At 35.8% G+C, this 72,089-nt stretch overlaps 3 protein-coding genes across 3 annotated transcripts in view; all 3 read left to right on the top strand.

Moving 5' to 3' along the window:
* The window catches only part of LOC132558831 (alpha-N-acetylgalactosaminidase-like), a 15,102-nt gene extending 13,027 nt beyond the window's left edge, over nucleotides 1-2,075 (top strand). Inside the window, exons 11-13 of the mRNA XM_060223441.1 lie at nucleotides 632-829; nucleotides 1,045-1,143; nucleotides 1,911-2,075. Of these exons, the coding sequence (XP_060079424.1) occupies nucleotides 632-829; nucleotides 1,045-1,143; nucleotides 1,911-2,075 (462 nt within the window). The remainder of the gene's footprint in view (nucleotides 1-631; nucleotides 830-1,044; nucleotides 1,144-1,910) is intronic.
* A 4,614-nt stretch (nucleotides 2,076-6,689) lies between these two features.
* LOC132558835 (trichohyalin-like) lies at nucleotides 6,690-47,606 on the top strand. The gene is made up of 19 exons (XM_060223444.1): nucleotides 6,690-6,722; nucleotides 7,810-7,862; nucleotides 8,116-8,138; nucleotides 9,330-9,621; nucleotides 9,983-10,223; nucleotides 13,636-14,145; nucleotides 16,511-17,100; nucleotides 17,395-17,495; nucleotides 28,121-28,267; nucleotides 28,713-28,785; nucleotides 29,238-29,469; nucleotides 29,716-29,803; nucleotides 30,309-30,470; nucleotides 32,069-32,213; nucleotides 33,333-33,401; nucleotides 37,585-37,872; nucleotides 39,529-40,454; nucleotides 41,104-41,190; nucleotides 44,022-47,606. Exons 1-19 carry the CDS (start codon nucleotides 6,712-6,714, stop codon nucleotides 44,076-44,078), a joined length of 4,095 nt encoding a protein of 1,364 aa, XP_060079427.1. The 5' UTR covers nucleotides 6,690-6,711; the 3' UTR covers nucleotides 44,079-47,606.
* Nucleotides 47,607-56,452: 8,846 nt separating this feature from the next.
* Nucleotides 56,453-72,089, top strand: part of LOC132558798 (coadhesin-like) — a 16,603-nt gene continuing 966 nt past the window's right edge. Inside the window, exons 1-12 of the mRNA XM_060223403.1 lie at nucleotides 56,453-57,089; nucleotides 65,584-65,720; nucleotides 66,188-66,263; nucleotides 66,539-66,685; nucleotides 66,822-66,992; nucleotides 68,896-69,066; nucleotides 69,175-69,348; nucleotides 69,979-70,155; nucleotides 70,475-70,606; nucleotides 71,367-71,438; nucleotides 71,606-71,694; nucleotides 71,989-72,089. The exon at nucleotides 71,989-72,089 is cut by the window's right edge and continues 966 nt beyond it. Coding sequence (XP_060079386.1) covers nucleotides 57,017-57,089; nucleotides 65,584-65,720; nucleotides 66,188-66,263; nucleotides 66,539-66,685; nucleotides 66,822-66,992; nucleotides 68,896-69,066; nucleotides 69,175-69,348; nucleotides 69,979-70,155; nucleotides 70,475-70,606; nucleotides 71,367-71,438; nucleotides 71,606-71,694; nucleotides 71,989-72,027 — 1,458 coding nt within the window. The 5' untranslated portion in view covers nucleotides 56,453-57,016 and the 3' untranslated portion in view covers nucleotides 72,028-72,089. The remainder of the gene's footprint in view (nucleotides 57,090-65,583; nucleotides 65,721-66,187; nucleotides 66,264-66,538; nucleotides 66,686-66,821; nucleotides 66,993-68,895; nucleotides 69,067-69,174; nucleotides 69,349-69,978; nucleotides 70,156-70,474; nucleotides 70,607-71,366; nucleotides 71,439-71,605; nucleotides 71,695-71,988) is intronic.

Consider the following 72,089-nt stretch of genomic DNA (forward strand, 5'->3'; position numbering starts at 1 on the left):
AAGAATTTCAAAGCTATTAACATGTAAACTATATGATTATGTTTGGATAGAGAATATAAGTTCTATAAGATATTACTTTTGTGTTTCCCGTTGTAAGTATTAAGCTTTTTATCACTGACACACTGTGAAATTCTATTTGTTGCTATGGTTATGATGTATTGTGATAACAGCTGTATATGCACGTTTCTGTACCACTGATTTTATATCGAAGGTCGTGAGGCCGTATCCGCGAAAGGAAACGTTTTAACTTGGCCGTTGTCTACCATTTTGATATTGCTTACTCATAAACAAATTGTTTGTTGGTCGAAAAGTAAATGCTATATAATATTTAATCTGTCCCTAAAGGTAACGGAAACATTGATTGTCAAAGAGAAAAGGTCAAGAGAAATAACAAATAATGCTGTCAAACGTAGGGATCAGCGCTATAACAGTGGACCTGTAGGCCTACCAGTTCCATTGTGTGTAATGGCTAAATTTAGATCACGTAATTTGCATCTTAATTGTGTTACTTCTAATTATTCGTAGGTGTGCACGTGTACAATAATAATTGCGCAATGTTAATATCATTCTTGAACGACCAAGTATATCAGATTTCATAACATGTTACCAAGTCCACAATTCTTTGCCACAGCTTGTCATTGGAGATTTTGGGTTGAGTGTGTATCAAGAACGGGTTCAGATGGCCATGTGGGCAATGTTCGCTGCGCCTCTCTTCATGTCGAACGACCTCAGGAATATCCGACCGGAATCAAAAGCCTTGCTGCAAAACAAGGGCGTCATCTCAGTTAACCAAGACCCCCTGGGCATTCAGGGCAGACTAGTCTTCTCGGTTGGTTAGCTTTTCTGACAACTGGTATTTCTACGATTATCTCATGATTACTAATAATTAGGTTTCTGCATATAATGACTGGGTCACGTTTAGGTCACGTTTAAGTCACGTGTATATATTTTTCTCGTAATTAGGATTCTTTGTCTTGTAAAAATTAATGATAATTAATGTCTTGATTTGTTGTATTACGTAATCTGATTTATGACTTATTGCAGACGGGAACTATTCAAGTATGGATTAAACCAATGGCACCAATAGGAAACAGGTCTGCGTTTGCATTACTGAATCTTGCCAACGGTGGTTCAGTATCTAAGGTAAGATACCAAGTTTATTTGTACCTCTCCTTTAAACAAATGCCTTATGTCTATCAGTTTGTAATTTGATTTGTAGAGGATATTTCGATATAGTTATTTCACGAGCTAGACAGAATATCTATATTATTCTAGAAGTACATGTATTGGTCTTGTCTGTACATACTCTCATACATTAGTAAAGGGATGTAACTCTCTCTGCCTAGCGACCGACCAAATGTCGGGGGAAAACTTGTGGATATCACTAAATTGTTCAAAATATCTCGCTCAGAGTTGTCTTAATTGACAGATAAATATTTTTTCTTTGATATGGCATATTATTCACTACATATGATGACCTAAACCTGTCGCCAGACTTCATCAAACATCGTTAAATTGTCAGATATCAGTTAGTCATACACTCACCTTTCAGCAAAATCAGACATTTCATCGTATAAATAAGCTTTTAAATTATATTTAAATGCAGTGTTAAGAGCGATGATTTAAACTTTAATTTAAGATTTAATGTTAAACATCACAGCTCAGGTTTTAAACTCCCGGTACTCAATCTCAAAGTTTTGACTCATGAAAACGGAAATGGTCTTAAATGTTTATAAGCAATCGTTGATTGTTCCAAATTTTCGAGAACTCGGCGTTGATTGGCCCGTTCAATTTAGAACACCAATTTGCATGTTCTCAAGCCAAAATGGTGGCCTTTTATTAGACAATAATATGACCAAAACCGAGGAAGTTACCATAGTAACTGTATCAATACAATGGTTCGTTGACAGGTTTCAGTGAAAGGAGCTCGGCTGGGTTTACTGGACAGTCGGGGTTACAACATCACTGACGCGTTCACAGGAGACTTTGTAGCCGCAGTAAAGCCAAACACAGGTCTTACGGTCAAAGTAAATCCTTCTGACGTATTCCTCGGAATAGCCAATCTACTGGTATAATGATTGCCAATGAATATATTTTCTGACATGTCCTTAGCCATTTAATTATTCAATCTCGTTGGATTTTAACTGTGGGAATGCAACAAAAGCAAGCTTTTCAATTGTTAAACTTAACTTAGATGTATGCTGAATGTTGACGTATTTGGCAAGCAGTTTGCAAACGTTCTATGAATTTATAGCTACAACTTTCTAAATGGTGACAAGAAGTTGTGATTTCCTGTATTTCGAGATAAATTACATGTAGATTTGCTGATATATCACTTAGAGAAAATAGATGTACTTTCCTGATTTTTGTCAGTGAGGAAGTACTGTTTCTCTTCATTATCTTAATGTGTTTCTTTTTTTAAAGCGGGTCAACAAATTACAGTAAACCTCGGATAAGTCGAAGTCGATGGGACCAAATAAAATATTCGACTTATCCGATGTCTATCGCCTGTAATCGAGACATCGTATATTTAAACTGACCCTATTTTCGCCGATCGTGTCTGATAGCAACGTATTAATGAAAAGAACAAGACAACATCTCTATTTTATAATAACAATTCTTTTTTATCAAAATACAAATAAATTGACACTTCCACTCAAATGTTGACATTTTCACTCAAATAAAACAACAACTCACGGGCAAAAAGTAAACATGAGATGTTTTATTTCAATGTATACAAAATCAGCTTATATTTCATATTTTTCACGTTGTGCTTGGATCTCGAATTCTAACAAGATAGATTAGTGTATCATTCCATACCTGTTTTCTTTTTATTTCTTTTTTCATTATTTTTGTTGTACTGCATCTATAAGACATTTGTCGAAACTGTTCGATTTAAATTCATATTTTTGATGTAAAATATTGTCGATGCTTATTTTCTACCTCGTTCTCTAGTGAATGGCGTTTCGCTGTATAACTGTTTTATTGTACAGTCTAAGAACCGTTCCATCCATCTTGCGTTTCGTTGACAAGTATATGATCTGTAACGTTTGTGTGTTCTATAGGTTAGAGCGTATCTCAATTTTATACTATTAATGATATTATTTATCTATTGTCGTATGCAGTTGTCCTGGATTAATTAAATTTTGTTTTCCTTCTATGTTTGATATCTACACAATAAACAAAAATAAAAAATAATGGATTAAAACTTTGTATTCTCTTGTTTTTGTTTTATACGGTGCTTGCATCGACCTGCAAATCTTACATTTCGCAATGAAATCATGAAACACTGTATCATATTGTCTGCGGGCGACATCACATAAATTGTGAAATTTGGAATAATCGTATCTTGTGGAAGCAGTCGTGTTTCTAGCGAGAAATGGGAAAAATTAATATAGAAAATTAAATAATTTGCTTATCATAGTTTGATGATATGTAATTCCTTGAAGACGTGAAATAGGTTGATGTACAAGAATCAGCTAAGTATCATTGATCTTCAGATTCCAAGATACGTAGATATATCTGTAACCCAAGTAAATATACCGGCCGCAATACGCTGCTCGGGGTCCTAGGTTCGATTCCTAGCGGAGGCATTCGAAATGATCATTAGTTTGGTTACATTAGAGCCCATTTAGTGAATCGGGAAAAATACTTCGTGGAAGACAATCAAAGGCATCGCTGTTACCCCTGGAATCTCGGATTTATTCCCTGGAAGGGAAGTGTAGCCCTGTAAACATCTAATTAATGTGGCAGAGGGTTTTATATAAGTTCAATCCCCACTCCCTTTGTTTCAATAAGGTTTGTTTAAAGAAAAGAAAATGCCGATGTTTGCTTCATCGCTTGAGCGTTAGTAAGTCAGAGGTCCCGGGTTCGATCCCTAGCCGAGGAAATGAAATGAAAAAAGAAGATCGCTGGTACATATCTGTGATCAAAATTAATTTTCACGCAAAGACAAAATAAACAACAGACTCGGGAAAGAAATAACCAATTAGCAGATTACATAGATGATTAAGTTTAGAGTTGCTTCCCTTCGTCATGTTATCAATGATTGATAGCGAAAAATATGAGAGGTGAAAACTAAAGGACACAATTTAATGTCATTGATTGAATTTGCTATTCTATCCCTCTTTTATCAGTTTAAGTGCATTTTGCCCATGATTATTACTATTCCATATACATCTATATTTTAGCTACGACTGCTGTAAAATTGTTAATTTTCGTGGGGATTTATTTTCGTTTAATGTATGGGTGACCCCTAATCCACGAAATCGTGCCAACGAAATGATAAACATATAAAAGTAAGCATGGAGTATAGTATAAGTGAATTGTGTGAGCAAGATTTATCCACGAAATCAAGTGTCAACACCACGAAAATGCATATTTTGGAAAACCACAAAATTTGAGCACCACAAAAAAGGTGATTTTTCAGTGGTATCACGGCTGGTATTTTAGTGTTTACGTGGAATTTTCTTATCAATTATATTGTATGAACGCTTTAAATAGGTTTGTTTTCGCGGAAACGGTTTCGTCGTAACCTGGGTATTGTAAGTTATGAATAAGTCGTGAGTGGAGTCTGAATCACTGACCTGGTTTAGTTCACTGTAAAATCGCATTATCTAATCGTGAGGAAAGCATTTTAAAGATATATGTCTATTTTCTCTAGGAAGCCTCCTCCTCCTGTTCCAAGTAGGGTCAGATGCACCGTTCATGCAAAAATGGATCCTTTTCATCCAAAGATATTTCAGAATTTTTTGGGGTGCCGTCCCACATAAACACCACCTCACACACCTTCGCACACACACAACCACACAAAGCCCGATAAACACTCCTTCCTACAGGGAACAAATATTTTAAAGAATTCCGCTTACTTGTAAGATAACTTTTTGAAAAGTGGAGGCTTTAAGACGTCTATTGTTTCTGTAAGACAATATTGACAGATCTCTCTTTTATCTGAACTTGGATGTTCCTTTTGTCTTGAGATCTTCTTATTGTCATCTAGCACAGTTACGTGTAAACCATGACAGTCTTGAGTATCTAGTCATTAAAAATCTCACATTATGACAACGCGAGATGACTGATTTTTAGGATCATGTTGTTAATAATGAAATCTCATTGTGGGAAAACTATTCGAAAAATACAAACACCTACAATAAAACACGGGAAAAATTACAATTTGTGAAATCAAGACAGAAATTGACAAGAAACAAAGTGAGAGACCAGAAAAAATGATGAAAATTAAAAAACCATCCGAAAAGAAATTATTTAATTGTACGTTTTATTAGAGTCTGCAGACATATTTGATAAAGCTACATTGTGTAGGTCTGTTTAGAAACCAATTTTTTTTCAATATACTGTTTAAAGGGAGATAATTGGGTGAATGTTCACTACTTTTTACTTTGACTAGTGAGTTGTCTGGTGGTCAGCGTTTTGGTCCAGCAATACTTTCCGACGGACATTGATACAAGAACAAAAAACAAACAAACAAACAAAAAACCCAGATGGAGAAATAGTTAAACATGCTCATAATTTGTATGTGGGATGTATGGACATATAAAACGCAAATCGAAACTATTTTTGATACAGGGTGTCGAAATTCGTTGATCAATTATTACTTATAAATAGCGCTAGAAACACGGATGTCTAGTCAAATCACGGATTTAAGTCCGTGATCAAATGTACCATCTAGGTAGGTACTTTTTGGTATGTCAGATCCGTCACACTACTTCCATATTTGAACATTTATCTTTAATCATGACCACCATTCAACTGCTTTAAGAAGTGACATGACATTTACCTCCAAAATTCATTCGCAAATTGACCAAAAAGTTTGTTTATCTCACTAAAGGTATTTGATTATTCTGTAGTCGGATAGATTACATTAATTTGTGATATCTCTTCTGTAGTTAAAGTTTCTCAAGTCCCTAATAATTCTATTCAGTGCTCTACATTGGTGGAGAGTTTATTATATTTGAATAAGAATGAACTTATACATCAAACCATATTAAAACACTACATGTATTGTATATAAACCTATATTATATATTACAATTTACAATTGGCGAACGTAATCTAAATATATTACGTACGAGACTCAGACATCAGTGCAGCTCTTTGAAAAGTGATTTGTTCCGTGTTAAGATTGTTGATAACCCATCGTGTGCTTGTGGACATTACTGTGAGAATGTTGGTCATTTTTTTCCTAGAATGTAAGCTTTATGATAGAGTAAGAATAACGTTTTTTCAAAGTATAAACATGTTGAATATAGATCAAGTGAATTAACATCAATTTTTATTTGGAAATGACAGATTTTAACAAAAATGTACTAACTGATAAATGTATTATGTATGCCTTGTTAATGTTATCATGTAAATATTATCATGTATTGTATCAGAGGAAAAGGCGGTCATAAGTTGACATAACTTGTGCATAATCCTCTGCTCAATTTTGGGACAATATGTTTAAATCTAAATATGAACCTAAAAGTACGTACTAGGAACTGGTTTAGGTTATTTTTGTGGCGTGCAACCATATAGTGTTTTCTATAGTTACGTCCCTTGACGGACACCGCGCGGAAAACGTGTATGCGCATGTCATTATTAGTTGGATTCTTGGCGACAACAAAACATGGCCAAAATACCAACTATTGGCATATTTGTTTACTTTTATCAACGAATGTGATATATTAATCCACGGAATTAAAAACAACAGCAATGGATTACGGGTAAGGGTTGGTTGACATGTAAAGATATGCATTTTCGTTGAACATGCACATTTTATTAATACGCAGATCTGCTGTAAAACGGGGCCAAACCGTCAAATTTGACAGTTATGATCACAGGGGCTGGTTTTCGCTATTTTGAGTAATGTATTTCACCAGTTAATAAGCAAAACAAATAAATCCATTATTTTACACGCTCTGAAAACTTATTCTAAAAAATTGGGGTATCGGTTTATATTAACCGAAATCATCCATAACTCAACATCCCGAAACCAGCCTCCTTTGGTTCTGATCCGTAACGCGGCTACTGGCCCTAGATTTCTCCTCCTTTGCAATGACTTGAATCACTGTGACTGAAATAAGATATTTTACTGGACAAACTTAAACAATTTCTTTCTATATCTTAACTATACGTGTCGGCCTAGCTACCTATTTATCAGCTGTAAGTATATACATGTAGTTAGCCGGTGCTGTTACTTCAAGTTGTCTACAGACAAGACTGGTAGAAATTCTGCAGGAATATTGATGTGAATAGTTACCACATAGAGCGATTATTTTGATGCCATTGTCTTTATCATTAGTAAGATGAGCAGTCACGTGATATGTTCAAACAATTTGAAATGTAAGTGTAACAAACGGATAAAACTTGAAAAAAATCACTTTTGAAATACCCACCTATGCGAACTGGCAGAGGTTTATAAATTACCCTAAAATTGAAACCTGGTCAGTTACATAAATAGTAGTACCTCGAACAAAATGTTGAACATAGGCAATGGTCTCCTGCTGAAATGTTTGGTGTTTCATTGCCTACAGAACACAATAATTTTCAAGCAGTGTCTCTATATATACAACTTATTGCCTTGCTAAAAGCCTGTAGTTACACTATAAATGTAGCAGATAGTTCTCATTAGAATGCCCAATCAGACCTACATTGTACATGTATGATTGGCTGAGTATTTTGCCTTAGTTTTATTGAATCAGAGTTTGGGTTATTATTATGTTGAAATTTTCTTGGTTTTTTTCAACACCAGGCCAGGGTTTTCATCACGGTTATTTTGTCAACTTTCTAGTTTGTACTTGTATATTTCAGGTATTTGAAATTCAAAGCACAAAATGGAAAATCTGGCATATTTTGGGAACAAGGTCAGTATGTATAGTGTGTATGGTAAATGCAAATAAAATCAACATACAATGTACTTTACCTATACTCTGTCAATGAACTTCCATTACATTACTAATTAACATATAATTTCTTCATTTACTTAACTTTATATACATTTTGTGACAAAGCATAAATGTAGAACATGCAATACATATATATGTGTCTTTGTGTAGAGATACTTAATGAAAAGGACAGTTACATGTAATTAAAATGTTAATGGGTTTTATTTTTCAGAAAAGAAGAAACCAGAAAGAAAAGTGAGTTTCTCAAAATTTGATATCAACCAGTCTAGCTTACTGCCAGATCAAGTTTGATTAATGATTAATATTGTTAAAGATAAAAAGTAAAAAAGTTATAAAAAGTAATTAACTGGTTGAAGTTTCAAGCAAAATATATGTAATATTGAATATGTCAGCCACAGCAAGGGATATCAGGAACGCACTGAATAACCATTAAATAACAGCGTTGGCTCTATTTCCTGTCTTTAATTTTTTTTTTTTTTTTTTTTACTTGACTGTCATTTTAATGGCGCCGCAGCAGAACATCATTTCATACTACAAAAGTACATTCTATAACACATCTTACAACATGACTTGATTCCACTCACCGAATAAACTTAATAAGCAACTGTGACTAAACTGTGACAAGACATGACAAAGTGTGGCCAAGTGTGACAAAGGTGACAATGTAACTATAAGTGACATTGTACCCTGTGACCTCATGTAACACTATCTCATGACTTGTCGCTCATTAATTAAACAGACAAATTATATGTGACTCAATCCACCTGTTATAATGAATGTTATAATGACCATAACTGTGTGACTGATTGTGACCAATCACCAACCTAGTAAATAAAGTGACAACTCATTCTCTTCTATATGTCGCTACTATCCATTTTGACAAGTCGAGTACCAACAATTAATACGCACTTCAATAGATTCTGACTTCGAATCAAATATGTGACTAAGTAACTTGATGACTAGAAAGTGACTAGAGCAATACATGGCACTACACACCAGTTTCGACCGATACTGTCACAATAATAATTCATACTCCATATAAATTTTTTTTTTTTTTTTTGATATTTATTTTGTTTTTCAAACATTTTTGCATTACACAATAAGAATACCTTTCATACACCATTTACATTATATGCATCTTTTCGGTTACATGTACATCTTTATTACCAACAGCATCTTCACCCATACACCACCCTTGTCATTTTCATACACAACATAACATAATATCAACATCTTCCTCACAATCACCTTGAAATACTATCATCGTCGTCGCCGCCGCCGCCTTTAATATTGATATTTATTCATTGACTTTATTTTTTCATTTGATAATCATTAAAATGTTAGTGTTAATAAAAACTAGAAAAACATTTCATGTCCTTATCACAATCTGAAGAAGTATGTTCATTCATGTGTTTTCATTTACAGTTTGGCTATAAACGTAAAGATCAGCGATATTCAATTCGAACGAACCCACACAACGTTGTAGAGCTTGAGACAGAGCCAAACAAGGAGGAAGATGATGTACATAAACCTAACTTCATAGAGAGGAACAGGCAATTAGCAGCTACTAAAAATAAAGGAAAGAAACCAACACTACGTCCCCTAAAAAAATCTCCCACAGATACAGTGACCTTAACTCAAGATCAGCTTAATGCCATCTTAGCTTCTGTAGGCAAAGTTGCATCAGGGGAAGAAGACAACTTGCGAATTTCATTAGGTGGGCATGCTTTTTCCAGGATTTTAGGAATCATATATTGATAGATTTAAGACATCTTGGCATGTATCCTTTAGGAGAGAAATCAATGTAATTTAAAGGGTTTTTGTAAATGAATTCTGAAAAAAAAAATAGACAAAAATGTTAGGGAAGATATTTTTACCTTAAATTCAAATTGTTGAATATCATTGAGGAGAAGTCCAAGGGAGATAATCTATAGCATTGTAAACTTCTTTACTTTCTGGTATTATCTTACTATGAATAACTATTTAAACTTACATCAGACAAGAGAATAATTGATATTGGATGTACGTACGTAATTGCTTTAAATTATTTATGAAAAGGCTTTTTAATATCTTTTTAGATTCTAAGAAAAATTCTATAACAATTGAGTCACCAAGGAAGAGTCGAGATAGTGATTATTATGATCACAACTCAGCAGAAAGTGGTTATGATGATGATGATGATAAATACAATGACAAAAAGGACAAAGTGAAAAAAAGTAAATCAAAGAACTCAAAGCCAACAGAAGAAGAAACAACGATATTTGCACTGCTGAAAGAGTTTAGTCCAGAAACAAAGAAACCTGCCAAGTCAAGTAGGAAGTAAGATATTTTTCTCTGTATTCACTACTTTTTTATATATATATCTTATGTAGTCTCTGTTTAGTCATTTCACATCTTATTGTGTGTAAGCTTAGTTGCTAACTCATATACTTTATCATTACTGCCTGTTTTCCATCATTCTTCTTGTACAAATGCACAATTGAAGTTAATCAACTATTGTATTCACTGCACTTCTTTATTATTAAATATCTTCCATATGTTATTTCCTCCCTTTTCATCAAATTTAACAAATTCAAATTGATTTATTGTTAATAATGAGCTTGCACGGCCCTAGTGCCTCTTCACCCTGGCCTAAATATCATAACATGTGCGAAGATAAAAACAGCAGGAAAATATCCATACTTACATGTATAGAGTTTTGACCTGACGGTGGAAGTCCAAGTACTGCTTTGTGTCAACATGGTGGACATAGCGAAAAATAATTTCATTCAGCCAGACCTTTCCTCATGTATGGAGACAGAAAGAGTCTTGTTAAACAAAACTAAGCTATTAGTCTCTTACCTGGCAACAACTGCCAAGACTGTCTGAAGGAATAATCTGGGAAAACACAAAACATCAGGAACTAGTTCAGATTGAATAGAAGTTGTCACCAAGTATTTCGCCTCCATAAAATACCTGTTAACTATGCTTGCTCCGCATGACGTCATAATTCGTATTAGACTTCACGGTGAATTTGTATAACAACTGTGAAAATCAAGCTTGGCAAAGTTTCAACCAAGTGACCTAGATTATGAGGAATTTACAGTTCTAATAGTTGTATGGCTAGGTGAATTTATACCGAAACAAGACCTTGATTATGAAAAATTACAGTTCTAATAGTTGTAGAACTAAGTGATGTTCGACTGAAACGTGACCTTGATTATGAAGAGTTTATAATTCTGATAGTTGTAGAACTAGGTGATGTTATAACGAAACATGTGACCTAGATTATGAAGAGTTTACAGTTCTGATACTTGTAGAACTAGGTGATGTTATACCGAAACATGTGACCTAGATTATGAAGAGTTTACAGTCCTGAAAGTTGTAGAACTAGATGATGTTATACCGAAACATATGGAAAGCAATAACTACTTATGTTATTGTAGTATAATGTATTTTGAGTTCATGTAGCAGAAGTTGTAAAGATCTAGTGCCCTACATGTTATTATCATTATTATTGTTATTATTACATTCTCAAAGACCCGTCAACACATAAAAGGTCATTAGGGCCATCAAACTGTAAAACACACAGCGATCATGTAAATAATTTATTGTAGATATATCATCATACATATTCTGCAAATACAAGATTTGTATACATGAAAAATCATAATACTAATATAATGTATGATGAGATATACAGGACTGTTATCTTTTATTTATGAATCAGATGTGATATGTGAGAGAAATGTGGGTTTTTTTTCTTCAATTTGTTCATTGTTTTGCAAATTAGTCATAGGTTAAATTAAGTTTTTGACATTGTTATTAATTGAATTTAATACAATATTCTCAACTTTGATGTAGGGCTATTCAAACAATATTATTAATTATATTATAAATGAAATTTGAATGATCCATCATCTGCCCTTAAACAAAACTAGTAATTAATATTTCTTGGAAAGTACTGGTTGATCTTTCTCAAATATGTAGAATATGTAGGTCCCCCTAAGTCCCTTGTGGTGCCCCTTAATTTTGAGACAGATCAATTAAGCAAAAATAGTTTATCACTGTCCTGAAGAAATACAAGATGATTTTTTTTTTCAAGTTTTGAATATATCGTAGTAGATTTCCTTTGCCTAATTTCATTGTCAAGACTGATCAGAAAAGTGGCTGACTGGTGATCTTCTTGGATTTTGGACATTTTAGGTCACAGTTCTTTCTCTATTTCTCTAGATGTATAGGATGGATATTTTTCAGGTTTTATATATGGTGGTTGCTAGAATTCATACTAGTTATCATTCCTTTTTTCAGCTGGATTAGAAATATAAATTAGAGTATAACAAACTTCTAGTCTTTCACTGCCTTAGTAACCTTCCTGAAATCTCCCTGAATATTATACTTAATCTTTCTTTGTTGCAAGTGGAACTGGATGAAATGAAAGATTTTTTTTTAGTACAGTGTCCCCAACACCATCATTGAAAAAAAATATGTTTGATGTTAGAGTCAAGGTACATTACTATGCTTTAAGTGGTTCAAGAGTTAAGTTTAGGAGAAAAATTTTATCAAGATGGAAGAATGCTTTTTGCAAAAGGTTCAAAGCTGATTTGTCTTGACAGTACCCAAAAACTAAGCGACTCATAACAGTGTCAGAGAATTGTTAAATATATTGATACTGAATGTACATTATATTGAATGTATAACATTCAATTCAACAATTTATATTTCTGACAGATAATTATAAATGATCAATCAGTGAAATATACACAAGGTCTGATTCAGTGCTAACATTGGTGACAGAAGAACCTAAACTAGTGTATTGTACATAGCCAGTATAGTGTGTTTAGATCTGGCTATATAGATGTACTTTTATTGCTTAATATAACATGTGATTCAAAGTCTTTTACAAAAATATGTATCATTTCAATATATCTATCTGTTCTAGTTTCATATAACATTCTTGAAGTTTTAAGTGAATTAACTACAACTTTCTGTAAATTAATTTTCTTTCGCAGCTTTTATCTTTCACAATTTTAGCAACACAAGTTTAGGACAATTTACTTTTGTAAATTTTGATGGACAGTTGTAGAAATCAAAATTCACAGTTTTTAATTTACGATTTGACTTTAAGGGGAGGCGGTTTTTCTATTGCTGATTTGACTATGACAATTTTCTTGTTATAAGGATTACAAGAATGCAGGTCAGTTAATCACCTGTTCGTATAGCTTGGTTCCTTCACAGAAAATGTGTGGTCTCAGTTTTTCCATGTCAAAACATGATTAGGTGTCGTTTACTTTTTTGATAGCAATGTGAAGGTCAATCACAATCAATTCAAACTCTCACAATCTACTGAGTTACCAAACATTGATTCCTCAGAATCAGAGCTAATCTGAATTAGCTTTGACCACAAAAGTAGATGGCATGCGAAAGAAAGTTAGTTTAAAGTGAATTTAAATGACAAATGTTCTGTGATTCTTTTGTTTCAGTTTATCTTGAAACATACACTGATATATGATATCTGACTTTCTCAGTATTAACACTAACAAGTAAAGCTCTCATATTTTTGAAGCTTAATTAGTTCTATGATAAAAGCAATAAAGATAACTACAAGTAATTAAAAGTTGTTCTATCACATAAATTATATTCATGATAAAGAATTAATTTTTTTTTATTTTAATTTCTGTTTGAAAAAAAACCATTGTTATTTCCTAAACTTGTATTACATAGTAAAGTAAATTATTTTGGTTTTCAATAGGGAAGCGGACAGAAAGAAAGTAGATGATGATGAAAACAATTATGATTCAGATAGAGAAAATATTAAGGAGAAAAGAGGTAGAAAAAAGGAAACAAGCAGAGAAACAAAGCGTGATACTGAAAAACAGAGTAAAAACAGGGAGAAAAGTAGGGATAGAGAGAGAAGTAGAAAACGAGATCGTAGTCACAGCAGAGATCGTGATAGGAGACAGAAAAGGAATGACAGTGACTATGAAAACGAAAGAAGCAATAAGGATATTTCAATGGAAAGGAAAAGTAAAAATCACAGAGACTCGTACGAAAATAAGAAAAATAAATCTAAAGACAAGGAAATTGAGAAACATCAGGCCAGCGAGAATGGCGAGGGTGATAAGACAGAGGAAACTATTGAGAAAAAAATTATAACTCCAAGGGAGATAGCAGGTATTCCCATGTCATTACCATGGAAACACATGACCTTGGGAGAACGGCGAAGGTTAATGCTAGCCAGGATAGAGGCTGAAGCTGCAATGTAAGTCCTGTAATGATCTTGATGTGTATTTCTCTCAGAGTGTTCACTGTTTGTAAATACCTAGTAATTTCATGAGGGACTGGTTGATCAAAGATTCCAACATTAACGTATAATGTGTTATCAAATCATTTTGCATGCTATCCTTAATGGTAGTAGGTGTTGTTAGTTGTAAACACTTTGATGTTATGCCACATTTCCACTGCTTCTTGCTGCAACTTTTTTTAAAAATCGTTTATTGCATGCTTTATCTTTTGATTGTTACTGATTCACTGAACCGTCACATTTATTTCTGATGTAGGTAATTAATATGCATATTGATTGGTTATTTTTACACTACAATTTACATAATTTATGTTAATTAAATCTGAGCTACAATGTATGCAGAATAGAATTTATTTAATGTGTTGCCAAATTTTGCATACAATTACCTTTGTAAAAGTGTTTAAGAAATAATGAAAATGCTGTAAAGAAATTTTTTCAGTGATGTTAGAGTTTCCTATACAGTGCATTGTGACACAGTTTATAAAAAGTAGCATGAAACAGATGCTTTCAGTGGTAGTTTGCAGAACTCTGTTACACTTTTAATCTTCAAATAGCTTACCAGGTATATGTGTTATGAAGGTTGTACAGCCAAATAGAAGTTTTATTGATATATATGTTTATTGTGACATACAGATCTAGATCTACAATTAAATGTTTGAGGGAAGAAGGAAACTCATTACATGTACAGTATATAAATATATAAACCAGTATTTGGACATTTTATTGTATTGCACAAATATTTTTCAAAAGTAAATCCACTGAAATTTGAAGAAAAAAACCCAAACAAAGGCCATATCTGATTTTTTAGGTCATCTGACCTAAGGGGTCAAGATGACCTAATGCTAACGTGCAACATCTGTCATCGTTCACTGGCTGCCGTTTGCCATTGGTGAATATAAACTTTTCGTTTAAAACACTACTCTTGTTTGGGGATGGAGGATCATTTCTTAATTCAGAAATTTGATTTGACCCCTTGAGACCTGGGGATGGGGCTCTGAAATTGTAAACAATACTTTGCGTCAAAATGCTACTTTTCCTTTAATGCTTTAATAAATTTTATTCAAATTTTGTCTGTAACATAAGTACCAGTTGGCAAATAATTTCTGAGTTCAGAAATTTGATTTGACACTTGGGGGCCAGGCCCCAAATGAGGAAGTTATGCAATATTTTGTTTAAAACTGCTTATCCTTCTTATTGCCTGGATAGATCTCAACCAAATTTTATCTGACACATGGTTGCAGGTATGTTATTATTTCTTAAATTCAGAAAGTTGATTCGACCCCTAGGGACCAGGATGTAGGGCCCAAAATGGGAATATTATTCAATGATTGCTTCAAAGCACTTTTCTTCTTTAATGCTTGAATGGATTTATACCAAATGTGGTCTGAAATGTTATTGTGGGAATTCATCAGATTTGTCAGGCCACCATCTGCATATTCTGTGGTTTGTCCATCCATTCATCGATTGTCAGATGGCGATTTAGGGCCATGGGCCTCCTGTCCTTGCAATCTTGATTGTACTTTATCAGAAGTTACAGGATGGTGTAGGTAGGTCACAGCATGCTTGGCTGAGCTACCTGACCAACTTGTATGTAAAAATTGTTTCTGTAACAGTGTTACAGAAATAACCAGGAGTTGTTCTCATCTGTTTTGGCTTGGTATATGTTTTTGTAATGATGTTACAAAAGTTGACAAGAGGAGTTAGTCTGCTGGGATGTGTTAGTTTCTTGTCTAACATTCAGCTGACAGGACAACAACTTAGCGGACAGCAAAGTTATCGTACAAGCAAGAAATGTGTTGTGATATTACAAGGTTACCTACTTTTTCTAGAACATTAACAAGGTATAGGTACATCAATCCATATAAACACAATACAAGTGTTGTGTGTACTAATGCTTAGAGTTGGTACTACTTAAGGGTAAGGTTATAGATCTAGGATATGAAATGTTTATAGACAGATGTTGACTGGAATAACATTACATTCCCAGTGGAAAATATATTTGGCAACTGTAGATATCAAATGACCATTTCATAGCATGTGCAATTTTATTTCACTGGTTTGAATATGTACAGTACAGGTACATGAACTAATCATGCAGTCAAGAACCATGAAATTGTATAGGAGCTGAAGGAGATGTAGATGTTCCTGGTGTTGCCTAATTGGAATATTTCAATCTGCCAATAGAAGATTTGATATAAAATTTATTAATGCAAAACTTAAAACATTTGTTTTTGTATTGAAAAATCTGAGGAGTGTAGAAGAATGCAAGATAAAAAAAAGGATTCATGCAGGCATATATAAGTTTTTTTGCTTGACTTTTCAGAAAAGAGGCAGAGAAGAAAAAGTATGAGATAGAAGAACGTGAAAGGAAAGAACATGAAGAAAATGATAGTGGAAGAAAAAGTCACGACAGGGAAAAGAAACACCGTAGTAGAAATGATCGCGACAGTGATCGGAAAGAAAGGGACAGAAATAATCATCACAATGATCAGGATGATCAGGATGAACGCAGAAGTAGAAGGAAGGAAAGGGACAGAGACAGAAACAATCATCATGATGATTATGATGATCCTGATGATCGTAGCAGTAGAAGGAAAAAGAAAGCAAGTCGAGAGCGAAGACGATACAGTCCAGAACACCAGGACAGTGATGAGGATGATTACAATGACCATAGGAGAAAGGATACTCGCTCACATAGACGGAGAGATAGTCCCACGTCACAGGAAAAGAAACACCGGGATCGTCGTAATAGTGACAGAGACAGAACTCCATCAGATGATGAAAACAAGAATCAAAAGACAAAAGAAAAGTCACCTGAAAGGGCAGATTCCAAACCTCCCTTAGGTCTGCCTCCAGCACCAAAGACGCTCACCCTGGCCGAAAGGAAAAGACTTCAATGGGAAAAGGACAGAAGTATGGATTTCTTTTTCTTTTAAATAAAGAAGAGTAAAAAGAGATTGGAAATTACCTTTAAAAATGTGCTTGACTGGTAGATTCATTTAGGGTTTTATTGAGAAAATTGTTCATATGAAACGGATTGTTCAAGCAATGGAATTTGTTGTAAAGAGTAAAGTTTTTAAGTAACTCTGAATTTATTATTTCTATTTCTTAGCATAATGGCAATCTTTTCCAAAATCATTCTTTTTAACAGAAAGATATTTGCAAACACGAAAAAACATATTATACAGAAACTGTTTGCTTTTACAGTTGAACTTGCAAAGCAGTATGACCCTTGGGGAAGGCCAGGAGCTGGAGCCCCGATAAGGACCAAATCTGGAAATGTAGCAGCTGACTACAAGACAAGACAGGTGCCTACAAGAGTGGTTCATGATCGCCACACCTTCCTCATTGACTAACGGGTGGTATTGCATGGTGTATGATGTTGGGACAGGGTTGTTGAATAACACTGGGCTAAATAACTAATGGGTTTAATTTTTCAGTACGTTATGCTGGATAAGGGGGTTTAAGGTGCCCAGAGATGCTTTCCTGTGGCAAAAGGTTAAATAGGAATGCCAAGTTCATTGTCATAACTACTTGATGAATTATATGTTGACTTACACACCTGTAGAACAGGTATACTCAATAGCAGGGTGATCTTATGAAACAGTAGGAGATAAATTACAAATACAGATGTTTAGAACAGGATTACCTGAAGTTAGGGAATGTTAGACTGTGTTTGGATATCTATACAAATTCTAATATATACTCAGATGTAATATCATATTGCTTGGATAAAGTTTTTCAAAGTAAGTTGTGGAATCAGTTTGTTTAGGCAATTTTTAGGGGCATTAAGAATTTCATTTACTGGTATACAACATGATATGTAGAGTATTATAATTAAACAAAGATATTACCAGATCCAACTTATAACTTTATACAGCCTTTTCCAGTTAAGGTTTTTTAACAGACATCCTAACTATGTCTTACATCCAAGCATCGTCTGAAATCCATGAGACTGCTCTGTTTTTTCATGGGTTTCAGACGATAAGAGTATAAAGAGTGGAGAGTATTCATAAGATTAAAATGTTATTTGTTACAATAAATGTGCAACAGAAAGCCCATCAGCTTTGCTTTCTAACCAATATTTTATTTCAAATAAAGTAGGGAAATAATTTTAACAAGATAAAGATGATTTGAAGTTAAGAAACATTTTTACTCATTCCTGTCTAGTTGCTTAGTGTTGTATTAGTTGTTGATACAGCATCTGGGTTAGTGGGTTTAAAAGTTTATTATAATTGTTGTAAATACATCTACTGTGTAGTACTAATAGTTCAACATGCAGGTCACATGTTGTATCTATCTCCAGTGTTAGTATGGGACTACATTGATAATTAGTCGGGTTGGTTTGTTATTGACATGTTTACAAAATATGTTTTATAGTGCATTCATTGGATGAAGTTGAAGCTTGTTGATCGAGCAACTTTTGTAGATAATTTTCTGAAATATGTGGTTTCTGAAAGATAAGGTTGTGTTTTATACATAGTAGAGGTCAAAATCTCTCAATGGATTAGTGATGGAAGGAAGCACAGTAGGAGGAAAAAGGATAGAGGTGTATAAACTGTTCATCTCTCTGACTCTGAGTAAGGAAAAAATATGTTGTGTTCAACTCAGGAAAAAGGAAACTTAGATGGACAGGTTAAAGTGGTGTTTGTAGGAACTTATATAAAGAGGGTGAAGTGGTGTTAGGCCCAAAGGGAAGGGACTGGTTGTTAAGATAGAAATTGATTGTGTATAACACATGTAGAACAGGCATTCAGTTGCGGGTGGGGATTGATACTTCAAATAGAAATAATGTTCAGCCCCTGTGGAACAGTGAACAAGTGTTCAGCCCCAATGGGAGGGAGAGTTATGGTAGAAAAAGGAACAGTGGACAAGTGTTCAGCCCCAATGGGAGGGAGAGTTATGGTAGAAAAAGGAACAGTGGACAAGTGCTCAGCCCCAATGGGAGGGAGAGTTACTGTAGAAAAGTTAGTGTTCAGCCCCAGGGGAGGGAGAGTTATGGTAGAAAAGTTAGTGTTCAGCTCCAGGGGAGGGAGAGTTATGGTAGAAAAAGGAACGGTGGACAAGTGTTCAGCCCCAGGGGAGGGAGAGTTATGGTAGAAAAAGGAACAGTGGACAAGTGTTCAGCCCCAGGGGAGGGAGAGTTACGGTAAAAAAAGGAACAAAGGACTAGTGTTCAGCCCCAATGGGAGGGAGAGTTATGGTAGAAAAAGGAACAGTGGACAAGTGTTCAGCCCCAATGGGAGGGAGAGTTATGGTAGAAAAAGGAACAGTGGACAAGTGCTCAGCCCCAATGGGAGGGAGAGTTACTGTAGAAAAGTTAGTGTTCAGCCCCAGGGGAGGGATAGTTATGGTAGAAAAGTTAGTGTTCAGCTCCAGGGGAGGGAGAGTTATGGTAGAAAAAGGAACAGTGGACAAGTGTTCAGCCCCAGGGGAGGGAGAGTTATGGTAGAAAAAGGAACAGTGGACAAGTGTTCAGCCCCAGGGGAGGGAGAGTTACGGTAAAAAAAGGAACAAAGGACTAGTGTTCAGCCCCAATGGGAGGGAGAGTTATGGTAGAAAAAGGAACAGTGGACAAGTGTTCAGCCCCAGGGGAGGGAGAGTTACGGTAAAAAAAGGAACAAAGGACTAGTGTTCAGCCCCAGGGGAGGGAGAGTTACGGTAAAAAAAGGAACAAAGGACTAGTGTTCAGCCCCTGGGGAGGGAGAGTTACGGTAAAAAAAAGGAACAAAGGACTAGTGTTCAGCCCCTGGGGAGGGAGAGACACTGTAGAAAAGTTAGTGTTCAGTCCCAGAGGATAGTTACTGTAGAAATAGTGAGCTAGCTTGTGTTCAGTCCCAGGGGAGAGTTACTGTAGAAAGAGTGAGCTATTTTGTGTTCAGTCCAAGGAAGGGAATCAACACTTCAGAGACTGTAGTGGTATTCAACCCTAAAAAGGGGATTTCCAGGTAAGGAAGAAGTCAAAGTATTCACCTACATGTGAATATGTGTAGTACTGTATGATTGTGGAGTATATTCCTACGCTTAAACGTTCCTTTATGCTGAACCTTTGGGAAAGTTATAGCTGAAAGAAAGTGTTTGAGGAAAATGAAGCAGATATATACTGAACTATAATATTTGTTATAGACCGGTAATACTTTTGGCAAAGTCTTGTACTTGTTGGTTTTCTGGTAAAACCTCAATGTTAAAATGGATTGTTCATGTTGCCCTCTAATCAAAATGTTCTATAACAGTATTATCTATTTTATTAAATTCATTTGACATCGAAAGGGAAATATTTATTGAGTAATGACTGGTTTCAGATTACAAAGAATAAAAATACAAATAGTCCAGATATAGGGGAAAGAATAGATAAAGACACATGGATTTTGTTCATAATAAGAGATCTAGTAATTTAATTATTTCAATGACAGAAGCACCAACAAAGTTGGGAAATATAGATTTATTTTGCAGAAGATATATTTTAACATGGTAGATACTAATTACTGTAGTGTTAACACTAAGCATGGAATATCTGTCCATATTATCTAGTCTAGGATCATATATTTAACAGCATTTTCATTTTTTCTACTCATTATTCATTTTATTTATTTACCAGTAAGATAAGGTAATCACTCAAATGTATACATTATTACAAACGCTAGATTTTCTATTTTATAATGATGTTTTTCTATTTATGTGTCTCTCCTTGATGTTTTTCTGATAGAATTTTGTTATTGGTGAAAAGGCTTAAATATAGTAGTGCCTTCTTAAACATTTTTGAAATACATATATAAAGTAGCTTCTTATGATACAAAGTGTACAGATATATTCTTTAGAAATTCTCTAGATTTGTCAGTGTCTGATTTATTATCCCCACATAAATCATTTCACCTCCTCGATGATAAATACTCCATATATTGAGCCCATTTCACATCCAATAGGTTTGTATTTTGTTTTGTTACAAACTGGTGGATGATCTGGAAAGGAAAATGTATTCAAACGACATAAATATGTGTAGAGATGTAATTTAGTTCAGATTTTAAATAAGAGATTAAATTTGGCAAAGTGAAGTATCCTGTAAGGTAAAAAAACAAAATCCTGTTTCAAAATTTGAATTCGTATTTATCCAGATTTAAACAAAGTTTGTGATGTCATGGAGAATTTTTTTGTAAATACATTTTGTTGTTATCTACAAAGTGAAAAGCTAGACACAGTGGCTACCAATGTATTTTTCGTAGTTTATATGATAAACAGACATCTGTGATATTAAAACTACTGGTACACAGAATTTTAAATGGGTGTTATGTGAAAATGAATTGCTTTATCTGTATACAAATTGACAACTTAATATTGAATTGCATCAACAATGTGGCTTATAAATATTCAGATGAAATTCAGAGGCTGCCACAACCAAAAAATGACACCGGGCTGGAATTAGTTTATAATTTTATACATGAGATATTGTAGCCATTATACCATAGAACTAAAATATTTATATAACATAGGTTACACAAAAATACCATACTGAACAGCTTTATTATAATTTGACATTGATTAGATTCAAGTACTACAGTACTGGTAAAATTGGAAATTTTTATACAGGTCCTTTGGGACATTTTGATCTAACATTATCATTTATAGAACAGGTCATTATAAAGACAGTAAAGGTACATGTTCTTTGGGCCCCATAGGTATATATTGATTAAGTTTTGTCAGGTCCTATCAGTTTTTTCCAAGTCCTTCAGGGGCCCTGTTTCTATATAGAACAGTGGAAGTCATTAGTAACAGAGATGCATTTAAAACTAAGAATTTATATTAGTCTAATTAAACTGAGAATTCCTATTAGCCTAATTAAATGAAGAATATCTGTAAGCCTGATAAAACTAAGAATTTCTATTAACTTGATTAAGAAACATAAAAGTTGTAATTTGCAATAACTGATATCTTCGATGGAGGAAAAGTAAAAGTATTGATTAAAAGTCCCTGCTGGACATTATATTGTATCCTGAAAGTCCATACACAGAACTTAAAAATTATTGTTTTGGTTAGTCTTTTGTTTGTTTGTTTTTTTCCCAATATTTAACCTGATACTGCTGGGACTACATTGACTTTACATAATATAATGATGGTTGTGTTTAAGTGACACTGAAATTTTCCAATAAATAGTAAAAAATAATAATCAAGTTGTTGTTGATAAAATCATTATAGAGATTAGATATAGAGTTTAAATATGTTGATAAGAATGTAGATGTAAGAAATTAATTTAGAATTATTATAAGGTAATAAAAATGTAGAAGAAGAACAACAAGTAGGTTTGCTAACATTTGACAACAAGGCAGTGACTTTTATATAATACATACACTGTATTATATTATATATCTCACTGTTGCTCAATCTTAATGTGCTCATGTAGCTTTGCTCAATACTGAAAGTATTCATTTGATGTATTTCAATGAAATTATTTTTAAAAAAAATAGTATATTTTATCAAGATGGTGCCACTCTCAATTGAAACAGTGTTCACACTAGTTACTGATTTGAATCATGACTATAGAATCTCTGGATTTAGTTGTGTAACAGTATCTAATGAGTATGTATATGATTGGCTAAGGTAAGATGTGATCTGTACCAGTTAACATCAGTCAAGTTACTTTGGGGACCTACATTCCAATGATAAAAACTCACAGCATAATTTCAGGGTTGAACAGGGTACAGATGGTTCAACATTTGTTATCACTGATAACTATATGTTGATCACGTTACTAATTGTGGGCTATGATAGTTAAAGTATGTTGATATAATTATTACATGTTTAGATGAAATTTTGTGTTCTTTGATCTGGTACTGTTGTGAGTGATTCTAATGATTCTGACTGTGCTGGCTGGATTTGATGAAGTTGTGTTGTGGTCTGTTAAAACACAGTTACTGCAGTAGTAAAATGATGATGAAATAGCTGCAACATTCTCTTTTTAAAATGCAAAGCAAATTTTTTTTTTTTTTTTTTATTTGAGATGAACACTTTTTTCTTTCAAGATAAATTTGATGTAATTGTCCTGTTTTCCCTGTGATTGAATTGAAGTAGTATCACATTATGTTACTTTACATGTGTACTCGCCATTCATACTGGTATCCTAGTGTTTCTGGAGAATAGTGATAGAAATTTGGTCTAATAATCTATTGCTGAATATTAGTGCTAAACTTCATTTTTGGATGTATGTAATGTCTCTATACATATGTATGTATGTATTTTTTTCTGTGTAAATACTCTACATTGCTCCCTACCTGCTCCCCAAGCTGGTGATAATCCTTGTTATCTATGGAAAATGAGTTTCAGATATTTACCAATTCATTCATGATCTTAATATGTAAATCCAAACTGATTTTGAATTTGAATATTATGAATGTATATATATATATATACAACCCATAATGATTGTCTTTTAGTTTACAACCTGTATATTTGTGCCTAGTTCCTGTGGTGTAGTCCAGTTTACCAACATTACTTGCAATATTTATACATTTGTATATGATATGTACTTGTATTGTCTTTTGTTGGGTCTCACACACATGCACACACGAATCAGTCAGAGTTCAGCAAGTCAAAGGTCACAGAGGTCAGACTTTTTAGAATCATTCACTTGTTACCTGATCACTATACAAGTTATGTATTTGGATATTCATAAGTCAACTTGTAAACAAGTAATTATTTCTATCCATTATCAGTTTACATTCTGTTATGGAATAGTGGAGGAGAAGCTTCATAAATAATTCATACCGCTTTCCTGGAGAACGTAATGACAAATATGTCACAATTGATCTATCAGTATTGAAGGAGTGTTCAAATATCCGTCTATATCACAGCCTAATTTTGGTGTTACCATATTTGTTTATGTAAACGCATGCCTTGGTTTATATTTACGTTTCTTTTCTTTTGGCATTAAAATATATTTAGGTCTCATTTCTTTTGTCTGTTATTTATTCGCATAACTAAGTTTAATACAATTTTACAAAAGCCTGAACTCTGACCTCTGCATTTGTGTGTGTATGGAGGACAACCTTCTCTCCCTTACAGGGTTGGTAGGGTCTACCTGGTATATATGATAAAATGTTCCATATAGCTTGGGAAAGGTGACAAATACTGAATATTGATCAATAGTTTCCCAAACATATCCTAAAAAATACCCTACACTCAATAGTTGTGATTGGAGTTACTTATCTCCAGATCGAGATAGAACTTTCAACATTTAGGTGTTTAGATATTATCCAACATTTAGGTGTTTAGATATTATCCAACATTTAGGTGTTTAGATATTATCCAACATTTAGGTGTTTAGATATTATCCAACATTTAGGTGTTTAGATATTATCCAACATTTAGGTGTTTAGATATTATCCAACATTTAGGTGTTTAGATATTATCCAACATTTAGGTGTTTAGATATTATCCAACATTTAGGTGTTTAGATATTATCCAACATTTAGGTGTTTAGATATTTTTAACTAAATAAGAACTGGCAGGTTTCCTAGGATATATTGACACTTTGATTTGATTAAGTAACAAACGGCTGGTCAGCATGTTTGTTACAGGTGTATTTATATGTACACTTGTCTATTGTATATATCCTATGCATATTTACACAAATTCTATAATTTTAGGCTTCCTAAATGGATGAATTAAGTGTTTATCATGGTTTTTCTAAGGTCTTTCCAGGTCAAGTGGGTTCAGTCAATGTATCAATTCACAGATCCTATATAGGGTATAATGGAAGAGTTTAAAAGAATACACTTTCTAATCATTGTTTGAAATCAATATTGAGACACTTGTACTAAATATTGATGTTCTTTGATCACTATAATGGTAACAGCTGAAAGCCACTATTAGAGATGTAACCAACAAAACACAAAATCTGTGTTTACTGTGAATGGTTCTTTCTCTCTCTGTATATATACACCCAGTATGTCAGGAATGCATTCTATATGCCAGTTGTATTTTGCCTGGAAAAAATCTCTTGTGATACAATTTCTGATGTGAATGTAATTACTTAATTTACTGACTAAGGGTAGAACACTTTCTGAAGACATTATTCTGACAATGATGATTGACTTGACTTTGTATATATGAAAATGACAATTTGAGATGATAGAATGTCTCTTAAATTGAACTATGTCTTTTACTGATTTGTATGTAGTACTTCATCATATGTCAAAGTCAGGGATCTTTCATTTACAATATGGGAATATTATTTAGTATGTTTATACCCTGGGAATAGTAGTTAATCAGGTTTTGTGCTCCTCTGTTTCTCAAAGAATAAGATTTTTTCAGTGGAAAATAGGGGTTATGGACAGTTGGTAGTACTTTACCTTATCTTTAATATAAACTTAAAAAAACCAAGGCATCAAATGTGATTAAGAATTTTTTAGCTCACCTGGCCCAAAGAGCTAAGTCTGCAAATTTGGTCAGAGGCATCACGAGAGAAAGTGGAGCTTCTTTTTTTATATAAATGTTGTGTCTTGGTCGTAAGGGGCCTGTGGAGTTTGGCCAGAGATGAAAAATTTTGAAATCCTAATCCTCCTCTAGGAATGATTAGATTTTGCTCAAATTTGGTCTGAAGCATTGTTAGGTGAAAGGGAATCAATATTATTAAAATAGTAGGTCTTGGACCCCTGGGGTGAGAGGAGCAGGATCCAATAGGGGTAATAGAGCATATTCTTTAGAATCCTACTCCTACGGTAGGAATGATTGGATTTTAAGCCATCATGTTTTGTCCGTTGTCCTGTGCCGTCCGCTGTGTGTAAACTTCCATTCAAATGACTACTTCTCAATAATGTAAAGGGCCCAGGGTGCTGATATTGGGCCAATAGTAGAATGGGATGAATGGCTACCAAGTTTGGTAATATGAATAACTTTGACCCACTTTCAAGGCCACAGGGGTCAAATGTGTTGAAATATTTAAATAACTTCTTCTAAATAACAGAAAGGCCAAGGAAGCTGATGTTGGGCCCATAGCATGATGGGGTAAAGTGCTACCAAGTTTGGTCAAATGAATGACCTTGACTCATTTTCAAGGTCACAGGAGACAAATGTATAAAGAAAAATACAAGGATATTGTCCAAGTTTGGTCTGAAGCAATTTTTTTATGAATAGTGAAGCTGTCCTCTGTTTGACAACAATGGCAGGACCCAATAGGGAAATTATATCAGTTTATCATGTTTGAAATTCTTTACAAAATGACTGAATAGTTGAATTAGCCAGGTGAGCTATGCTGTGACTATTGATTTGTTGATATTATGGTATAGAGACCAGAGACTGTGACTGATGACACCATTAACAGGAGAACCTGATGCTGTTGTCCTTGACTACATTGATATACAGAATGTTTACTATATATACAGTGAATTCTTTCTGGTTAATTATACATGGTATTCCCTCAGATTAGACAATGTTTGTATATTAGGACAGAGACTATATAACAGATATTATAACAGTTAGAGTGTTGTTGTATAAAGGGAGGTAATTACGAGTGACTTGAGCTTCAGAAAAAAAATTTGCATAGATACATATCTGTCTGACTGAATAATGAAAAAAAAACATTTATAATCATATTAACAGACAAAGGGAGGATTTCGTTGTTCACTCAAGGCCTAGAGAGGAAGATTTTATATTTTCTGTATATAAATACCAATATCAATAATTTGAGTAACAAAGTTGAATGTTTTCAAATATTTTATTAACATCGAATTGATACAGTCTCATGATATCTCTAGACAGAAATATGTTGGATAAAGAACTGATAAAGCCATTAAGTCCTGTTAGAGAGCTAAACTTAATTGTTGTGCTTTATAAATAAGTAAGTAGATCCTAGACACTTGATTTTTGTGGATAAATAGATCAATAAATCCAGTTATACAAATTTTAACGGTTCAGGGACATATAACTTTGTGGATTAAGACTACTCACAATATCAACAAAAATTAGTTCCCCACAGAATTAGATAATTTCACAGTATATGTGACCGGAGTCCTGTAATATTGTTACTTAACTAAAGATTCTGAAACTGGACTAGAGGTCTGTGATTCAGTAAATGATATCCTGTAACTAGACCAAGAAGTAATCTTAATTGACAAGTGATCCTCTTAATAGGCCTAGGTGTGTAATTATGACTTAACCAAAACCCTATAAATTAAAACACAATCCTGTTATAAACTAGACCTGAGCATTGTACTGTAATTAAAACACAATCCTGTTATAAACTAGACCTGAGCATTGTACTGTAATTAAAACACAATCCTGTTATAAACTAGACTTGAGCATTGTACTGTAATTAAAACACAATCCTGTTATAAACTAGACCTGAGCATTGTAATGTTACTTCGCCGTAGATCTATATATGAATATAATTGTAGACTTGACAGATCATGTCCAAGATCCTGTCTGACATATTTATGCGAGTAAACAAGGGTCCAGTAACGTAACATTTGACCTATTTATGTGCTTAGAGAAGGGTCCATAATGTACCCTCTGACATATAACGTGATTAAACCTTGGTTCTGTAGCTTAACCTTTGATGTGTAATGTTAGACTTTGGTCTTGTAACATGACCTCTGACCTATAACATGATCAGAACAGGACCCTGTAACATAACCTTTGACCTATAATGTAATAAGTGCATGGTCATATAACATGACCTTTGACCTATAATGTGATTAGCACATGGTCATGTAACATACCAGGGTAACTGTTGACCAGTATTGTAATAAAACCAGGATCCTGTAGCATGAACTTTGACCTAAAATGTGATTAGACCACAGTCATGTAATATAACATTTCACCTTTATGTACTGGAGGCATTGATATTTATTGTCTATCTATCTGAAGATAAAACTTTTAATGAAGGTTTAGAAGAATGTTATGCTCTATGTTCCTGGATTGCTGAATATTGCACTGTTACCAGGAGGAGACACTTCGTGCATCCATGGAGGAGATTGAGAAAAAGAAACAGGAACAGAAGGAGGCCCTGATCCAGGAGATGGAAAGAGCAGAGCCTAAAGCCACACAACAGAATGTCCCACATGCCATGAGGAGTTCCTTTATGTTTGGGGTAATTTTCTCTTATTTTGTAGAATTATTTTATTATAGATGCTGAACCTTTCCTCACGATACAATGCCAATGGTATATAAATATATGTATCAAACTTTTCTTGACAAACTATTAACAAGATCAAGAATTTTACTAAATACCAGTTGTTGGCATCTCACTTCTTAAACCAGACCTTCAAAGTTATTTCAGTGAAAAGCAACCATTTTAATGTTTTTGAAGTATTTTGGCATGTTTTACAATCATTTTAAGTAAAAGTTTGACAGTACATAAAATTTAATGGTTTCTGTAGTCAAGACTTGGTTTAAAGGTAATTAAAGAGAAATATTAACACCATTTTTCCTTTGAAATTTGACAAAAGTTTTATGACAGGTACATACAAAACATATATTTAAGATGAATACTGTATTGTTTCAAAAATATGTATATTTTTCTATTTCTTTTTTAGCAAGCGGCTCCAGATTCAGATCAGTTTGAAAACACAAAGGAACTGGAAAGACGAAAGTGGATAGAAGAATTAGGTAAGTTCAACAGAAATAGTCAATAGCCATGTATTTCACTGGTGAATGATTTCCTTGTCATGCCTTGGGGAGGAGATGGTGCGAGGAGGGGATTCCTTTATGAAAACTGTGACAATAATGTTGGAGATATACAAAGACAATCAATGGAAGTCCCACCATACCTCAGTAACCTCGTGTCAACAACACCTGTAACTGAGGTTACAACATATATCACACAATGGCTCCAAAATAACACAACAAAATATCTGTCACCATCTTGTTGGTGAGATGGGGTGACCTCAAACCTTCATGGAATCATTATTCAGTTGCCAAACACTTTGTAAGCTTCATGTTTTTTAACTTAACAGTCTTCCTATTGGGTTGTGATCTCTCTCATCCAATGCTTGAAATACGCTGTTATTTCATGTGTATGATGTATTCTGATTGTGTAATGGGATATATTGTTTTGACAGACAAACAAAATGAAGAAAAGCGTTTGAGACAGATGAATAACAAGGCCAATAATAATGCCAGCGAGGAAACTTGGGCAGACAAGTTCTCGACCAATCACAAGTCAGCTGGGTTCTCCGATCAGCTTAGAGAGCCCCCTGCTGGCAATTCAGACCTCTACTCACCAAGAGACAAAACTCAAGATGGGGGAAGGGTTAGCAGTGCTCCAACACATACACAAGACACAGATGAAAAGTAAGTCACTGCATAAAGACTGAGTGTATTGATAATCAGTGCCATAGCTTTTAAGGGATATGTCTTTTACAGAATTACTTTAACCATATCAAAAAAATTATTAGGATGAAAGACTATATTAAAATAACAGAAAATCTAATGATTTTGAGACAAAACAAGCATCTTCTCCCTTTAAGACAGATAAATGAAATAGAAGGGAAAAAGCACCTTGGATTGGTTAATGAAGTTACAATGTCTGTTTAACAGGACATATATACGAGGCCAGAATGTGTTCATAGACCCTGTCACCAAACGGGAATTAGAGGAAAAGAGGAAACGCTTACTGGAACACCAGGTAAGATATCAAAACTAGAAATCAAAGAAAAGAGAACTCTAGCTTATCTAGTGTGTGGACACGTCAATTTCATCATCTGTTTATTTCATCCAGCTTTGGTGATTACCACTGTATTACATATGCTATGGTTTTGTCAATATAACTACAGAGAAGTAAATGTGTTGGAAAAAATTCATCACTCCTCTGTTATGTAGAAATCTGAAATCTCAGGAAAGTGTTTTGAAAAATGCTTTTGCAAAGTTATATTTTATATACCTCAGTCTTCCTTACATACTAGTGGATAATTCTGTAAAACCAAAAACACACTACATTAAACATTTCATTGTGTTCGGTATTATTTTATCATGAAAACTTGTTTTGTTCCTGTCATTGGTATACACCTGTATATAAACATTTGGAATTATATATAGTGGTATGAGAATTCAAAGCCACAGATATTACTGCTGTAGCTTACTTATTAATAGACACCAACATGTTGATGATCTTTATATTTGATGTTTGACAGCAAGCTGTGATGGAGCAGGTTCAACAGAAACAGCGAGAAAAGCAGAGAGAAAGGGAGCGGAAAATGCAGGAAGACATGGAGGAAGAGAGGAAACTGCAGGCTGAGAGAGACCGCATACAACGCCAGTTTGAGCAGGAGCAAAATAAAATTAAAATGAAAGAGGTAAAAAGTCTCTCTGAATTGGATAAAGGTTTTGGCATAGAAGTATACATTAAGCATAAATTTTAGTCATCAGCTTTATTTTAATCAACTTCATGCCAATTATATAAAATATAAATTTTCTATCTGTTTTCTTTTTCGCTAAATTTTTAGTGCATTAAAATATATCAAAATAAATACTTACCATTTACAGTTCAGTTTGGAGTGTAGCAAAAGATGAAAACTGAAATATTTTTAAAATTTTGTTTGGAAAAAAAATGTGTGATAGACTTAAAGAAATCGGAAGGAAAGTTGTAGTATCAACACTTTGTGTTGTCAGCTAAAACTTACAATTTTTTGTCAGGATTGAATATATGGGAGGAATTAACTTGAGTAAAAACTTTAGCCAGACAACAAGCCATTTTACAACTATAAATAAGATTTAGATAGGGTTTTGTATTCACTGAGGAATTTTTTGATGTATACATACATGTAGAATACAATATACAAACAAAAATGTTCCATAGTATACAAATACACACTTTATACACAGACAGAATCAACAATCAGTTTTTTATCCTTTATACCTACAGAATCAACAATCAGTTTCTAATCCTTAATCTTCTCAGTAATAAATGATAAAGAATGTGGTAGGTATTGATGAAATATAAGTTCACCTTCCGCATTTTTACATTCTTCGTGAAGATATGAAGTAGTTTCAATTGCAATCTTTACATGCTATGGAGCCATAAGACTTCAAGTAATCTCCCTTAGAATATCATTTGACAGCATTGGAAAAATGTTAAATGTCTTAATTTAAAATTGTTACTAACTAAAATACAACCATATAAACAATTTGTCAATGATTGGTAATTGTTTCTCCTTTGAAACCAAATTTTTTTAAAATCCTATAAACCATTTCTCTGTTGCCTGCCAAAGGTAAAATATCAGTATTACTATGTTAGCTGCAACAGTGTCATCATCCGCACAAAGGGTTTTTCAGGACAACTTGAGTTCACTTTGTCCCATCTTGCTCAAACTTCATACATTGCCTCCTTACCAAAAATACTTACTTGGGATTGCTTTTCTGGTCAGAAAGTCAAAGGTCAAGGTCACTGTTATTATAAATAGAAAATTAGTTTTTTTCATGATACCTTCAGTGATCTTAGGTAGATCAACCTCAATCTTCATACAGTGCTTCCTAACTAAAAGTGCTTTCTCCAGATTGCTTTTCAGGTCTTCTTAAACAAAGGGGCTTGTTTGAGATTGCTTTTCAGGCAGGTTGTCCCTATTCCTGCCGTATTTTGAGCAAAATTAAATTATATCAATTGAATAAATACAATGAATATCTATGGCTATTGTTCCATAAAACTCATCCCCAGTCACCCTGCTGGGCAGGCGACACATCTTCCCCGGAAATCTTGTCTTACTTCCATTATAGCAATAGTATCGTTTCCTTCTAGAATTACTGCACACAAATCCCATTATCATTGACAATGTTGACATCTGTTTTTACAATTCAGAAGCTTTGATTTATTTGATGGTAATTTTCAGTCAAACAATTAATGCTATTTGTAGAAATATTATGTACTTTTTAACTTTGTTTTTTAAAATGTTCACAGGTACGAAGACAACAGGAAGTTGACAAGTTAAAAATGGCCATGGATGAAGCCCACGAGTCTGCTCTTCGTGAAAAAATATCCCGGCGTCTGCAGCATCTGGATGAGGGAGGTCACGATACGTCACATCTCAAGGCTACATTACAAGGTAAGCAACATATAACATAATATATACTGGTCATATCAATGGACCATGTCATGTTTAAGTCTAGATCACACTGAGACTAGCAAGTAGAACCAAGTTTCCCAGATGAGAAATGGGAGAAATTTCCTAGTTAAGCCAGAAGGGTCTAAATTTCAACCATTCCTAAATGTTATGGATAAAAATTGGTGTTTACATGTCTTTGAAAATTTGGTTAGAAATGTGATGAAGGTCATTCTTGGAGAGAGAAAAAAGGACAATCAGATGAGTTTAGTATTTGAGGTAGTTCTTGAATGAAATTCATAATATTCACACTTTCATAAGGGGGAGGGCTTATTTGTTGAGAAACTTTGTTTGATCCACCAAGGAAATTGATGTACGGGATATTGCACAGATAGAAAACAGATTTCTTTGGAAAGTCTTCTCGCATGTCTTCCTGTGTCACTTTTACATACTGATCACTTTAGCAATGTTATAAGTGTTGTAATATTGTTGGATCAGAAACTTTAAGTAGATTTTGCTGTACCTGTCTTTATGCATGAAGTTTAGGCTAGAAATGAACACTTCCAGTATTAACTGTTGTCCATATTAGAACCTCAATGTATGATAAGAAATAGATGCAGACTTTTTATATGTTTTCTAATCACAGAATTGCATTGTCTAAATATATCACAGGGGCTTGACAAGGTTAAATTTCCATCCTCCACAGTGTGTACAATGGGATATACTGTTTGACCTACACAGACTGTGGGGTTTGGTGATCTGTGCCAGGTCCCTGTAAAATGTTCATATTTTCTTCTTGTGTATATTATTTATCAGTAGTTATGTATTTTGTCTTATTTCTATAATTATTCACATGCTGATTATTTTTGTCCTTGTGGTCTCTTAATGCGTAACTCACATCTACAATATTTGCACATGTATTTTATCGATTTTCAAATCTCGTTAGTTTTCAAGTATTTCGTAATCAAAACCTGCACCAGTTTAGGCTGCATGAGATGACATTTTTTTCTTTCAGAAGGATGTTTTCTTGTAGAAATGATTTATAAGTTGACTTATAGCCAACATATCTTTAAAATATATAAGTAAACCTTGTTGGCTGCATCCCAACTTTCAATGTTCTAGACAATCCCCAAAGTGGCCGTTACCTAGCAACTGACAGGGAATCATTTCGAGATTACAACAAATCTAGGGGTATGAATCTTAAAAGTGACCATCTCTGATTGGACACTTTGTGTTTGCACTTGCACACTGTTTGTTTCACTCCATCCACATGTGTTTCTTTGCATATTCAAACAGTTAATGATGTTTTCATATTCATTAGATTCATGATCAACAAATGTTGAATATTCATAGGAATGCTGTATATATGTGTTTTGTATGCAGCATTCCCAACCATTTCATTTCCACTGTTGACTGTTGCATATTCATCCTTTGTTCCTCCTTTTGTTCCCATCAGAAAAGTTGCCAAATACAGGTATGTAGATAACGTCCTTGACCTTTGATACTGTGAAGAAGATCCCTATAGGTAGAAATTACATTTAATTGAATCTCGGGAGGCTCACTGGAAAATATTGTAGATTTTAGTTATATTTTGTATCATTAGTTAGTGTATATTATTCAATTTTTTTTTTCTTTATTTTAATTTATTTATAAGTTGAATTAACAAAGTGATATCTTGGTATTGGATACTCATTGAAAATGACTATCACTTTATGTAAAGAAATCTGTACGAATGGTAAATCTAAAAGAAAAACTCCAACTAACTGAGAATCCTGTATTTTAATTCTAATGTATTTTTGCTATCTTTAGAGATGTTGATCTGTCAGATACATTGTAACAAAATGGTCGTCATTATCTTCCAAGATTTTAAATACAATTGAAATACACATATTTTATTATCATATATCTCTCCTCATTATAGCAGGCAACTTGTCCCGTTAGTTTGAACACTTTCAAACATAATATTCTATAATGTCAGATTTCATTTTTTTTTATAAACAAATATCTTTTTTGACATGTTTTTGTTATAAATATATGGATTCAAAAGAAAATTCAACATTTAAAAGTTTGAGACATTATAGTGTTGAGATTATTAAAGACTGAAGTGTTCAATATACTCTCCCCAGGCTTAATTCCCTCCTCACCTTTTCATAATCACTCAGCTTAATTATATTTCCTCTACTCTGAAACTGACATGCCAAGACATGGGGATGTGGGAACTCCATGTTTTGGTTGAGGGTCATCAACATTTCAGGCAAATTTAACTACATACTATCATTCATTTGACTAAGACTTGACAAATGTATGTCTTATTCCCAGAAAATAACAACATATCTTTATATTTCGTAGACAACTACCGAGGGGTCAACATGTAAGATAAGGTTTAAAAATAATTTATCAAGGCTGATTATAGGCTGTGTAGGTAATTAATTCTACAGAAGACAAATTGAAAATATGCAAAGCATAATTGAAAACAACAGTCATAATTCCAATGTAGTTTGAGTTAAAGCTTGAAATGTAGAGACCTGTTTGATTTGATGTGCTTTCCCTCATACAAGTTCATCTGAATTAAGGTCATCATGTTTGATAAAATCATAGTGTGCAGTAACTTTATCAAATGCATGATTCTTTATACAAGCTTATTTCTTGCAGCATTTCAGGACCAATATCATGATTTATTTGAAGTACATGAAATTTGTGATTACCTCTTATACTTTTTGTCAGGCCTGTGAAAAAATGTGACAATTTTTAGTGACAAATCTTATCTACTTTTATCCTGTGGTGTGTAAATTGAGACATCAAACTATTTCTCCCATGGTTTTTAAGGTCATCTAACCTGAAGGGTTATGATGACCTATAGCCATTGTGCTCCGTGCTGCCAGTCGTAAACATTTTACATTTCAACTTCTTCTAAATTTCAACCAGTGGGATTGAGCGCAAACTTGTATGAAATGATCCTGAGATGATCCTGAAAAAGTGTTTTGTGGAACGGTCTGAAATCCAAGGTGGCAGTCATGGCGGCCATTGTCAGATGACTGTTAAGGGCCATGGCCCTTTTGTTTTACTACTTTGTGATTTGAGCCCATCAATTAAAATTTAAAAAAAAATGAGATAAAATTTCAAATTTCAAATTGGGAAAAATAAGAGAATATATAGAGTACAAAGAAACTCAAATTTAATTACCTTCTGCACTTTCAGTACATGGGAAGGAACCATTTAGATTTTGTGACAATTTTTTAAACTACCATGATTCAATTGTTAATTTCAAAGCTGAAATTGGGAAACAAATGCCTCACTTAAAAGAATGATGTTTGAGCTGTAATTTTACAGGGTATGTGTTAAAACTATTTTATGATTTAATTATTCCAATTGAGCGGACAGATCTGTAACAAGACATGAAATTTAAAAAAAAAAAATGTGATGCCATCAATTTAATATAAAAATCAAACACGCAGTGAATGCATCAATGCAGATTCTGATTCATTTGTGATATCTGCTCCTACAAGCAGACATACGTAATGTAATGATATACACAGCCTGATAAAAAAAACTACCAATATCAATATTTGAAATTGTTTTTTATCACAGAACTGAATCAGTAATAAAATGGATATACATGTATGATGTATTACAAGACATCACATCATATTTATTTGAATTAAATGAGGCCTTTATACTGCATTATCACACTAATGTTAACATCTTATAACGTAAAGGAGCAGGACTATTATTATTTTGATATGGACCGAATTTCATTTTAATATCCTGGAACGATGTAACACACCGTATATACAAATATGGTCAAATATAATTTTTGTTTAAGGAGTTATGCTATGTAACTTTATCTCCACTGTGAAGCGTATACAATTCCTAAGTCAATGTATATGTACTTTTAAGTTTTCTAGATATTTAAATTCTTGTCTCTTGTTTGGGTAACCTACTATTATCAGATATACTGAAGTGTTTTTAAAAATACAAAATTCTTTAGAAACACTTTTTCTCTACTTATACAAATTACTTTGTGTTTGTGTGAGTGGTTTTGCTTCACTGTTCATTGATTTACCTATCCAGCAGACAATGTTATATATAACGTGTCTTGTCAGAAAAGTTTTCCTGTACATTTGCTAACAAATTATCTTCCGCTTCATACATAAAGAATTATTTCTACAGTTTTATATACATGTATATACATAAATCATCTTAGAAAAGTATAGTGTTGGTTTCAAATGGTTGTGTAATAAATAGCTTCAGTTCATCACCATTTATCTTCTGAATCCACTTGTACTCTCAAGGGATAAACCATTCTGTAAATCTAAATTGTGGTAGATTCAGATTTGACTGGAATATTGATTTTCTGTCTAGTGAAACTGTAGGTCATGAAATACACAATTCTGTAACCAGATGAGAGCAGTTTGACACGTACATTTAGACAAGTTGTCGAGATTTATGGAAATATGATGGTACAATCATGGCTGATAACATTCGCAGGATATGAATTGTGACAAGTGTTGGTGTCAGGTTCACTCCATGTCATGGGATAAACTGTAAAAATTTCTGGCAGATTTCACAAATTTGATTCTTGCATATGAATTTATCAGAATTGAAATTGATCATTGGATATATTATTTTCAACAATATGTCTCCATTAGAATATTACATTGAATAACAGTTCCTCAAGTTTCCTAAAGATTCCATTTCATCTTCAAATTGATAGCATGATACAGATAAAATTCCATTATCTATTACAAACTGTAAATGTAAATAGGTTGAAGTAGATAGCTAATTATATTGTGTTGGTAAAGATGAAAGTTATAGTAATGCAATTGAGCTCTTAAAAATTATTTGCCACCAAGATAGTAAAAGTTAAAACAATATTCCTATTATGTATGGATATACTCACATCATCAGAACATAGTCCGTTATAAACCAGCATTTTCTAACTGTATATGTATAGGATTTTCAATTTTCTTACATATGCTGAGATAATAGAATTACAATCATCATTTGTTATCTTCAATTGGAATCTTTAAGAATAAATATTATACATTGTGAATTATTTTGTGTACACAATATACATATATATACACAAATATGTTCGAAGCTTATGAAGTAATCAAAAATGGAGATCTTTTAACAATTCTGAGTTATTCCTAGTGGTGATGGAAATTTGTTTTATTACAATTTTTATTGGTCTTGCTCAATATATTCTTGCTTTCAGGTTAAAGTATGGTTACAGAAAATATGTGGAAAAAAATGTGAAAAAATGTGACGTTATCTCCTCAGTAAATTTCTTTCTCAATGTTGTAGCCAATATTTGTCTTTCTTATTTTCTTTTTAATCTCTTTCATCTCCTTAAATGTTTTCTTCATTACAGCAAAATTAACACCCCGAAATAATAATCCCAGTACTTATGTCCAGCCAGAGTACATTCCAGGCTTGAACCTGGAGTTATCTCCCCGCACAGGGCCAACACACAGATCACACAGAGAGACCCAGATCTTGGATAATGCACCATACACAGAAAACAGAGTCCTGACCCCAAGTCAGTTTCGCCATGGTAACGAGGCCTCACGAGAGTTCGGCACTCAAACTGGTATGGGACATTACTCTCCCCTTGTGCCTGATGATAAAACAGTCAATGATTCTGATCTATTTGAGAAGGGTTTGTATAGAATTCAGTCATAGGCATGAGCATGGTCAATAAACACCAACAGGTATTCATAACATTTCTTTTGCATGTTTTGATGTAGTATATCTAGAGCTGACACAAACCTTGCACGCCAGCACAATTTTCTTCCTGTATTCCTGGGAAATATAATTCACTGCTTTATCAAGTATTATTATAGCTGTGTATAGTCCAATAGTACAAATCATACCCTGATCAAGTGCCAACATCATTTGGTGTGTACTTTGGATTTTATGGTGTATGAGCAGGATAATGGTTATTATCCAGTATACTGAGTATATATTTAATAATCATCATTAACTTTGCTAGTCCAAAGAGACAACTCTAGAGAGATTCCCCATAGTGGCAGCCATTGTAAATATGCTGGAAAGTAAAGTTAATGGAGACATTAGAGGAATTACTTGGTTTACAACATTTAATTGCTTTGACACATAATGCAAGTTAGTCGAAAAATAATTGAGGTCACCGAAGTTTGGTGTCTTTATACAAGGAGGAATTCTGACCATCATCTACAACCAAGGCAAAAATAAAATTGCAGATAGATAGTCAGAACCCATTGGACTATAACTTTGCACATGTTGGGCATGGTGACTGTCTAAAACTAGACACATTCATGAATTTTTCATATTTTTGCTCTCATTATGAGCTTTAAAAAATGGGCTTTATACTGATGATAGCGTATGAAGGCAAACCTTAGAAGTTTGTTGTTTGGTCATAATGGGTTTAAATACATTCCAAAATTCCACCATGGTTTAGCGCATGAGGAATGAAATTGGCTGTGAGCTTCAAATAAATGCAAAAATAAGTCCTATTGATTGACCTGCATGTAATAGTAAGCATGATGTTGTATCAATGATGTTATATAATTTGGATCAGTTACCTTGAGGAAAGATTGATTCCTCTTTCATCAGGTGTTGTCTTATGTGTACCTCTACTTGATGGGAAATTTAAGATGGATGTCAGTTTTCACATGCTTGTTTTTATAAATTGGGTTGTTCTGCTCTTCTATTCCTCTGTGATTTTGACATAAATAAAATTACAGTATTTTCATAAAATTGAAAAAAATGTATTAAATATTTGGCATTTGCATATAGTGTTTAGATATAGGACACAAGTTGGATTGATTGTTACAGCTCGCAATTTTCTCACAGTAAATTGTTGATTCTTTTTAAAAGTTCTGAAAAAAGCACTAGATGAAATTGAGAAAATGGCAACATCAATTTCTGCATAAATAGACATAAGTGATTCCTAGTCCTTTGATAATTTATAACAATTTATATGCCAATGAATTTTATTAGATAAGAAAAAAAAAAGAATATGGGGGAGGTGGGGAATCTGACACAGGAGTAAAACCTTAGTTGAGCAGAGGATAGGTGGAAGAATGTACTGGTATGATACAGATGGGTCCCTCAGATAAGAATAGAATTTGCCCAATTTAGACCATTCCTTTCTGTATCATTAACTTCTTAGCTTTTCAGTGAAACTTAAGCATTACTATCTTTTTACCTTGTAAATGTTATAATTATCTGCAAGTTTGGATATTTCAAGATAATTGTGATATAGTTTTTTTATTTCAAATTATTTTTCACATTGTTCAACTTAACATTTCTATTGTACATTTTTATTTTTCAGTCGAATTTGGTACAAATACTGATTTAGGCACAAACAGAGAGCAAAGTGAAGTCCAAATCATGTATAATGCACAGGGCAAAAGGGTACGGGTAAAAAGTGCTGCAAAGGAAGATACAAAGAAATATCAACGAAAACCGGAACCTCCAGCGGAAAAGAAGTCAAAATCTAGGTTAAAAGAGGAGAAATCAAAGGAAAGACCCAAATGGAATTTTCAAAATAAACGACGCAAAAAGCCAGTGAAACAGTCAGAAAAAGATATAAATTTCGAGGAGAAAAGAAAGCAAAGTGAAATAAGGCGCCTTAAGAGAGAACAGGAATTGATGAATTTAGTGGACATGAATCGTGATCGTATACCTACAGAGAAACCAAAGGGAGCTAACTCTCGTGGCCACTCACCTGTGTCTGATCATGAAGGTCATAGATCAAGGAGTATTGAACGGTTTAATGCTAATCGGAGGTCTAAATCTCATTCACCCGAAAATGTCAGTGCACGCCATCAACAGACATATCGGATGAACTCACCCAACCAGACACAGCGGTCGTCTTCACCCGTACCAAAAGTGGTTGGAATTGTTGACAGCAATCACAATACAGCCAGGGGAAGATCACCTCCAGTTCCTGCCTTGAGATACAAAAAAGACAATGCATACGACGTACAAATAGCAGAGAGACAAACTGCTCGTAAGTACACTGACAGAGACCCTTTAGATGTACCACTGACGGATGGAGAATTTGTGCCATTCTTGAGAACTGTCGAAGTGCTTGACCCTGCCCGTGCAGGCTCCCCTCTCCAAATATCAAGGGAAGCTACAGCTGTAAGTAATGCTCGTAAAGCATACCTAAAGAGCATGAAGCCTGGTGATTACGGTGAAAAGGCTGACCCTTATGAGGACCGATTGAAAGTTCCAGGAGAGGAGAAATCTAAGGTAAAAATGCTGTGTAAATTAATTAGCTCCTAAACAACATGATATCTAAAGATAATCAATTCTAGCCATACATTGTATTCTTATAATTATGGTATATACTTATTGTATGCTTTTTGTTATTTATACATAGTACAGTACAATGTGTAAGGGTTCTGAAAGTGTTATTTAATAGTGAGATAATGAGGGAGGGGCAAAAACAAATCTGAATGTATTTATCAAATAAGAGGTGAAATATACACTTAGGCTAAGTCTAAAAATTTTGCTACCTTAGGTGAAAATACTTATTGCCTCAGGTTATTGCCTAAAAAGTATTTTCATGTAAAGATGTTGTGCATGGTCTGCTTCTACATTGTTACAAGGTAGTGTGACATATTTGGTTCCTGTGACCTTTCAATATATACTTGACCTCAGATGCCCTTAATAATTATGGGATAAGACCACCAAATAACTTTTTGTAGAATCTTTTTCAAGAAAGAGTGGATCTTGATGATATGGCTTCAGGAGGCAAAACGGAAGCTAATGGACATTATGATGAAAGTTTTGTAATAAATTATCTAACACAGGCTTACCAAGGACACTCTGATGACACAGTGGCCTTGATCATCAGGTTGATTACAATAATCTATCAATGCGTTTTTGGTGTTACTAGGACCCCATTATGAATCCTGCCCTAGTCACTGACCGCCCCACACACAGACAGGATGCTATTCTTCAACAGCTCTCCTCACTCAAGATGGTAAGTTGAGATTTCTCAAAGTCATTTTATTTCTTAAAAGGCTATGAGCTCATATAAAGACGTTATCAAGAATTGAAATTTCTCTGACAAATTTGAGTTTCAGAGTTGTTTGATCAAGGTTAAGGTCACCATTACCCCTTTTGTTTTCTTTTTTTTCACTTTGAAAATTGTCAGCAGTCTAGTTGCTTCACTCCTAGAGGTTGAGGGTTTCTCATCAAACTTTACACACTTTTAAAGCACTTAACTGTTATCAGTGCTCTGGAGAATTCATTCCTCACAGGATTTAGATCAAAACTCACACATTTACAAATGATCACAATGCTGTACATTATTGATTACAAAATAGTTATGAAACTGTATTGGCAGATTCTCATATTTATAGCATTGTTCCATTAAAATCAATTATAAACTAATTCTATCCTTTTCTTTTTTACCAAATCAACACCAAACAGCACCATCTTTATAAATTATTACAGTGTAGTAGCTTGTGGTGACTGGTAGGGGTCATGTTTTGATTTAGCGATTTCCAGTGTCCTTGTTAATGCTGATAACATGATACTGATGGTATTTAAATGGTTTGTTTATCATCTGTTAAAAGAACAGATTAAACAAGCTTGGTTAACTTTTACCTGCAGTAGGACACATACATGTAATACGTTTTTCTGGTTTTATTGCTTCCTGGTCAAATTTAACTTGATTCAGTTACTCCTGTTTTTTCTGTGTTTTCTTCTTCTTCTGTTCTCTACCTTGTAGATATTGATGATTGAAGTGATGTTGGAGGGTTAGTGGTCATGGATGATTGAAGTGATGTTGGAGGGTTAGTGGTCATGGATGATTGAAGTGATGTTGGAGGGTTAGTGGTCATGGATGATTGAAGTGATGTTGGAGGGTTAGTGGTCATGGATGATTGAAGTGATGTTGGAGGGATTGATTTTTAGTGGTCATGGATGATTGAGGTGATGTTGGAGGGTTAGTGGTCATGGATGATTGAAGTGATGTTGGAGGGTTAGTGGTCATGGATGATTGAAGTGATGTTGGAGGGTTAGTGGTCATGGATGATTGAAGTGATGTTGGAGGGATTGATTTTTAGTGGTCATGGATGATTGAGGTGATGTTGGAGGGTTAGTGGTCATGGATGATTGAAGTGATGTTGGAGGGTTAGTGGTCATGGATGATTGAAGTGATGTTGGAGGGTTAGTGGTCATGGATGATTGAAGTGATGTTGGAGGGATTGATTTTTAGTGGTTATGGAACCAGTTTATCATTACAAAGAGAGTGTAAATCCATTGTGTGCTTTTTTTTTTATTCCAGTCAGCTTACTGCTTTGAGTTGCTACAGTGCCTGTTTTTTTCATGAACATTCAAGCATCAACAGCCACTATACACCAGTTATTCTTATAAAACAAGTATTATTACCAGGACGTGATAGACATTGTAAAGGTTTATATAGCTAGCGAAGTCTTATAAAACAAGTATTGTTACCAGGACGTGATAGACATTGTAAAGGTTTATATAGCTAGCGAAGTCTTATAAAACAAGTATTATTACCAGGACGTGATAGACATTGTAAAGGTTTATATAGCTAGCGAAGTCTTATAAAACAAGTATTGTTACCAGGACGTGATAGACATTGTAAAGGTGTATATAGCTAGCGAAGTCTTATAAAACAAGTATTATTACCAGGACGTGATAGACATTGTAAAGGTGTATATAGCTAGCGAAGTCTTATAAAACAAGTATTATTACCAGGACGTGATAGACATTGTAAAGGTTTATATAGCTAGCCACTACATTCAAGTTTCAATAGAGTCTACAAAAGCTAAAGCTGTATTAGATTGGAGTTCATGCTGTTTAGGTTAAGTGTGTTGCGTTTTGTTGTCTTCCGTCTACATGAATGATCACATGTCTACAACAGAATCATTTCAACATCAGTACCCTGTATATGTCCTCTCTATGTATAATCCCCAGAGATTAACACTGTATACTTGATCAGATATTCTCATTTTCTACTTTAATGTCTTGGGTAATATTGATCAGCTGATGATGTGGAGCTGTAGACAGTAACAGTTGGATTAGCTACTGCCCTTGTCAATATAAGGAAGCACATTCAGTTATCAGATACCATATCATGTATACATTCTCTTTAATGGCACTTAATTGTACAGGATGTTTTCAATAGTAACTGATCTTGAGCTTGAAAATGTCAGTAATGAAAGGACAGAAATTTAAAATAACATATATAGATGTATTGTTTTTGCTAGTCAGTAGGTCAAAGGATAGCCTCATTTAGGAAGGATAATATTAGCCTCAACAAAACTATCTGATCTGACTTGTCCATCATATCAGTATACAATAACATACAAATATTAATCACTTCACTCCAGACAAGTGTTTGGTGCAATGAAAACTGATAAATATGACTTTCTTTCCTATGTGGATTTTCTATGAATAACTACCATATAATGCATTCCCTATTGACAGGAAAAAGATCCTGAATTTAGTGCAGTATTTCTCACTCGTTTTAAATGTAAATGTGGTGGGGTGGCGCAGTGATAACGTACTCGCCTTTCACCTAGCCGATCGGGGTTTGATTCCCGGAACGGACGTGAAAAGGTAAGGGGTCACCTGCCCGACCACGTGGGTTTTCCACGGGTACTCTGGTTTTCTCCCACAATAAGACTCCTCGCACGCTTACATCTGGGCCAACAAGAGTGATCAGTATAAGTTGACATAACTTGTTTCACAATTGTTGTAAAATAAATAAAGTTATATTTAAATGTAGGTTGAAGTGATGTAGAGATATTTTTGTAACAAAGTTCTTTGTGATTTCAGAATCTGATGCAGAAACGGAGGGAGCTAGAGACATTTTCTCCAACAGACTTTGAATAGTGGATGTTTTACTCGGGTCAGACAAGTGTTCTGTGATATTATCAGTGGTAACTGATCTCTCTAAAATAAAATGGGATCCTGTTGTTAGTTCCTAAGTTACACTTCTATATATATTGAAATAAAAACAAAAATTGTTTGAGTTTTCTGACAAAGCATTAAGATATCCATATAGTTTGTAAATATTTTGGATATTTTCTAACAAAGTTCACAAATATGACATTGTCAGCTAGTGAAAGAAATGTGATATAGGAATTACGTGTATTTAGTTAAGGACATTTCAACTGAACTACAGACAACACTATCCCACAGACATTTCTCCAGAAGTTCACGAAGTCAGCTTCTAAAAACATTGTTGTACAAGACAACTAAACACATATCGGTTGTTATGTAAGTGTAGTATGGTATATATTGCTACAGATAATACTGATTTATTGAAGTTTTGTATTTATTTTCATTGATTTTATAAGTTTAATATGTCAATGAATCAATAAACTGTACAAAATTTTTACACAATAATTGAAGCATGAGCTGATTTCTCTTGTACTATTTATTCATGAAATGAAATTCATGTAGTAATATTTTGAACGACCACAAAATTTTTAACCCATGAAAATATACAGATTTGCAGTATGTTGATATGGACATTTTCATTTATGTCTGGATGTATAGTTTAATTCATATAAAGAATAGTTCCATTGTTGATGGCAGGTTTTAACATGGAATGTCCATCTCTGCATCGTTAGAATTACTGACATGAAATAGTGAATTACAGTGTGTTGATAGCAGACAATGGATTTCTAGAAATGTGCTAGCCCAAGGCATGGAAATATTGGCAAGGAATACACCCCTAAACAATTTAATATATTTATTTCAGGAATTCATGGAACAAATTTCTCTTAATGTAAATTTTATCTATCATTGGAAGTTGAATTTTTTTATTTAGGTTTTTATGAAAAAAGGAAGCAATGGATTGAAAAAGTTATATAATACCCTAGTTAATTACCTAACAATTCTCTAAGAAATTCATCCCATCCTCATAATGTTTTTTTTTTTTTCTTCTACTAAAGCAAAATAATGGGTAAGTGTTCTAAATAGAAAATGGCTGCCTGTCTTCCAAACCTCACTACTAAACATAATCTGTTCTGTATAACAATAAAATGGCTGTTGGTGCTCAGTACTTTTACAGGTTTAGATACACCCAAATTAATTGTGTATGTTGAAACACTGTTTATAATCAGCATGATGCTGATGTGGCCGAATTTTGTGTTTGTTGAAACATGTCAACATTGACAGACAGGTTACAATTTTTTCTCCACATAGAAGGAATTTTGTCAGACAAATCCTGTGTATTTTGTTTGCAGTAGCATGTGATTGTGATTGGTTGTCTATAATATTGCTATAATAATATATATTATAGTTAATCATTATTTATTTATTGTACGTTTGTTTTTTAAGAATCAGATCTGTTATGATGTTAACAGTTTAAATATTTTACCTGTTATTATGTAAAAGTAATCCCATCAGTTGTCTCGCCTTTTTTACATCGACATGGACTTGCATTATCCTGGTGCTATATGATAATCTCTGTACCGTGATGTTTGGTAGTAAGACATCTTTACCTGATGTTTTGATGACCCAACACTGACTATACTTTTATATTTCTCTAAATCTTTCATTAAATCACACGATACTTACATAGTTGTAACTCCAGAGTCATTAATTTACTGATAATTGATAAAAACCAGTGGCTTTAAGCACTGTTTGATACTATACTTCTACGATGAATGAAGATTACAAAAATCAGTGTCCTAAACCATTCCCAGTAACAAGGTTTAGATAATATAATAATACCAGATCTGTGGAAATTCATGAGATAATCTTTGTTGGTATTTTGTCAAAGAATTTGTGCCTGTTATGTTGTGTTTTGTTTGAAGCCATTATTATAGAATTTGGTCAGTGTTTTGACAAGAGAGTTATGTCTGTTAGAGATAAAAATTCTGTTATGCTCGGGAGGTTGTATCTGTTTTATACACATGATACTCTTTTATGTTAGTGTCTGTTTTATGTTGAATAAAAGCACATTTTGTTCATATTCCATTACGCATTAAATATATATTTCTTCAGAAGTGCCAGACATTTGATGGGCTGTGTGAACATATCAACACATCTTATTGAAGGGTGATTTTTAAAACATTTGTTAATGTAGTTAGACTGACTATCAGTGGCAGATACATTGGTTTATCTTTTCTATTGATGAATTATAGGTGATTGATTTTTGTAATGAATCTAAAAGCAAGTACTCTGTAATGTCAGCAGTGAGAAACATCCAGCTTTTGTTCCAAGAGATCGATTCAGACCACATTGACATAAGGGTATGAAAGATACCCAAATCATCAAGAGAACCTGACATTGTGATGAGCATATCTGAAAATATCATAGCTTGTGCAGGTATTACAGTTTACAGTATATTTATTTTTTACCATTGAACTGAATTATCAGAAATCAGCAGATTATTGAAAAATCATCTCTTCATATACCATTGAATTATCAGAAATTAGCAGATTACTGAAAAATTATCTCTTTATTCAAGGAAGATTTTGGGGAAGTATTGTATTACTGTCTTGCAATTGTTCTTAAATCATAAGTTTCTGCTATACTTGTGAAACACAGTTGGTATTTAATAGGAAACCAGTATAAAATTTAATTGTATGGATATATCAATCAGATTGAGTATCATTACATAAACCTGTTCATCTTAATACATAGACAGTACAAACTTACAATATAACATACAGGTTTTATATCTATACTTTGTTCCTACTGGCTTAACAGTCTTGTACAATCTTTTAGATGATGACATCATCCTAACGTTAAAGATGTCATTACCCTTAAGATGGAAGTCAAGTAGAAACATCAATTTGTTTCCAGTGTCAACATAGAAATCAGGGATCTCTCAGACTTGTTCAAGTTATAAACTGAAATATTTCATACAAGGTGGCTCATTTTTCAGTATGTTCAATATATAATTTATTCGTAGAAGTCTAGAAATAATTCTCAGGATTTGAATGACTTAATTACAGGTATTTTTTACACATACATTATACTTGTGATATCAAACGGTTCCCTGTTGATTTAAGTGACTTTACATGTTTTAGTGAGGATTGTATAGATTTGTAAACCACTAAAATATGTACAGAGGGACCAAATTGTACTATAAATTATATCAAATTGTCCATTACAACATTAATTTAATTTGGCTAGAATTACAGAGCATGCTCATCCAATTCTTTATTTCTCATATTCCACATCAGTAAATGGGGATGGGTAATTGATATAACATGGTCTCTTGTCAACTTCATCAAGATCTCCCATTCCACAGGAAAGGAAGCAAAATGAAAGATTAAAATTAGAATGAACTCCTGTCTAATTAACAACTAGGTAGTCTATTTATTTAAAATATGTAATGTCAGGTCACATAAAAGAAAACTTTGTACCAAAGAAATAGAAAATAAAACCTATACAATTTTATTTTGTTGTCATGTTTTGAATGATGGTGTGTTATCTGAACAACAGTCAGAGGTTGTATCATCACAACAGTCAGTAGACTTAATTAATGGGGTTGTATAATCACAGCAGTCAGTAGACTTAATTAATGGGATTGTATAATCACAACAGTCTGTAGACTTAATTAATGGGGTTGTATGATCACAACAGTCAGTAGACTTAATTAATGGGGTTGTATAATCACAGCAGTCAGTAGACTTAATTAATGGGGGCTGTGTAAAATCACAACAGTCTGTAGACTTAATTAATGGGGTTGTGTAATCAGCAGTCAGTAGACATAATTAATGGGTTTGTATAATTACAACAGTCTGTAGACTTAATTAATGCAGTTGTATAATCACAGCAGTCAGTAGACTTAATTAAGGGGGTTGTATAAGGGGGTTGTATAATCACAACAGTCTGTAGACTTAATTAATGGGGTTGTATAATCACAGCAGTCAGTAGACTTAATCAATGGGGGCTGTGTGAAATCACAACAGTCAGTAGACTTAATTAATGGGGTTGTTTAATCACAACAGTCAGTAGGCTTAATTAATGGGGTTGTATAATCACAGCAGTCTGTAGACTTAATTAATGGGGTTGTATAATCACAGCAGTCAGTAGACTTAATTAATGGGGGCTGTGTGAAATCACAACAGTCAGTAGACATAATTAATGGGGTTGTTTAATCGCAACAGTCAGTAGGCTTAATTAATGGGGTTGTATAATCACAGCAGTCTGTAGACTTAATTAATAGGGTTGTATAATCACAGCAGTCAGTAGACTTAATTAATGGGGGCTGTGTGAAATCACAACAGTCAGTAGACTTAATTAATGGGGTTGTATAATCACAACAGTCTGTAGGCTTAATTAATGGGGTTGTATAATCACAGCAGTCTGTAAACTTAATTAATAGGATTGTATAATCACAACAGTTTGTAGACTTAATTAATGGGGTTGTATAATCACAACAGTCAGTAGATTTGATTAATGGGGTTGTATAATCACAACAGTCAGTAGACTTAATTAATGGGGTTGTATAATCACAGCAGTCAGTAGATTTGATTAATGGGGTTGTATAATCACAGCAGTCTGTAGACTTATTTAATGGGGTTGTATAATCACAGCAGTCTGTAAACTTAATTAATAGGGTTGTATAATCACAACAGTTTGTAGACTTAATTAATGGGGTTGTATAATCACAACAGTCAGTAGATTTGATTAATGGGGTTGTATAATCACAAAAGTCAGTAGACTTAATTAATGGGGTTGTATAATCACAACAGTCAGTAGACTTAATAGAGTTGTATAATCACAACAGTCTGTAGACTTTAATTAATGGTGTTGTATCGTCACAGCAGTCTGTAGACTTAATAGAGTTGTATAATCACTACAGTCTGTAGACTTTAATTAATGGTGTTGTATCATCACAGCAGTCTGTAGACTTAGTTAATGGGGTTGTATAATCACAGCAGTCTGTAGACTTAATAGAGTTGTATAATCACAACAGTCTGTAGACTTTAATTAATGGTGTTGTATCGTCACAACAGTCAGTAGACTTAATTAATGTGGTTGTATCTTCACAACAGTCAGTAGACTTAATTAATAGGGTTGTATAATTGAGGCTTCATAGCACCCTAACCGTAAATAGACCTCATTAAGAGAGTTAGTTAATATGCCTAATTAATGATCAATTAAGGACATTGCCAAATCTTGATTTATTTCAGATAAAATCATTATTTTCTAGTTGATTTTCATAACAAATATAAACAGCGATTGATAAACTTGTTAATTTATGATATGAGCCGAGCTGGTAAGTGTACTGAGAGACCTTGTGATATATTCCGTCACAGAAACATGTGCTCTGTAATCAATGTTGGCACCTCCATGTGTAATGGGAGGGGAAACAAGCCTATTGTTTGGCGTCACGCCACAAACCCAAAATAATATCTCGCTCACAATTGAGGTTACTAGCTTGTCTGATTTTATACCGGAGAATATACACGACGCTGTTTATACTATCTGGTTGTTAATGTCGATTTTCACTTATTTTATCAGAAATACAATTTTTACATATAGACTTACCATTGTGAGTCGTTTGAGTTCCTCGGTATCAGTTGTAATAGTATGTTTAACAACATGCCAACTTCTAAACAGACAATATGACAAAAACTGATAATGTGCACTGTACGCGTCCTGTCTCTTGGTACATTTTTAATTGTTAACAATAAGCTGCGTATTGAAATGATGTTTTGTGTTCAGTGCGTCATGTTTTTACTTGTAAACTTGTTAAATCCTAAATCTTCTCAGAGAGTATATCACTCCTAGATTAACGTAAATAGTCTCTCAGGAATTAACACCGAATTGATTGAATATCTCTCACGAATTAACGTTACACTGTATATCTCTCACGAATTATCGTGATAATGTATCTCTCAAGAACTATCGTGATATTGTATATCTCTCACGAATTATCGTGATATTGTATATCTGTCACGAATTATCGTGATATTGTATATCTCTCACGAATTATCGTGATATCTCTCACGAATTATCGTGATATTGTATATCTCTCACGAATTATCGTGATGTTGTACATCTCACGAATTATCGTGATATTGTATATCTCTCACGAATTATCGTGATATTGTATATCTCTCACGAATTATCGTGATGTTGTATATCTCTCACGAATTATCGTGATATTGTATATCTCGCAAATTATCGTGATATTGTATATCTGTCACGAATTATCGTGATATTGTATATCTCTCACCAATTATCGTGATATTGTATAACGAATTATCGTGATATTTTATCTCTCAAGAATTATCGTGATATTGTATATCTCTCACGAATTATCGTGATATTGTATATATCTCACGAATTATCGTGATGTTGTATATCTCTTATGAAATTATCGTGATATTAAAACATGTATATCTCTCACGAATTATCGTGATAGTTAACACAACATAAATATCACTCACACATGAATATCAACACAATAATATGTAAATCTCTCACAAATTATCGTGATATTGTATATATCTTACAAAACAATATCTCATGATATATTTATCATCTCGCGCATTAACACAAAGATATGTAACGTAGACTTTCCGACCAATAATTAGTAAGACTTACGATACACTATAACGTTACTATTCCTTGCTGATACTTCATTAAATATATTGTCTATAGTTCCATGATAACGTGTTTACGTTCGGTTAAACACGGTTTATTTTTGTTACGTCAGACTTGGGTGGGGAACTATGTCAGAGGGTCATTTCAGCATGACGAGGAAACAATTAGAATTTGTACTACTCGCATACATAGAAATGCTGAATGTAACACACACTTGTATATATTTCAGTGTGTGAGTGGGCTAACGCCGAATCTGATATCTGAGAGGTCACAAGAGGACGGTTGTATTACACTGGGCATTGTGCTTTTGACAGTTTCATACCAAACTTAGGTCGTCAATTCTTTCATTTAGCTGGATTCTAGTTGTGAAGAGGGCGCATGGTTTAATTCAAGATCTTACAGTTTCTTTCGGGAAGTGTAGACTGAGTAATCAGTTGATTTCACTTTTATTTTCTATTGACAAACACTGATTAATACCTATCCTGTGTAAACAAACAACATTGTTCAGGTTTTTAGTGAATGTTTTATGTGACTCAGTTATTGATATTCTTCATACTGGTCAAAGTTAGTACACATTCCCCACAAACGACATCTCCCCATCTCACAAAACAACCTCTCCCCATCTCACAAAACAACCTCTCCCCATCTCACAAAACAACCTCTCCCCATCTCACAAAACAACCTCTCCCCATCTCCTCACATACCAACCTCTCCCCATCTCACAAAACAACCTCTCCCCATCTCCCCACAAACCAACCTCTCCCCATCTCACAAACCAACATCTCTCCGTCTCCCCACAAACCAATCTCTCCCAATCCCATTACAAACCAACCTCTCCCCATCTCCTCACATACCAACCTCACCCCATCTCCTCAGAAACCAACCTCTCCCCATCTCCTCACATACCAACCTCTCCCCATCTCCTCACAAACCAACCCCTCCCCATCTCCTCACAAACCAACCTCTCCCCATCTCCTCACAAACCAACCTCTCCCCATCTCCTCACAAACCAACCTCTCCCCATCTCCTCACAAACTAACATCTCCCCATCTCCTCACAAACCAACATCTCCCCATCTCCTCACAAACCAACCTCTCCCCATCTCCCCACAAACCAACCTCTCCCCATCTCCTCACAAACCAACATCTCCCCATCTCCTCACATACCAACCTCTCCCCATCTCATAAACCAACCTTTCCCCATCTCCTCACAAACCAACCTCTCCCCATCTCCTCAAACCAACCTCTCCCCATCTCACAACCAACCTCTCTCCTCACATACCAACCTCTCCCCATCTCCTCACAAACCAACCTCTCCCCATCTCCTCGCATACCAACCTCTCCCCATCTCACAAAACAACCTCTCCCCATCTCCCCACCAACCAACCTTACCCCATCTCCTCACAAACCAACCTCTCCCCATCTCACAAACCAACCTCTCCCCATCTCCTCACAAACCAACCTCTCCCCATCTCCTCACAAACCAACCTCTCCCCATCTCCTCACAAACCAACCTCTCCCCATCTCCTCACATACCAACCTCTCCCCATCTCCTCACAAACCAACCTCTCCCCATCTCCTCACAAACCAACATCTCCCCATCTCACAAACCAACATCTCCCCATCTCCTCACAAACCAACCTCTCCCCATCTCATAAACCAACCTTTCCCCATCTCCTCACAAACCAACCTCTCCCCATCTCCCCACCAACCAACCTTTCCCCATCTCCTCACATACCAACCTCTCCCCATCTCATAAACCAACCTCTCCCCATATCCCCACCAACCAACCACTCCCCATCTCCTCACAAACCAACCTCTCCCCATCTCCTCACAAACCAACCTCTCCCCATCTCCTCACAAACCAACCTCTCCCCATCTCACCAACCAACCTCTCCCCATCTCCTCAAAAACCAACCTCTCCCCATCTCCTCACAAACCAACCACTCCCCATCTCCTCACAAACCAACCTCTCCCCATCTCCTCACAAACAAACCTCTCCCCATCTCCTCACAAACCAACCTCTCCCCATCTCCTCACAAACCAACCTCTCCCCATCTCCTCACAAACCAACCTCTCCCCATCTCCTCACAAACCAACCTCGCCCCATCTCCTCACAAACCAACCTCTCCCCATCTCCTCACAAACCAACCTCTCCCCATCTCCTCACAAACCAACCTCTCCCCATCTCCTCACAAACCAATCTCCTCACAACCAACCTCTCCCACAAACCAACCTCTCCCATCATCTCCTCACAAACCAACCTCTCCCCACAAACCAACCTCTCCCCATCACCTCCCAAACCAACCTCTCCCCATCTCAACCTCCCCACAAACCAACCTCTCCCCATCTCCTCACATACCAACCTCTTCCTATCTCCTCACAAACCAACATCTCCCCATCTCCTGAGAAACCAACATCTCCCCATCTTGTCAACCAACCTTATCCCATCTCCTCACAAACCAACCTCTCCCCATCTCCTCACAAACCAACCTCTCCCCATCTCCACACAAACCAACCTCTCCCCATCTCCTCACAAACCAACCTCTCCCCATCTCCTCACAAACAAACCAACCTCTCCCCATCTCCTCACAAACCAACCTCTCCCCATCTCCTCACAAACCAACCTCTCCCCATCTCCTCACAAACCAACCTCTCCCCATCTCCTCACATACCAACCCCTCCCCATCTCCTCGCATACCAACCCCTCCCCATCTCCCCACAAACCAACCTCTCCCCATCTCCTCGCATACCAACCTCTCCCCATCTCACAAACCAACATCTCCCCATCTCCTCACAAACCAACCTCTCCCCATCTCCTCACATACCAACCTCTCCCCATCTCCTCACATACCAACCTCTCCCCATCTCCTCACATACCAACCTCTCCCCATCTCCTCACAAACCAACATCTCCCCATCTCCTCACAAACCAACCTCTCCCCATCTCCTCACATACCAACCCCTCCCCATCTCCTCACAAACCAACCTCTCCCCATCTCCTCACATACCAACCTCTCCCCATCTCCTCACAAACCAACCTCTCCCCATCTCCTCACAAACCAACCTCTCCCCATCTCCTCACAAACCAACCTCTCCCCAACTCATCCCCAGACACCAACCTCTCCCCATCTCCTCACAAACCAACCTCTCTTCCATCTCCTCATAACCAACCTCTCCCCATCTTCACGGTCACTTGTATCAACCTCTCTTATTCAGACTAATCTCTCCCCCAAATTCACGGTCACTTGTACTCTCATACACTACATAATTGTGCATGTTTCTTGTCTGATAATCTATCATTTTAGGGAGAGGGACTGTCTGTTATCAGAACTTATATGTCACCCAATGCCTGGTGTTGTGTTAATAAATAGAAACACGTGTTTCTTTCAAGTTTCGTGGAAGTGTAGGGATGGAATGTTGGAACGATAGTGGGTGATGATGGACGTTTTCTTTCGGCCACAGTGACATGATACAAACATCACCGTAATTAATGTTATCATGTTAATGCGTCGTTACGTCATCTCACTGCAACATTACAGTCCGCTACTGTGTACTACCGCATATAGTATATTTACCGTGTTATACCACACTTTGTATATTTACCGTGTTACACCACACTATGTATATTTGCGATGTTATACCACACTAGGTATATTTACCACGTGATACCGCACTATGTATATTTACCACGTGATACCACACTGTGTATATTTACCGTGTTATACCACACTATGTATATTTGCGATGTTATACCACACTATGTATATTTACCATGTTATACCACACTATGTATATTTACCACGTGATACCACAATATGTATATTTACCACGTGATACCACACTATGTATATTTACCATGTGATACCACAATATGTATATTTACCACGTGATACCACACTATGTATATTTACCGTGTTATACCGCACTATGTATATTTACCACGTGATACCACACTATGTATATTTACCATGTTGTACCACACTATGTATATGTACAATGTGATACCACACTATGTATATTTACCGTGTTATACCACACTGTGTATATTTACCATGTGATACCACACTATGTATATTTACCACGTTATACCACACTATGTATATTTACCATGTGATACCACACTATGTATATTTACCATGTTATACCACACTATGTATATTTACCACCTGATACCACACTGTGGATATTTACCATGTGATACCACACTATCTATATTTACCATGTGATACCACACTATGTATATTTACCACGTGATACCACACTATGTATATTTACCACGTGATACCGCACTATGTATATTTACCGTGTTATACCACACTATGTATATTTACCATGTTATACCACACTATGTATATGTACAATGTGATACCACACTATGTATATTTACCATGTTATCCCACACTATGTATATTTACAATGTGATACCACACTATGTATATTTACCATGTTATCCCACACTATGTATATTTACCATGTTATACCACACTATGTATATTTACAATGTTATACCACACTATGTATATGTACAATGTGATACCACACTATGTATATTTACCATGTTATACCACACTATGTATATTTACCATGTGATACCACACTATGTATATTTACCACGTGATACCACACTATGTATATTTACCACGTGATACCACACTATGTATATTTACCACGTTATACCACACTATGTATATTTACCACGTGATACCACACTATGTATATTTACCACGTCATACCACACTATGTACATTTACCATGTTATAACACACTATGTATATTTACCACGTTATACCACACTATATTTAAACAAGTTATAAATTGATGAAAATGAGAAGAAAATATTCACAAGTTAACAGGTCTTACTTCAAACTCAAACCCGATACATGTGAAGTGGAGAAATATATGAACAGAGGAAAAATTTACACAGAGACCATTGAAAATATTGGGGACAACAACACAAAGGAAGGAATTAGTAATGTCATGTTCTCTAAATTTGAGAGGGGATAATTACAAACCCCCACACATACAAACATCGAATGATAAAAAGATGTTTCTAATGAGAAACTTTACCATTTTCTTGATATTCTGTGGACACACGTGTGAAGAATAAAGTTCTCGTTGAATGGTGATGTAATGATTGTCGACGCTAACTTAGATGCGGTGACTGTGACGACGGTTTGCTCAAAAATACCAAAAAGTGACAGGGCAGTTTACTGGTGGATTCATAGTTCATATTTTGTTTGTTTGTTTGTCTGTTTTTTCAGTGTATTTTTTCCCTAAACTTTGTAAATAATTTCAACAAATGATTTACAACTAACCATTTGGTTTGAGTAAACCCTCTGATATGGTCCGATCTCTCACAGACGAAGTAAGTTCGATTTTGACGATGTTGTTGATGTTAGTCTCTCGAATTGCAGCTTTTCTACGAGATCCCTCGGGACGTAGGAGCTGATAATGTTATTTAGGTTTATACCCCATTTGTGGTCAGTTTACCTACTATGTACCAAACCCTAATTGATATGGATGGACTGATGTCGTACTGTGTGATTACATAAAACAGGTTGTGATCTCCAGGGTCATTAACACACGCAGGCCAAATATGACTTTGTAGTTATGCGATTAGTAGCACCGCTCCGCGGGAATCGATTTTCGACAAACCGCGAATGGTAGTAATACTGTAGATCATTGTTCAGTATCGCCTGCTGCAAAGAAATATTAGATATATTTCATACATAATCCATAATTTTCAAGATCAAATCGAATCGATAAGGAAAGTTTGAAAATGTCAAAAATGTACCAGTGGAACATAATATCATGACGGAAATCCGCATCGCATGTTAAAAATCAACAAATTGAAACGGACAACGATATAAGCAATATCGGTTCTAGACCAATTAATGTCGAGTAAAGACGAGTTACCGACAAGATACATTCATACGACAGAGAAATGTGTGTAGCCTGATATATATAAGTGAACCGGGTGACCGATCTTTGACAACAGATAGCCTGCTCTGACTAAACTCCACCCCCGGTAGCTACAGCTGTAAGCACGGGTGTGGACAAAGATCGCGGAGGCGTTCTGTTTACTACAAATTACCGGCTCCGTTAATGAGGATCAGTTTATGAAATAGCCACAGGTCAATCGACATCTCTGGAGCCGTCAGCGGAATCGTTAACAGTGTTTGTGGTGAACAGATTTCCTGCTGTGGCTAGCAGCTGTATACCGTCCACGTTATCTATTTAACCAACAATGCAGTTTACAAACATTCATATCATAACTGTGATTTTAATTGTTATTATTATGGAGTTAATACTCGTGGAAGGTAAGTGATTTTTTTTACACAATTATATGTCTAGACATGAAAGAGTGTAGAGTTCGAGGTAGTCTTAATTTGCTCTGGTCCCAACACCGGACGTTGGTCAATTTGACGGACCGATGAAACTTTAGAGTTGGGGTTGTGGAGTGGAGGCGGGCCTTGTGTTTACTACCCAGGGAGGTTGATACGTTTGTAAATATAAATATGTAGAGGAACCCATACGCAGGAGGTTCAGATCAGGAGAGAGTGGTTCAGAGTTGGGGAGGGGGTTCAAAATGTGGAAAAGTGTCAGGAGGGGGAGTTCAGGTTGGTTTATGATAAGGGGAGGGGTGCTCAGTGTTAGGATAAGGAGAGGAGTGCTCAGAGTTAGGATAAAGGAAGGGGTGCTCAGAGTAAGGATAAGGGGAGGGGTACCCAGAGTTAGGATAAGGGGAGGGGTACTCATAGTTTGGATAAGGGGAGGGGTACTCAGAGTTAGCATAAAGGGAGGGGTACCCAGAGTTAGGATAAGGGGAGGGGTACTCAGAGTTGGGGCAAGGGTTAAAGGAAGGGTTCATAAGTGTTGTTCGATTTGAAATATTAGGGTTATGTAAGATAAAGATGGGAGGTAAAGAAAACGACAGTTGTTGCGTAATGATAGTGTAAAGGGGAGTGTGTGGTCTATTATAATGAAGGAGATGAGTGTTGAAGAAATGAAGGTATAGAGTAGTGGAAGGATAAGAGAACACGATCACTTATCATTGAATTAGTGGAAAAGTGAAGATATAACCCTCCCCCACAACTCTTATTATTCCACCACCACCACCACCACCACCACCACCACCATCATCATCATCATCATCATCATCATCATCATCATCATCATCATCATCATCATCATCACCACCACCACCACCACCACCACCACCACATCATCATCATCATCATCATCATCATCACCACCACCACCACCACCACCACCACCACCATCATCATCATCATCTTCACCACCACCACCACCACCACCATCATCACCACCACCATCATCATTGTCATCATCATCATCATCATCAATCATCATCACCACCATCATCATCCCCTTCTTCACCATCATCACTACCACCACCACCACCACCAACACCACCACCATCACCACCGCCAACATCATCATCATATTCACCACCAACACCACCACCATCACCACCGCCAACATCATCATCATATTCACCACCACCACCACCACCACCATATTCATCATCACCCCCACCACCACCACCATCACCACCGCCAACATCATCATATTCATCATCACCCCCACCACCACCACCACCATCATCACCATCATCATTGTCATCATCACAATCATCATCTTCGTCATCATCATCCCGGTACCTGGTCCGATCTCAGTATAACCATATAGAAACGACAGAGCTATCTGCTAATATAGTATTCCTATGAAAGTGATACCATCATTTAATGTACACGGAACACTTTGACGTCATGGATAGATCTACCACAACAATAAAAGTCTGTTTTATAAATTTCGTGATGGCGGTAGACAAGGAGTAGTTGATGTTCAGGTACCGCGACGACAAAAGATTGTTAATGTGTGTAACTGACTAGGTGTACTTAACAGGATATGGGTAACGAAGGTGACTTATTTATATATACTTTATATATAGAGAGAGACCAGATAAACTTGCAATGGCACGGATTTCCTAAACACTGTTACAGCAAATTATTTTTTGAAATGTAAAGGTACCGTTTAGTTTCATTTTCATTTGCCTCAAATAGTAATGATTCTTGACAACTGATACTGATACAAAATGACTTTTTTCATGCTTAAAGTTATCTGAAAGTGATGTTCGCCTTGATGTTCTGAAGATATTTACAAGATTTTTTTACTACCCTTTAAGCATAAACTGCCATGCGACGCGAGTAAGACTCTCTCATTTCACGTGTAGAGCGCTATTTCCCTGCACGTGATTGCATTTTTCAGTGTCCTATCTGACCACTCGTCATGGTGTTTTGGAAGTTAGTCTACTTACTACAAAAATTAAGTTTCTTAATGGATAAATGTGGTATAAAAGCCACAGGGATTTTACACGAGAATTTGTGCCAAACCCTTGTGATGTACGCCGCTAACAAAGTAGAAGAAAAATGACCATACCTAACTGTTAAGTTTTAGAGAACCCATAATACCACTTCCATTGGTTGGATTAAAATATCAGTTCGACAGCGGAGGAACAGCACCGTCTACCTCTTGACTTCCAAGATAGACAAGAAATGATATGTCCTGCTGGGGAGAAGATGTTTCGAGTTATTTGTTACCGTTTATTACGTCATAATCACAAACACTGTCTGCACGTCGTGTCTGGGCTGCTACAGACATCAACACAGAGTTGAGAATCATTGTCACATAATGCTTAACAAGTGTTCTCGTTCATAACGCTTATAGGACCAGCCACACTGGAATTACCACATCATTTAGGAGTCAGTAAATATTGGTCTCACATTTTGTCAAACGGCCAGTGACTGGTGTAACCTGTACGCTCTCTTTTGAATCACAAGTGGAGTGTTTACACCGCAGTAATCAATATCGATGGCCTGTATTTCACTTTGATGGCTGCAATAGCTAGGGCCCATAATCGATTTTGATTAGCAGAAATCTCTAGAAGAGCTATGATTCTTGTCATTTATTAGAATTCCTTGTAAAATATAGAAAAAAAAGTTTTCACCCTGGGGATTAACACCAAGAATGGCGCATGATGGACATTTGCCGAGTTAAACACATGTGCATTACATGAGATACATGTATGTATCACGCGACTGGGACGTTCAGTTGTGAGTCAGCGTAAAAATGATTTCCATGCACGGAAACAAACCAGATCAAATTCGATTGTTTGAGAATTCTGTCTGGTTCACGCCAAGTTATAATAATTGAATTCATATTTTGATTTTTGAATGTTTAAGATATTCCCATACAATATCGAACAGTCTACTATTTGCTATTTATGAATATGAAATGAATGTCTATTAAACAAACCCACTTCGTTCACATTCTTAACCAGCAGCTACTGCACACGGTTTACATGATAGACACGGATAGAAATGTCAGACATTCCATCCCATCGCATTAGGAGTGGATTTAAACTACATCTGACTAAGATGCCGTGTTGAGCGAAAGTTGGGTGTTGCATGCAATTACGTAATGTAAACCAATGTGAACGGTTGTGATGACAAAGGGACAGTTGATACAGGGTTTTGGTTTTGCGTTCGAATAAAAGTTAAAGATACGGGAATATGAATTTCAAGTTTTAAAAGTTAAGGATATTTGGCAATACGAATTTCTAATAACATTAAAACCATACCAAAAGGTGATTGTTGTTTGTCTACATAATTCTAAATTTGTACAAAATCATTATTCTTCTTAGTCTAATTCCCGTGTGTTTTGCTTTGAGTGACAACCAGCCACGTTGGCGGAGTATCGTCTAGGAGATAGCTATACAGACCGTTATAACGGACGGACATCCCTCGTGTATCAAACCAATCCACTTTTTATCGATATCACACCGCTTTCCTGACATTCTCAATAAGACAGCACATTCTAGTGAGTGTCCGTGGAGTGGTATAGCTAGACTGTCCCGCCATTGTAAAAGATCCACATGGTGGAGAATGATGCCAGTTTCATTTCCACGCAAAATAAGTGTGAAATAGACACATGGTTCCTGTATAAGCCATCAAAATTACTTTCCCCATGGCAATAAAGCTGTCTAAAGTATGTCCATGTCTAGCGGGAAGGCTGGAGAATATTTCAGGCTGGTATCGGATACTAGCACGGTTCAGACCATAAATATTTACTCGACGTTCTTTGAAAATTTATCGAATGATGGGGCAAGGGTTAAGGTACCTCCGCATCTAAATTCTGACATTTCCTTCATTAGTTTTGATTTTCCTCAGTAGCATCAAACATTTCAAGGCCCTTAGAATCACTAACGAGTCCTAGAATGACGAAATATTTACCCTATACAAGTAAATCCACACTTTTTACCGGTGTCCTTGTCTCACCTAGGGTTGAGACGGGGAAATTTTCCTGTCAGGACAATCAAATGACGTCACGGTAACCAATGACGTCACACATACGAGTACCAAGTAAAGCCAGCATGGTAAGAGAAATGTTATCATTCCAACTGCTCGTGTTTGCTTACATAACCATCTACCTCTCGGATTAAGGTCCACCTATCTCACCTCCAAAGGGGGGGGGGGGGGGGGGACGATTTCACAACACTGAACAGTTAACAGTTAAACAGTTAAATGGGGGGGGGGGGGGGGGGGGGGGGGCGATTTCACAACAGTTAACAGTTAAACAGTTAAATGGAAGTCGGTAATTATGATATTTTTTCACAAAAATAAGACGGAAGACGGTAAGTATAATTTCTAGCTACAGTAGTAAAACGAAAGGCATTTCTATCTACAGCAGTAAAGCGGAAGGCGATGAATATAGTCTCTGTCCACAACAGTAAAACGGAACATTTTGGTCGGATGCCATTGTTTGAAACTTTAGTTTTGTTTACATTCGCTTTTTATGAGAAAAAAAACACTTAAAACGACATTTTTTGACCGTATATAAAAATATTCAGAATGGCAATTTTACATCGTCCCTGACCAATCTCAGATGTTTAGTAGAACGTACATGGGAAAATGTGGAATGACAAAGGGCCTGGGGTGAAGGTATCGTGAGCAAAACAGGTGCACTCAATTACTGTCCTAACGGGTGCACGAGTTTGTTTATAAAAAATGTCGGCATTTCAAACCGCAAATGAATTTTTTTAAATGATTAATATAAGTCCTATGTACCTACCGACCTGCAGTGTAAGATCGTATTACAATAGATAAATTTGTGTTTTACTAAAGATCTTTGGAAAAAATGAGTAAGAACAATAGTAATCGTATATAAACGAAAAAAAAACCGTTTTAAGGAATTTCAGAAAGATATCTTAACTCCTTTTATAATTTTATAATATATTATATTAACATTAATATAATAATAATGTTATATCATTTTGCTGATAAAACCTGAAAAATAACATTTTAGATATAGCACTAAAATGACGTAATGATACACTATAAGTAAGATTATTGATCTAAAATCGAAAGATAAATGTTTATTTCACTGCCGTAATATCTGAGGTATAATGTGATTTAGTTTAACTATTCATGAAAAAAGGAAAAAATATTGTATCCTTATAAAAGCTATACACATACATCAGGCTATCATGGCCTGCTGAGGAAAGTTCGCCAAGAAATCATACATGTCAAAATAATGACCAGGTTTCATATTCGTACTTGTGTGTCGAGTTTCGTACCTAAAAGACTGGATTAAGTGAGACTCGTCTGAAAAACTAACCACAGAATATGATGAAAAACTAAGATAAAAACGTGAAAAAAAGACAAGACATCGGTGTCAAGTTTCAATCGCTGAATTGTTGATTTAGGTAGGAAAGGCTGTGGAAAGTCCTTCCTATCCAACTGTAATTTATTTAGTAATTTGTGGCTATCCTCTGATGTCCAGGATGTGTTTTCCTGTGGTTAAAATTATTTTAAACCTGCAGATTATGTAGACGTAATTTACATACTAACATATACCTGTTAACAGACAGGTCATGTCAGTACGTCCTCACCCATACCGGTACTGCTATGTAGACAAGTTTGACACGACGTATTGTTAGCTTATCGTAAGCTTCTATTTATCTGGAGATCTCTTTCAAAGGTTTCTATATCACGAAACAGATATTACTGTTTCCTTACGAAGCATTATTGGAAGAGTATTTGCCCCTTTTCACATTCCGGCTGTTTTGTTTTATGTCTGTAGGGAGATCCACTCTCACATTCCGGCTGTTTTGTTTGATGTCTGTAGGGAGATCCACTCTCACACTCCGGCTGTTTTATGTCTGTAGGGAGATCCACTCTCATATTCCGGCTGCTTTATGTCTGTAGGGAGATCCACTCTCACATTCCGGCTGTTTTGTTTGATGTCTGTAGGGTGATCCACTCTCACATTCCGGTTGTTTTGTTTGATGTCTGTAGGGTGATCCACTCTCACATTCCGGCTGTTTTATGTCTGTAGGGAGATCCACTCTCACATTCCAGCTGTTTTATGTCTGTAGGGAGATCCACTCTCACATTCCGGCTGTTTTGTTTTATGTCTGTAGGGAGATCCACTCTCACATTCCGGCTGTTTTGTTTTATGTCTGTAGGGAGATCAACTATCACATTCCGGCTGTCCACTCTCACATTCCGGCTGTTTTATGTCTGTAGGGAGATCCACTCTCACATTCCGGCTGTTTTATGTCTGTAGGGAGATCCACTCTCACATTCCGGCTGTTTTATGTCTGTAGGGAGATCCACTCTCACATTCCGGCTGTTTTATGTCTGAAGGGAGATCCACTCTCACATTCCGGCTGTTTTGTTTTATGTCTGTAGGGAGATCCACTCTCACATTCCGGCTGTTTTATGTCTGTAGGGAGATCCACTCTCACATTCCGGCTGTTTTGTTTTATGTCTGTAGGGAGATCCACTCTCACATTCCGGCTGTTTTGTTTTATGTCTGTAGGGAGATCCACTCTCACATTCCGGCTGTTTTGTTTTATGTCTGTAGGGAGATCCACTCTCACATTCCGGCTGTTTTGTTTGATGTCTGTAGGGAGATCCACTCTCACATTCCGGCTGTTTTGTTTTATGTCTGTAGGGAGATCCACTCTCACATTCCGGCTGTTTTGTTTTATGTCTGTAGGGAGATCCACTCTCACATTCCGGATCCACTCTTTTGTTTTTTTGTAGGGAGATCCACTTCACATGCTGTTTTGTTTTATGTCTGTAGTGAGATCCACTCTCACATTCCGGCTGTTTTGTTTTATGTCTGTAGGGAGATCCACTCTCACATTCCGACTGTTTTGTTTGATGTCTGTAGGGAGATCCACTCTCACATTACGGCTGTTTTGTTTTATGTCTGTAGGGAGATCCACTCTCACATTCCGGCTGTTTTGTGTTATGTCTGTAGGGAGATCCACTCTCACATTCCGGCTGTTTTGTTTTATGTCTGTAGGGAGATCCACTCTCACATTCCGGCTGTTTTGTTTTATGTCTGTAGGGAGATCCACTCTCACATTCCGGCTGTTTTATGTCTGTAGGGTGATCCACTCTCACATTCCGGCTGTTTTGTTTTATGTCTGTAGGGAGATCCACTCTCACATTCCGGCTGTTTTGTTTTATGTATGTAGGGAGATCCACTCTCACATTCCGGCTGTTTTGTTTTATGTCTGTAGGGAGATCCACTCTCACATTCCGGCTGTTTTGTTTATGTCTTGTTTTATGTCTGTAGGGAGATCCACTCTCACATTCCGGCTGTTTTATGTCTGTAGGGAGATCCACTCTCACATTCCGGCTGTTTTGTTTTATGTCTGTAGGGAGATCCACTCTCACATTCCGGCTGTTTTGTTTTATGTCTGTAGGGAGATCCACTCTCACATTCCGGCTGTTTTATGTCTGTAGGGAGATCCACTCTCACATTCCGGCTGTTTTATGTCTGTAGGGTGATCCACTCTCACATTCCGGCTGTTTTATGTCTGTAGGGAGATCCACTCTCACATTCCGGCTGTTTTGTTTGATGTCTGTAGGGAGATCCACTCTCACATTCCGGCTGTTTGATGTCTGTAGGGAGATCCACTCTCACATTCCGGCTGTTTTATGTCTGTAGGGAGATCCACTCTCACATTCCGGCTGTTTGATGTCTGTAGGGAGATCCACTCTCACATTCCGGCTGTTTTATGTCTGTAGGGAGATCCACTCTCACATTCCGGCTGTTTTATGTCTGTAGGGAGATCCACTCTCACATTCCGGCTGTTTTATGTCTGTAGGGAGATCCACTCTCACTTTTCGACCGATTAAAATTGGATGGTTTTATTACGATTTGAATAAAGTTAAGTACTTTCACACTGTATTTTCTTTTAGAAAAAATATAGTTTGATTTCCTTATTTCTTGTTTATGCCACATTTTGTAAATCCTGGAAGGTCATTGTTCTGACATTGGACATACACTGTAGTGCCACCGCACAGACAGTGGACACAAGTATGTGAGACATCTGTTCAAATTGAAAATAGCAAGCATATCTTTTCCTGTTTTCCTTCCTAGTAATGTTGATTTAAAACATTTTCTGTGATGTGTGTACAAAGCCTCATTTGAGCATGACTAGTTTGTCTGTATACGTTACTAGTTAGCAATGTCCACGAGAGTGAACACAAAGATGTCCTGTTAACCCTTTCTTAAACAATGCACAGTCGTTTAGTATGGTGTCAAGAAATCTCCTATATATCTTATAACTCTTATTTCAGTCCAGAATTTTATCTGCAAATGAAATAAAGTGTGTTGGAAATATTAATGTGAATGATAATAAAATTCCATATATATATATATATTGTGTATCTTTCATAAAGAAACTAATTATAGATTTTCCTGTTTCAGGGAGTTTTCAGTGTTTCCGGAAGCACAGAAAGGGCAGACGGAAGGAGTTTTGTAAAGGACCAATGAAAAATAAGCGGAAGTATGGTTCACCTGAAAAATGTTGCGCAAAAAGGGGACAAGGGTTCGCCACGAGAATAGTTAGTTTCCCAATTATCTTCTGTGAGATGTTGAAGAGAGAAAGTTATATTTAAACACACCACCAAAAGGCTGTTTAAAGATTGCAAAACGATAAACAACATTGCGCAATACTTAATCTGTGATCGGGGATAAAAGTCGGGTGCCTAAAGTTGATTGAATGGTATTTAAATTAACGTTAAAACACCTGTTTTCAGTACGTCTTCATTTCCAACAAAATGCTTGATAATGCCATCTTTTGATATGTTCTAACACAATGTACATATCATTCAACATTATCGCCATACTAATGTGTAATAATGGATGGCTTTGATGTTGAAATATGATTTTTAAATGATTTAAAAAAAAAAGAGGATACATTCAGATGAAGAAAATGTCGCCCCAGATTATATATGAATATTTTCTGTGAGGGTTGAAAGGGCGGGATGGGCCTGTTGACAGTAATTAAGTTTCCTGTTTTGTTTTTCAGAAAAAGATTGGAAAGAATCGGTACAAGTGTACTCCCTGTACGATTTTACTCACCACAACTACGCCGGTCACTACTCGTACGTATGACAACAAACACCACAACAGTGTCCATTTCATACAGAAAACAAAACAAGACATGTGTACTAATGTACGACATGTGACTATGTCAAAATATAACATACAATCTAATCGATGTTGATCTAATTTTACAGTTTACAGCCCTATAACTGCACTTTCTTCTGGCAGTTTTGTTTTTAAATGAAATTTTAAGAGAAAATGTCATAACTGTTACAACCGGTACTAAAATGTGTAGGAATAATGCCAAATCCAATAAAAAAGTTTTTTTTTCCAGCGATGCCAGACTGGGGTGAGTGGGGAGAATGTAGTACCTCATGTGGTGCCGGATGGAGATCACGGTATCGAATGTGCACCGACTGTGATAAGAACCACTTCAACAATGTACACTCGGAACCGTGCATGCTAAACTTCTACTGTCCAGGTACTGCAAAACGTTCTACTTTCAGTGTCTACTGTTAGCACAGAAACAGAACACATCTAGAATGGTATTCGAATCGGTCCGAGGTAGTACACTAAATCTTATATCGGTGAAGCATTTCAAGCTGTCTCTTTTGTAGTGGACGGTAACTGGGGGCCATGGTTTGGATGGACTGCGTGTTCGAAGAGCTGTGGAGGAGGGACCAGGATGCGGGAGAGAACGTGTAATTACCCCCCTCCCACCCACGGGGGCCGGGACTGTCCCGGAGATGCCGGGGAGGAACAAGAGTGTAACGAGGCTCCGTGTTTAAGTAAGTTGGACGTCAGATACCTTTTTACAGTCATTTTTTATCATTATTTCTACAGAACAAATCAAATTACATGGATTTTTTCTTCAAACTTCGATCTCCTGTTTTTGGAAACCTGGAGCTTCTGTGATGTTTCTAAAAATAAACTAAAATTACTTCTCAAAACCTAACGAATTTGTGAAGTACACATTACAGATGTGCGTGTAAAATTTTACCTATATCCCTAACATGGCCACTACCTACTTGTGGGATTTCGAAAATGTATATCTAATAATGCTGTTTCCGCGAAACTCCTAAATGTGCATGCCAGAGAGGGATGTCGGTTATCATAATCTTTTGGTTAAATTATATTTTGATTAAAAAAGAGATAGAATCTGTACTTTTAAATTTTCATAAACATGTGTTCTCCTGGCGAGATACTTACAGTTATACAAGTATAGTAACATCTTCGGTGGTACAGAGGTAGGTCCTTATGTTTGATACATACCACTCCAAGTGGCTGTGCTGTGTCAACGCAGTCAGCAACCTTAGGGTCATACTTGCATGGTAACCAAGAAGTGGTATTTTATTTCAGTAAACTCGAACAAAATGTGAAGTGATCGAAGTTACTGGTTTATTTTAATTTCATTTAAAATCAATTTGTTGTTGAATACGGACGTCGTCAGCCTTTCTAGGTTTGAACTATAGAAGTTTGTCAGTAGAATTTCAACAAAGAAAAAAAACTGTTTTAGTGTCTGTAAACTTGGTGAGTTTAAATTTACATCAGTCTTGCTCCAGAGAATCAACAGAGTCCGTATCTGACAATGTCCTTTTCTGCTGTTCTGTTTTCAATGTAAAATGCTCTGTAGGTAACATTTCGTGTCCTTTCGAACACTGCCCCAGTACGACTTTTGTGCTCTAAGCAGGAAACGACTTCTTTCTAGCAATTTCTGTAATTTTTCGTCCATATCTCGATTTTCAACGGTGTTATGTCTGCATTCATATGGCAGTCTCTGGTTACCGCCGCTGGCCAGACATATCGATGTTTTGTTTGGCCGAATCGCTTTTATGTTGATCTTTGATTTCTTTCAAAACGTCATGAAAAGTATCTGGCATAAGTCTATGGCGGAAGTTCCACGGAACGGTACGGTCGCGATCGATGTCTCAGAGATCTCACTATAGAGATCCAGACGGGCTTTGAACCATCGTGGATCCATGCCCTTCGACTTCTTCGGCTCGCACATATGATGAATTTGGATAACGATACCATTCATTGCGATTTTAGTGTAGAACACAAGCGTGTGACGATACCGACACATATATTTCCTCGGAAGCTGCATTTTTTCACGTGACGTAATTATTTTCCATGACGTCATAAATGTTACTGGAAGTATGACGTCATAATGATCACAAATGATTAAAGAAATTGAAATCGTCGATCACGTGACATCGTAAATGGTTAAAATTTTCATATTAGACCAGCCTCCTGCTGGGCTAGGGTTGCGGGGTAAAGATGAAGATCACGGTTGCTCTCTAGCGGCTTCTTTGTAAAGGAATCTCGATCAAAATTTCAGACACTTATAAAGGATTTTGATATCTCACAAAAAATCAAGTTTCAAGGTGGTAGGGTCAAGGTCAGTGTTACTATTTTTTTTTATCTTGTCAGTACTCCAGTAGTTTCATTCCTTAGGAAATTCGATTAAACCTCAAATGCATATCAATGACCAGCACTCTAGTGGTTTCATTCCTTTATGGATGTGATAAAGACAAGGTTAAATCGCGAGGGAATTGGTATCGTTTGCGATGCCTTGTGATCGAATGTTTATCTTTTGTTCTCACATTTTCATATTGATTTGCTGGTCTTCGCAATTAAATCATTTACTTTGAGCATTTCTGTCATTTTACAATAAATATTGCTTGTTGACAGTTAACGGAAACTGGGGAGCGTGGTCCCATTACAGTCTGTGCAGTGTAACATGTGGATCTGGCTCGATGACACGGACACGCCGGTGTGACAACCCGACCCCGCGTCACGGGGGGAAGGCCTGTCCGGGGTCGGGTAGAGACTCAAGGAGATGTACCAACCGACAATGTCCACGTGAGTTTCAATCAGCAAATCTGATTGGTCAAGTTCGAATAGCGTAATGAACACTGTATTTACAAATATAAAAGACTGTCTTTGAAATATTGATATTTTCTGTTATAGAGCATGGAGGCTGGTCACTTTGGGGATCCTGGAATAATTGTCCGGTCACTTGTGGGGTAGGACAGAGGATGCGAACCCGGGAATGTAATAGTCCTCGGCCCCTGTTTGGTGGCCGAAAATGTCAGGGCAGGAGAGAGGAGGTGCTTCGATGTGATGCTGGCCGACCGTGCCCAAGTATGTACAGTTGATATAACCTAAATTTACACAAACCGGGATGGTTTGCAGCACTTACAACCTCTGTGCTGTTATATACCAAACGAAGTCATACTTAAACAGCTTCTTGATTGGAACCTCAGTGATCTTCGAAATGCAGAATTTTGCTCTCGATATCCTCTCCATAAAAATGTCTGAACAAACTCGAAGGCAATTATGAGCTAGACTTAACTGCTACAGAACACAGCATACCTGTGATCTCTATGATAAAAAGTAAAAGGAGACCCGCGGTATTACCACGGGCCTTGCGTATGGTCTGATTTATTCCAAAGGCGAAGAGAGAAATTAAAATCGAAAGCCGCTTCTTTGGATTTCGAAGACGAAAACAACTTGGATGAAAGGGTTGATGTGAAGAAGGTATTCCAATTGTTTAAGGGTCAATAAATGAGGTTCCGCCAAAATTCAATTTTGACCAAGTCTTGTCCGCCATACACCAAGATTAGTAAGATATATATCTATATGATATGACAAGCTCTCAGGTCCCTGTGCGCAACTAACATTTAAAAAAAAAAAAAAACAGAGAGAGAGAGAAAATTGCCTGTCTCGCAGTATCAGCGATTTCGGTGTGAATAAAATGTTGTTTTTCTGTAGGAAACGGAGGATGGTCATCGTGGACAGATTTTGGTCGGTGTCGCGCTGCACGGTGTCAGGAGGGAATACAGATCCGGTCCAGGAGTTGTACAAGTCCCCGCCCAAAATACGGAGGTAGACCATGTGTGGGCCAACCCAAAGAGGAGCAGAGGTGTGTTAACACTATCAATTGTCCCAGTAAGTACAACACGTCGTGTGTTAAAATCTTCATGTTTTACAGCGTGTGATCTTCTAAACAAGGTATTTCATTTCGCTAAATGTGTGAGACTAGTTGAACGTATTCATTCTAGACCGGATAGTCAATCTTTATAAACAACATTTTACTGTTTTATTTTCATTCTTTCGTCGACTGATTCTATAGATAGGCAGATCTTTCCATATTTCATTAAAACATCTAGTTAATGAATACACTTTTAAATCGCAAATCATGTTATCCTAAATGTAAGTATATATATATATATAATTAGTTGAATTGATATTTTACCCTTGTATACAGTCCAGGGAAATTGGTGTGATTGGCTGGAGTGGTCTGCGTGCACGGCCACGTGCACAGGCTTGAGTTCCATGCAAGTGCGACAGCGGAAATGTGAATGCCCCGCCCCTAACACAGGAGGACAAGGTTGTTTAGGTAGGGAAAGTTGTGACCGTGATACGAGTGTTTGGGTGGAGAAAGCAGAATACTGGGCTGGATGAGTTGGCTAGGTAGAAACGATTCTAGACTTTAAATTTTTAGCTTTATGTCGAATGTATTAATTTTTATTCCGAATCATTTTGAGCCCTATCGACTCTTCTCTTATGTCTTAGATCAGCATGATTCTGACTAATATTCCGGAACCCAAAGTGGTAAAATTGAATCTGGGAGTAGAAAAATATTGTCATAAAAATGATCCTCTTTCGGTGTACTGTACTTTTAAAATAAATTTGGATGGATATGTTCTTTACATGCAATCTCTTATTAGTTAGCTGACGTTGTGAGATGATCTAGTGTATTCAAGACTTTAATAAAATGAATGAGAGAGAGAGAGAGAGAGAGAGAGAGAGAGAGAGAGAGAGAGAGAGAGTACTCCTGCATTAAAAGGTTTGTGTAAAATTATTTCCGTGTATGTCATACTATCCCACTGACACGCGACCATTACAGAATAATGTATACTGTCGCCCACCCACGTTATAGAATCATACGACGTCTCAGTCCCTATCCTAGTTAATTACTCTTTGTGCGCGAGACGTGTTGAATAAATTATACTATTAAATATACTCTATTTTAACTTTTTATTTATTTCAAATTTCCGGTTTTCGGATAAGCTGTGGTTTTAAAGCCTTTTTACGACAGTAATAAATAAACATGTTATGAAGATGAAAAGGATTGTTTTTTTTTTTCAATTTCACAGGTGAGAGTTTTGAGGTTCGAGAATGTGTCAATGTTCCCCCCTGCAGAGGATTGTCGGAGTTTTTCCCAGACGGTAAGATTTAAGGATCAGATCACGTCCATGTGATTCCGTTCACGTGATGATGGTACAATATACTAATAAATACGTCCATTTCGTTAGATTTTGATATCACCATGAATATTAGTGAAAAATAATGTGCAGTTTTATACTTACATAAAACATCCCTTGTTTTTGTCCAGGCGATGGCGGACGGAGAGGGAAGGGAGGAGGCGATCTGTTCACTCCAATCACTGGTTCGGGAGATGGAAGTAAAACAAACGGTGACCAGGTAACTTTATCCCGATTAACTATAATCCACGAGTATTTCTGTGTTTGTCTGTCCAGAGTTCGAACAATACAAAGACAATGGTAATTGCAATGCTGTTTTATACAGCTGTGACCGTCAAGTGTGCTCTAGAAATCTGTATCATCATGTAATTCAATGTTAATCCATCTTCAATGTTGTATTTTGAATGGTCCTCGTTTGTGCAATGATTTCTGTTGAATACCTACAATATCCCCATCCCTGGTCAAGCAGCCAGTCGAATGTTGAATCATGTCAATTTTTTGTTTGTTTTTGAAGGAAGATGACCTAGAAAAGAATGTTGTGAACGAACTGTGAATTCGTTTTAACGGAAATTCGGATTAATACACGAGGAAATCGTTATTCTGTCTGTCTAGTTC

The sequence above is a fragment of the Ylistrum balloti genome, unplaced genomic scaffold (genome assembly GCF_031769215.1).
Source record: "Ylistrum balloti isolate Yb309-2 unplaced genomic scaffold, AGI_CSIRO_Ybal_v1 Utg370828, whole genome shotgun sequence".
Taxonomy (NCBI): domain Eukaryota; kingdom Metazoa; phylum Mollusca; class Bivalvia; order Pectinida; family Pectinidae; genus Ylistrum; species Ylistrum balloti.

What these genes read in the sequence shown, in the direction of transcription:
- LOC132558835 (XM_060223444.1), top strand. An exon ending in AGAAGAAACCAGAAAGAAAA is followed by an intron (nt 8,139 to 9,329) that starts GTGAGTTTCTCA and finishes TTTCATTTACAG; the next exon opens with TTTGGCTATAAACGTAAAGA. An exon ending in AGATTACAACAAATCTAGGG is followed by an intron (nt 33,402 to 37,584) that starts GTATGAATCTTA and finishes TCTTCATTACAG; the next exon opens with CAAAATTAACACCCCGAAAT.